Source organism: Phaseolus vulgaris, chromosome 2 (assembly GCF_000499845.2).
Source record: "Phaseolus vulgaris cultivar G19833 chromosome 2, P. vulgaris v2.0, whole genome shotgun sequence".
NCBI classification, from domain to species: Eukaryota; Viridiplantae; Streptophyta; class Magnoliopsida; order Fabales; family Fabaceae; genus Phaseolus; species Phaseolus vulgaris.
The window spans coordinates 9,499,171-9,571,259 of record NC_023758.2 but is presented as its reverse complement, the minus strand read 5'-3'; the positions used below and the strand labels follow the sequence as shown (position 1 = coordinate 9,571,259).

Sequence of the window (72,089 nt, the reverse complement as noted above, 5' to 3'; positions counted from 1 at the left end):
AACCCAATTAAGATCAATTCCTTTTGCAACCAAACTTTTTGACACCTCATTTTGGATGCATTTGGGAGAATTCCCCACCAAGATTGCTCAAAAACCATGACTTCACTTTTTCACCAAGTTTGCTACCAAGTCACCAAAAGCCAATCCAGCCAACTTGGCTAAGCAAAAACTCAACCAAGATCAATTCCTTTTGCAACCAAACTTTTCACACCACATTTTGCATACATTTGTTACAATTCCCCACCAAAATTGCTCAAACACCATGACTTCACTTTTTCACCAATTTTGCTACCAAGGCACAAAAAGCCAATCCACCCAACTTGGATAAGACAAAACCCAACCAAGATCAATTCCTTTAGCAACCAAACTTTTCACACCTTAATTTGCATACATTTGTGACAATTCCACACCAAGATTGCTAAAAAACCATGACTTCACTTTTTCAGCAATTTTGCTACCAAGGCACAAAAACTAGGCCAAGCGACCAAACTTGGCTAAGCTAAAACCCAAGCAAGATCTGCAACCAAACTTTTGAAACGTCATTTTGGATGCATTTGTGACAATTCACCACCAAGATTTCTCAAAAACCATGAATTTACTTTTTCACCAATTTTGCTACCAAGGCACAAAAACTAGGCCAAGTGACCAAACTTGGCTAAGCCAAAACCCAACCAAGATCAATTCCTTTTGCAACCAAACTTTTGACACCTCATTTTGGATGCATTTGTGACAATTCCCCACTAAGATTGCTCCAAAATTACGACTTCACTTTTTCACCAATTTTGCTACCAAGGCACAAAAACTAGGCCAAACGACCAAACTTGGCAAAGCCAAAACCCAATCAAGATCAATTCCTTTTGCAACCAAACTATTGACACCTCATTTTGGATGCATTTGTGAGAATTCTCCACCAAGATTGCTCAAAAACCATGATAGAGATCAAATAAGAGAGGATTTTACTAATGGAGGAAGAGGTCATTCACCCAAACATTTGAAGTTCTTCCTTCTAGTCTTCTCAAAAATTAAAGAAGAATTTAAATAAAGAGAGGACCAAGACTAAAGCCAAAAGAAGACTACAAGCTTTCAAGAATTGGCTTCAATTAATATCTCTCTTTATAGTTTCTTTTGTATAAATTTGTAAATAATATAGAATAGTGTTTAGGTAGGTGCTAAGAGGGAAACCTAAAGATACCTCTTATGTAAAGCATCTTTAGATATTAGCTTTAGAAAAGTCTAGAAAGTTATCCCTTCTTTCTCCACTTTAGGCGCTAGAAGTGGAAGAGTTGCAAGGTAACGTTGGTTAGCTTCCTTTGTAAGCTTCTTGTACACTCATGACCGGTCCTTCTCCTATAAAAGGAGGGCTTGAGTCTTTCTAATACAGATTTGATATTTTGAGTAAAGAAATTCTCCCAAATTGGTGAGTGATTGAGAGACTTGTGTCTTCTCTTCTTCTAGTCTCATTTTGAGTGAATCTTGGAACCGCAAGTGGCGGCACATACACTCATCTTGGAGCCTTACATCCTTCAAGTGGCATGTTCATCTCCAAGAAATCCAACCACATAAGTTCCCTATTTCATTTCATCTTCTTCATCCATTTTCCCTTCATTCCAAATTACCCATTTTTATTCTACTTGTTTGTTTTCACTTTCAATCGGTGCAATCTCTTCCTTATGATGTCCTCTTTCATTTGCTGCACTTATATTCAATTTTAATCGGTGCAAATTGGTTGTTCTTGTTGTTTTTGTCACGTCCTCCATGGGTATAATTGCTATATGTTGTGTTATTGAGTTTCTATCCATGGGTTTGTTGTTCAAAATGGGTTTCTATTTGAGTTTTGGCTTGGCTACTCGTGTTTTGGTGAGTTCTTGAATGTTAAGAACATTGATCCAATTCTTAAAAAGTGCCTAATCATATTCCAACTCAAGTTGAATCCATAACATGTCCTTAGTGATGGCATTTGGCATTTTCATGTGTTCTTCTTGAATCAAAGTAGTAAAAGTGATGCGGAAGCAATGGGTGAGTGAAACAAAGCCCTCCTAGGAGTTGTGTTGGCTTTGAAGGTGCATGAGGAGTGTGATGTTTGAGTGGTTCAGCCAGCTCAAGGGAGAAAGGTGAAAGGATTGAAGTTTATAGCCTAGATTTCTAGGAGAAGTAAAGCTAGTGCACAAAAATGGCAGCATAACAATACTCAATTAAACTTGTCAAATACAATGAGATAGCCTTCCTTTTTATAGGCTATCTTGGACGTAATTTGTAAGCTGAATTACAAGAAAAAGAAAACCAAAAATTAAATCTAAATGCTAAGCCATGTGCCAAGCAATGACCGGCCACCAAACCCTACATTCTAGAATGTTTCCATCAAAAGTGCTTTCTACACTATCCTATCTACTAAGTACCCCTAATGGGCCTTCATGTACCAATTACAAGGCTTTCCCAAACCGTAGCTTGATCCATGTGTGGTGAGCTAGACGGTCCTTCTAGATGCTCCTTAGGTAGCCACTCCTTATCATGGTCTAGACGCTCCATATCTTAGGCTAGACGTTCCTCTTTGAGTCTAGACGCTCCTCTTCATAAGCTAGACGGTCTTAGCCTTGGAAGCTTGGTTTTCATAGTGTGGTGTGCTTGGGCCCTCCTCCATCACTTAGAATATCGCTATCATGTTATTGGAATCATATCATGTGGTATCATGAGTCTTAGGTTTGTTCTTGTTTGTATTTGAGTTGTTTTGGCATTTTTAATTCAAGAACTTTACATTCTTGTTGTTACCTTTCTGTTTTAGGTTTATTTTTGGGTATTTCTTGCTGTTTTCTTGTTGTTATTACATTGTCTTTGTGTCATTTTGATTTTTGAATCCTTATAAGTTTTGTTAAGTCATGTTTCTCCAAAAAATGTTATCAATTCTATGTGGTCCTTTTGTTGTAATTTTTGTTTGTTGATTTTGTGTTAAGTACAGTTTTATGTGTTTGTTTCTTGATCCTTTAGTGCATTTTCGTTTTAGTATTGAGTTCATACTTGTGTGTAATAGACCTATACAAGTTCCTAACCATAATTTCTATTATGTCTTTGCTAGTTCTTAATTCTGTTTTTCATTCCTGTTAGGGTTCTTCTGTTTTCTTGAAAACGTGCTGACTATTTTGATTTATTGCAATTTATTTGCTTACTGGAAATTTCTGAAATTCTGGATTTGAGTTCTTCAAAATTTTATAAAAAAGTAGAAAAAAGAATTACATGAAAATTCCAAGTACAAAAAAAATGATAAATGAAATACGTTCAGTGTGTAATTCTACCGAAAAAATACGGTAATCTGGCAGTGATTTTGCAAAATTTATCGCAATTAATTGGCTTACATTTTTTTTGTGTAATTCCAGTGCCATTGGTCAGATAAGATCTTGAACTTTCTGTGGTTCAAATTTCATAATCCAGTTCGCTTTATACAATTCCAGATAAATCTGTGAAGTCACGCACAGTTTGCACAAAAATATTTTTCCAGTAGTTCTGTTTTTGTTTTCTTCATCTATTCTAGTGCTTTTCTCTAGGTTTCTTTTGTGTGCCATCCTTTTCATTGAGTACCTTATTTTCTTGTTTGTCTTTTATTCACTATTCTTTGTGTTTGTCATATCTCTTGTATTCCTTTTGTTATAGCCTTTCTTGTTTACACCTTTTCTTGTTTGTCTTTTATTATTCTTTAAGTTTTGTGGTGCTTTGACTTTGAGATAGAGTGTTTTTGCTTTGACATCTTTCATTTGAGGTTACTAAGGCCTCAAGAACAGATTGGTTGAGGGAAGTATTCTTTTTGAAGTGATTTGAGTGTCTTTTAATTTTCGTTCCAGCACTATATTTGTTCCATTTTCTAACCTTGTTTTTCTTGCAATAGTTTGTTCTTTTTGTGTTTGTTGTTTTGATTTTGCAATGGATACCTTATCAAGTTCAGCACCTTCTAAACGTCATTCCCCTCCAAAAGCATACTTCATTGATGAATTACAAGAAGTTAAAACAATATCTGCACAACAAGATGAGGAATTGAGACAAATGGAGGCAAGGCTTCAAATTTTAGAAGTAAAACACATGGATAAAAGATTAGCAAAACATGAATTGAAGCATGAAAGATCCTCACATTCCATCCATGGAAGATATCATTGTCCTAGACGTTCTTCCAAGGATTCTTCCAATGCTTACGGCCATGGAGAAGATTATGGAAGAAGGAGGCATCACCATCATTCTCATGGAGAGAGCTATAACCGTGAAAAAAGACATCACCAAGAAGCAAAGCCTCAACTTTCTTTTGTAAAAGTACCTAGCTTTAGTGGTGATAGTGATCCTAATGTGTATTTAGATTGGGAAGCTAAGGTTGACCATATTTTTCATGTGTATAAGGTCCAAGATGACCATAAACTTGGGATAGTTTCTTTATCCTTTTAGGACTATGCCAAAGAATGGTGGTATGACATTGTAATGGACATTATATATAGCAAGAGACCTCCCGTGGTTTCTTGGAATGATTTGAAAGAGTGTACGCGCGCGAGGTTTGTTTCTCCTTCTAGGAAGGAACACTTGTTGAAGTTCCAAAGGCTTCCTCAAGGACATAGGACGGTAGATGCATACTTTAGAGATTTTGAAACAACTTTGACTAAAATGAATATGCATGCTAATGAAGAGTCAAAGATAAAATGGTTTGTACGTCGTTTAAAAAGAGATATTAGAGATTTTGTAGAATTAAATGAGTACTCTTCTTTAAAGAAAGTGGTTCACCTAGCCATCAAGGTGGAATCATACCTTTTGAAAAAAACTTTCAAATATATTCATGGTTTCTACAACTCTTCTAGGAAGGATGCACAAATTTCTCCTTCTAATTTTTCCAAACAAACCACTTCTCCGAAAAAAGTTTCTACAAATTCTTCTACATCTCTTAAGTCACCTACCAAAACTTCAAAAATAAAATGTTTTAAATGTTTAGGTTTTGGGCACATAGCTCTTCATTGTCCACAAAAACAAACCTTAAAGATAAACAAGGAAAAACAAGACCTAACTCACCCACCTACCACAAGTAAAAATGACAAAAACAATGAAGGCCAAGTTGACATAGGTCTTATCCTTTCACATCCAAGGTGTTTTCCTTCCTTATCTTTTTCATTACCAAAGGTTCTTACTTCACCACCATCTTGGTTAAAAAATGTTAGGGATGATTTTTTCATACCTCCTAATGGTTTTCACCATTTAAGAGGCCTTTTTCCAAAAAAATATCATCATTCCCAAACAATTTTTTCCAACTTGGTTTGTTTATAGGACCTCCTTTTTTGAACTCCCACTGCTTACAAATTCTAGGTCATGTTTTTCTTTTTCTTATTCAATTGTTAATTGTAAAAGTAAACTGACTTTGTTATATGCAGGGATTCAGAATTTGTGGTTGAATTCTCTCCAACTCGAGGAGTATGATAGAGATCAAATAAGAGAGGATTTTACTAAGGCAAGAAGAGGTCATTCACCCAAACATTTGAAGTTCTTCCTTCTAGTCTTCTAAAAAATTAAAGAAGAATTTAAATAAAGAGAGGACCAAGCGTAAAGCCAAAAGAAGACTACAAGCTTTCAAGAATGGGCTTCAATTAATATCTCTCTTTATAGTTTCTTTTGTATAAATTTGTAAATAATATAGAATATTGTTTAGGTAGGTGCTAAGAGGGAAACCAAAAGATACCTCTTGTGTAAAACATCTTTAGATATTAGCTTTAGAAAAATCTAGAAAGGTGATGGAGGAGGGCCCAAGCTCACCACACTATGAAAGCCAAAGCTTCCAAGACTAGACCGTCTAGACCATGATGAGGAGCGTCTAGTCTCAAATGGAGCGTTTAGCCTATGATGAGGAGCGTCTAGGCCATGATGAGGAGTGGCTACATAAGGAGCATCTAGAAGGAATCCTAGACCTTCTAGCTCACCACACATGGATCAAGCTACGGTTTTGGGAAACCTTGTAATTGTTAAATGGAGGCCCATTAGGGGTGCTTAGTAATTAGAGTAGTGTAGAAAGCATAAATGAGTGAACATTCTAGAATCTTATTTTGTTTGGCCGGTCATGAGCATGTGCCATGTGCCTTGTCATTCTTGCATTTCATTTGGCTCTCATTTCATGTACACTTAGCTTAGCTTTTACGGTTCTAATAGCCTATAAATAGGAAGGCTATCTCTTGTATTTTCCAAGTTTATTGTGAGTAAAGTTATGCTGCCATTTTGTGTCAAGCTTTGCTTCTCCCTAGAACTCTAGGCTCTAAACTTCACATCCTTCACCTTTCCTTGGGCTGGCCGAACCTCCCAATGATCATACACATCATGCACCTTCAAGACCAACACCACTCTTAGGAGGATATTGCACACACACATCCATAGCTTCCGCACCATATCTTTCATGATAAAAGAAGACCTTCATGAAATTTGCCATCATTTGGTATCATGAGCTTAGGTTCTTCAAGATGAGTTGCTTTTGGTCTTTTCATTTCTAGTTCTTCTTTATTTCATGTTGTTCATCTTATTTCCATAATTGTCTTGCTGGTTTTTACATTTTAATTTGTTTTGGTGTGCTATTTGGAAGATCCAACCGGTGCACTTTGTTCAATTGATCTTGAACAATTCTTGTGCAAATTGTGATAGGATTCCATACACCTTTGAGTTGTTGTTTTCTTTTAGGCTTTTGTGTCTTTATTGCACTTTTAATTTGGTTCATATTATGCTTTTGAGTCTTTAATTTCTGAATCCATATATGTTTTGTCAAGTCATGTTCATCCACAATGTCAACAATTCTTAGTAGTCCTTTATTTGGCTTGATTGTTTCTTGATTTTGGGTATCTTTAATTGCTTTGAATCTGTTGTTCTTTGATCTTTTGGTGCCTTTTTAATTTTAGTTTGAGTTCATATTGTATTTAGATCCTACACAATTCTATTTCACAAATTCCATTGTGTTTAAATTTTGGTATCTTGCTGTTTTTGTTTCCAGTTTCCAGAATCCCCTGTTTCAAATTTTCTGTGCTGGCTGTTTTGTTCCAGAAAAATATTTTCACTCATAGGAAAATTTTCATTCTCTGGAATATGCAATTTTGAAGTGTTATAGAAAGGACAAAAAAATAATTAGTTCAAAAGAATCAACAGAAAAAAAAATGATAAATCTTTTAAAATCAGTGTGCAAATCTGAGGCGCTACAGTTGGCGTAACTGAACACCAAAATTGAAAAATTTATTAAAAACAAATGGTGCATACGTTTTGAGTGATTCCAAAGCCAGATTTTAGCTAAGATCTTTAATATCTTGCATATCAAATTTTAGAATCATATCTTAAAAACACAGCTCAGCATAAATTGGGGAAAAACACGTTTCTGGCCCACAACATTTTCCAGTGGTGTTGTTTTTTTATTTGGTCATCTAATTCTAGTGCCATTCTTAGGATTCTTTTGTGTGCCTACCTTTATTTTGGTACCTTTTATTTGCTTGCTTAATATTTCTTGGACCTCTTTCTAGTTGTCATAATCTAACTCCTTTTGGTGGTACTGTTTTATTCAATTAAATTGTTTCTTGCTTTTGTTCTTTGACCTCTAATTTGGTGCTGGAATTTATTCTCCTTTGGTGCTTATGTGAATTGAAACTTGACTTGGGTAAGGTCTAGTCTTTTGATAGGTGCTGGAATTGGAGAATTAAGACCTTCATTCTAAGGGGAAACAAAGCCAAGGCCGAATCAAGCTTTCTTGAAAAACACTACAAACACTTGGAGGACCAACAAGCAAAGACAACAAGGAAGTGCATTTAGCAAAAAAGAGGATCAACAAAGGGAGTTTTTCTTAATTTCCTTGCAACTTAATTTGTGTTAATTACCTCTTAATTACGATTTAGACGGTGAGTGTGTCTTCAAGGGCTCAAAGTGTCCAAGAAGCCTCACCTAGGGCCGACTAGTATAGAATTCTTAATTAGCAATTGTTAATTGTTTGTAATTGCCTTTTCTTTTGCTTAGTTAGTGACGCTTTGCATGCTTATTTTGTTAAGTTTGTGATAAACCGTCTAGCTTTGTTGATTAATTAGCATACATTGTTTTCTTGCATTGAAAAAAAAGTTTTGATTTCTCAACTTAATTGTGTTCTAAGTAGTTTACTAAGAGGAAGTTTTGTGTGAAGACATTGAGGGATAGTTTTTGGCTAAGGCAAAGGCTTGGTACTTAAGTAGTCCTTTGTGACTCACCTCCCTTACCTGGAAAACTACCTTCTTTGACTTTCCTAAATTTCCTCAAGGTAAAACACTTAAATACACAAAAACTTTAGCCATGTTTTCTCCTCCTCACTCTCCAAAGTCTATTGAAAGTGAAGTCAAATCAAATCTATAAAATCTCTTTTAAAAGAAGTTTCACAAGCTGTACAAATGATTTCTTTTAGACAATTGGAGAATGAGAATAAAATTAATGAATTGGCTAAAGCCCAAGAAGAGAAATCCCAAAAATAAAATGATCATGCCGGTTGACTTAGCGCAAGAGCGTTGCCTCGTCACGATCTTCCTCACCAGCTTGACACCACGTGCCCTCCAAGTCCAGTCCACAGATAGCCTCTCTGAGAACCTGAAAAACACACAGTGGCGCCTCTGCGGCCGGTGGCGCTCCGACGCTCAAGTCAGTGACAAGAACACCCAAAAACTAAGAGAGAATATGCTCTGTAGGACCGTACTGTAGGCACACAACCCTAGCAGTATCAGCCGTAAAGAAAAACGTACCTCTGCAAATTCTGTTAAGGTTACCTTTATAGCTAGGTTTCTTCTCTCTCTAAGCCGTTATGCCTTTGGACGCGTGGCTCGCATCCAGCCCTGCACGTGTCACCATCTGAACTGGGATAGCAGGTAGCGCCCAGCCCTACACGTGTCGTCATCTGACCCAAGGCAACTTGAGCGTCATTTCTCCATTGCTCCCAGCCCTACACGTGTCATCATCTAGGTTGGAGTAACTGGTAACATCCAACCCTACACGTGTCGTCATCTGGATTGGGGTAACCTGAACGTCATTCTTGTGTAGTAACCAGCCACACAGCCAAGTCCTCCACTCAAGGAGCAAGCTAGCGCGCAATGCGCTGTGAAACATCACCCGACAGGGCGAGTATCAAATGCAACAAAGTGCATCATCTCTGGGATATCGCTCGTCGCAAGTGCCACCTTCCTTACTGCTACGCCATGCATGCTCTAGCTGGGGAAACCTTGCCACCAACGAATGTCCCCTCTGGGAATCCTGCCGCTGATGAGCAATCTGTTCCCTTCAACCCACTCAGCCTTCACGCCACATGCTGGCACAACAGTCATCTTACTGAACTTACACGCTTGAGATTACCCTTCTGAGCCTTTAACAGTTTTAACTGAGTCTACTGGGAGATCGGGCGACGTGCTCCTCGTGGCGACGTGTAAACCACTCGAGCTCCTAGCATTCTTCGGCGATCTCTCAACACCTAATCTCCTAACACTCTCATACGGCGATTGCGTCGTAACTCTGGTGACCGCCGGTCACGCACACTAGAGATCGGAGAACGCCAATTCAGTGTAACCGGCGACTATGCTCACTTCTAAACCATTCATCTTTTCTAGCCTACGTGTTCCACTGAGCACGCCCCACCCGGGCACGCGCAAGACACGTCATCGCACCCGATGACCTGGTCGGTACATAAAAAAAAACTCATACTCATGCATCCCATTCTAAAAGTAATGAGTTTCTAGGGGAGGGAAGCCTTAGAATCAATGACTATTACCAACCACCCCCTAGAAGAACTAGACAAAGGGAGCAAGAGAGCCCAAGGGAAGTAAGGATAGACCTACCCCATTTCTATGGCAAGGAAGATGTAGAGACCTACCTAGATTGGGAGATGAAAGTCGAGCAACTCTTTGCTTGCCATGGGGTGAGTGAAGAGAGGAAGGTACCCTTAGCAACCCTTAGTTTCCAAAGCAATGCCATGTATTGGTGGACCTCTCTAGAGAGAGACCGACGTCTTCATAGGGAGCCTCCCATAGAATATTGGAATGACCTTAGGGGAGCCCTAAGACGTCGCCACATACCTTCCTACTACCATAGGGAGTTGATGGACAAGCTCCAAAGACTCCAACAAATGTGGAAGAGTATAGGCAAAAAATGGAGCTCTACATGATGAGAGCATCCATTAGAGAGGAAGAAACCACCACCATATCTAGGTTTCTAAGTGGGCTCAACCTTGAGATAAGGGATAGAGTAGAACTATTACCCTACCAAGACTTGAATGATTTGGTTCAACTTTGCATTAAAGTTGAACAACAAAATTTGCGCAAAACTTCAAGTCAAAGGGTGGGTTCTTACTCCAACCCTTATCCCAAGAAAGACTTTAAAAGGGAGGGTAGTACACCTAGAGACGAATCCAAAGAAACTACCAAACCCTTAGTGAAAGATGCCTCCACCCCATACATCCCTGCTAGGGACACCAAGTGTTTTAAATGTTTTGGAAGAGGGCATGTGCAAGCGCAATGCCCAAACCAAAGGGTCTTGTTTTTAAAGGGAAAAGATGAGTACACAAGTGGTGAGGATGAACCTAGTACACAAGAAAAGGGGGAAGGAGAGAGGATAAATCCTTTGGAGGGGGACTTATTGATGATTCAAAGAATCCTCCACAATCAACCTAGTGCATCCATCGAGACACAACGAGAGAACATTTTTCATACTAGATGCAAAATTTTAGAAAATATATGCTCTCTTATTGTGGATGGTGGATCATGCTGCAATTGTTGTAGCACTAGATTGATTGAAAAACTAAAACTACAAGTAGTTCCTCATCCAAAACCGTACAATTTACAATGGATCAATGAGGATGGAGAACTACGTGTAGACAAACAAGTGGAAGTCGAGTTTTCTATAGGTAACTACAAAGACAAAGTTTTATGTGATGTAGTACCTATGGAAGCTTGCCACATCTTATTTGGTAGACCATGGCAATTTGATAAGAAAACCTCGCATAATGGTCTAACTAACGAGATTTTTTTCATCCACAAGCAAAAAAAGTTTGTACTTAGCCCTTTACCACATTCCCAAGTGGTAAAAGACCAAATACAAATGAAACACAAAAGGGATGAAGAAAAAATAGAAAAAGAGAAACATTTTGGAAAACAAAAGGCGTGGGAGAATAGTGTTCCTTCCCACAAGGTCATTCAACAAGTCAAGCACATTGAAAATACCTTTACAAACATGCTTCTTGTTGAACAACCTAGCCTTTCCTATTATAAAGGAACACTTGCAAGCATGAGCACAAAAGAAGAGTCTTTAAAAGAAGCTTGCATAGATCAAGAATATTTCTCAAATGTGTTAAGATATCCCCAAAAGAATGACAAGTTATCTATAAGCACCTACCAATTTTTGTATGAAGTAGTGCCTAGAACAACTTGCCATGTCTTATTGAGACAACTATTGCAAAATGTACAAATTTTCATAAACAATGGGTGTACCAACGAGACTCTCTTTGCACATAAAAGAAAAAGTCTACAAGAAGGAGAACTCATGGGGCAAATGAGAGTTGATGAAACTCTAGAGCTTTTAAGAGGAAAACTTTTGTCACCCATGAGAAAAGAAGTTCAAAGGCATTACTTTAGGTATAACTCTTGTTTTCAAACTACACCTAAAGTAAATTCCCAAGAACTCTATACTCCTTCACCTTTTGTAAAAGATCCTTGGGAAGACACACATTTCAAATTAGAGCTTCCTAGGACGACAAAAGGTCTTGTTTCATTCTTCATGGATGTGGATAAACTCATCCTAAGAAACGTGACAAGCTTCCATGATTTCTTTTCAAATGATAGAGCTTCAAAATTTGCAAACATAGCTCTTCCTTCTATGCTTCACGAAATCATGAAAGACATTCACAAATCTTGGGATAAGAATCCTTTTCCTTATAAGCATGCATACAATGGAGTAGTCCACAAGATTACTCATATTTCTCCATTTGAAGTTGTATGTGCCCAATGTCCTCTTGCCTTTTTAAAGTTGTTACCATATCTTAAAGGGATTATGCCTAAGGGAAAAGTAACTTCTTTTGGAAATTTTAGAAAACATAAGAGGATTAGAGGGCACCTACAACCCTCAAAAGGGAGGTATTGTGAGAAGTTGGCCAAAACAAGAGAAAAACAAAAATGGCAACTTCACACAATTATTTGTTCTCCAAAGACTCACCCTAACTCCTTTGCTTTGTTTCAAGATTCATATAGATTAATATTTGATCCGGGAGGACACACCATGACGAAGCAAGAGGCTGCTATCCGAGATCAAGAATGCACATCTGAGGATAGATCTTCTCAAGAAGGAGGAGATGATGGACACCATCCAGCCACAACCATCCCCTTAGCAAAAGCCTTGGATTTGAGGACAAATCCTTTTCAAGAGGGAGGGGATGATGGAGGAGGGCCCAAGCTCACCACACTATGAAAGCCAAAGCTTCCAAGACTAGACCGTCTAGCCCATGATGAGGAGCGTCTAGTCTCAAATGGAGCATTTAGCCTATGATGAGGAGCGTCTAGGCCATGATGAGGAGTGGCTACATAAGGAGCATCTACAAGGAATCCTAGACCGTCTAGCTCACCACACATGGATCAAGCTACGGTTTTGGGAAACCTTGTAATTGTTACATGGAGGCCCATTAGGGGTGCTTAGTAATTAGAGTAGTGTAGAAAGCATAAATGAGTGAACATTCTAGAATCTATTTTGTTTGGCTGGTCATGAGCATGTGCCATGTGCCTTGTCATTCTTGCATTTCATTTGGCTCTCATTTCATGTACACTTAGCTTAGCTTTTACGGTTCTAATAGCCTATAAATAGGAAGGCTATCTCTTGTATTTTCCAAGTTTATGCTGCCATTTTGTGCCAAGCTTTGCTTCTCCCTAGAACTCTAGGCTCTAAACTTCACATCCTTCACCTTTCCTTGGGCTGGCCGAACCTCCCAATGATCATACACATCATGCATCTTCAAGATCAACACCACTCTTAGGAGGATCTTGCACTCAGACATCCATAGCTTCCGCACCATATCTTACATGATTCAAGAAGACCTTCATGAAATTTGCCATCATTATAGTTTCTTTTGTATAAATTTGTAAATAATATGGAATATTGTTTAGGTAGGTGCTAAGAGGGAAACCTAAAGATACCTCTTGTGTAAAACATCTTTAGATATTAACTTTAGAAAAATCTAGAAAGGTATCCCTTCTGTACCGATCAGGTCATCGGGTGTGATGACGTGGACAGTAAGTGACTACGTGGGGTGTGCTTAGCGGGACACGTGGACAAGAGTAAGATGAATGGTCAAGAAGTTAACATAGTCGCCGTTTGTGGAAGTGGCGTTCTTCAGCGTACATAGTCGGTTGTCGCCAGGTTTTTGTATCATCGCCGTGTTAGATGATGGAAGGTCAGGTGGTCAGGAATCGCCACAAGAGGCACATCATCGGATTTCCCAGTAAACTTGGTTGAAGCTATTGGAGGTTCAGGCGTGTAGGTTCAGTAAAGATGATTGTTACGTCAGCATGAAGCATGGAGGTTAAGTAACGACGGGATTCCCATAGTGGACATTCGTCGATGGCGAGGTTCCCTCAGTGATGTGAATGTAACTACAAGAACACATGATTCTTGACATTCTTAGGAACAACTTGAGCTGGATTTGAAAGGCACTTTACTTTAGAATTGGATCAATGTTCTAAATTCAAGAACTCACCAAAACTAAGCACCAACCAAGACTCATATGGAGGTCCATGTATTGTCAAATTGAATAAAAAAAAAAGGAAAGAAGAACAAGAATTAAAACTGGACAGAATTTAAATGATAGCTACTGAACCAAAACAGAATTAAGAACACAATGCTGGAAACACAAAATTAAACGGTAGAAAAAGAAGTAAACTCTAGGAATCAAAACTACCGAATGGAAAATTGAAGAAAAGGGAAGAAGAACACTTATAGAAGAAGATGCTTGCTGGATTTTGAGAATTGGAATAAGCCATTCACGCCACTTGGAACCTTGAACCAAGATAAGTGATGGAGTGCCACCACTTGAAGCTCATCATAGCTCACAAGATAAGGCAAAGAAGAGGAAGACTCAAAACTCACAAATTCTCTCCAAAATTGAGTATAGTCTCTCTACTATAAAATTCCAATCTGAATTGTACAAGCTAAGCACCTTTATTTATAGCCTAGAGGTGCTGAAAATGCAAGCTAAATGGCACACATATGCAATGAAATTCGGCGCCAATCTAGACAATGAAGGAAGTGTGACTTTCCTTCCTAGATTGGCACCCCCTAGGTTCCTATCTACACTCCCCCCTAGACTCCCTTACTACCTACACCTTTTTATTACATTCACACCCCTATTCTACAAAAGAAATAAGAAGAGCCATTTTATTATACTCTTGTCCCAAAGCTCTTGCCATGCTCCTAGTAATTCGTTGGGCTTGGGCCCCTTGTTGGGCTTGGACCCCTTGATAAGCTTGGGCCCCTTGTTGGGCTTGGGCTTCAAGGCCTTGAGCATCCTCTACTTGTTTTCCATCACTCAGCTAGAACATGCATGGCGTGGTGGGGAGGATGGTGGCACCTGCAACAAGCGATATCACATAGATGATGTACTTTGTTGCATCCGATACTCGCTTTGTCGGGTGGCGTTCCAGAGCGCGTTACGTGCTAGGGTACACCTTGAATAGGAGATTTGGCCGCATAACAAGATGCTACATAGAAATGACGCTCAAATTACCCCAACCCAGATGATGACATGTGTAGGGTTGGATGCTACATAGAAATGACGCTCAAATTACCCCAGCCCAGATGATGACACGTGTAGGGTTGGATGCTGCATAGAAATGACGCTCAAATTACCCCAGCCCAGATGATGACACGTGTAGGGTTGGATGTTGCATAGAAATGACGCTAAAATTACTCTAGCCCAGATGATGACACGTGTAGATTTGGATGCGAGCCACGCGTCCAAAGTGTAACTGTCTGGAGAGAGAAAATACCTAGGTATAAAAGGTAAACTTAACAAAATTTGTAGAGGTACGTTCATTACGACTCTTTTTTCTGGTTTAGAACACTTGAGCAAGGTTCTACAGCACTTAGTTTTCTCTCAGTTTTTGGGTGTTCCTATTACTGACTTGAGCGTCGGAGCGCCACCGGCCGCAGAGGCGCCATACTATGTTTTCAGGTTCTCAGAGAGATAAGTTGTGGAGTGGACTTGAAGCGCACGTGGTGTTAAAGCTGGTGAGGAAAGATCATGATGAGGCATCGTTCTTGCTTTTGGTCAACCGGCAGGATCATCTGGTGCCCACCGTGGAGCCGTGTAAAAGGTGATTCCCAACCACAGTTCAAGATTATTGAAGTTTTGGTGATTTCTGTTCGACTGCTTGCTGTCGCAATCGATTTTCTGGAGTTTCACCGTTTTTTTGGAGTTTCTTTGAGTTGTTGAAGTTTCTATCGATTGATTGTTGGATCAATCGTCTCTCTGAAGTTTGTTCGAAGGGTTTAGAATCTTTGTTCTGGTTCAGAGTGTTTGTGATTACGATTTTGGTGTGATTTCCTGAAGTTTATTGAGAAAGGATGAGGGCAACGCGATCAAGTTCAGTCGCACCGTCAACCGAAGAGGGCACTGTATCTATGGCGCAGGTGCTGGAAATGATGAGGACGTTGCAGGAGAACGTGGTTGCGTCACGTTCTGAACAAGAGAAAATGCACGAGCCACTAGTAGCCTCACAGGCTAGAAATGAAGAGCTTAACAGAGTCAATGAGGAGTTACGCAAAGCCCTTCAGGGACAGAAGGAGCGTGCGACTGGGGACAAATCTACACCCCCGTCTCCACCGCATAATTTTCCAATGCTGTTTTCTCAGGAGATCATGGACACGGTGGTTCCTGCGAATACGGTAGCGGTGAAAGCATCCTTCACCGGGGTGGAGGATCCTGAGGCTCATCTCACTGCGTTTCACACGCAAATGATGCTCTCAGGCGGTTCAGATGCAGTCTACTGCAAGGTGTTCATGAGTACTCTCAGTGGAACAGCGCTGGAGTGGTTCGCCAGTCTACCTACCGGCCACATTACCACCTTCCAGCAGTTCTCCAAGATGTTCGTCGAGCAGTACATAGTAAACAAGGCACCGCTGTTGGTGTCTTACGATCTGTTCGATGTGAGGCAGTATCAAGGGGAGTCTATGAAGGATTTTTTGAACAGATTCGGAGCTTATATTATTCGTTTGCCAGGTAAGGATGAAGATATGTTTGTGCATGCCTTCAAAAAGGGTGTGTTGCCTAGACTGTTTAGTGAATCGCTGATCAGGAGCCACCCCGCCACGTACGCTAAAATCCGGCGACGTGTCGTGGCTCACATCGCCGCTGAGAGCGATGTTTCCGAGAAGAGAGGAAATGTGGCTCCAGCTAAGCCACGCGCTCAGACGAGGATTCAGCCGCAGAGGGTGATGGAGGCGGCGGCAGGGAAGAAGGATCAAAGGATGCATCATCCTTATGATCCAAAGAAGAGCAAGGGGAAGGGGTCAGGGCGGCCTAGAGACTTTAATCGCCCGCCGAGGTACGAGTTTGTGATGGGATTGGATGACCTGATCGCCATTCCGAACATTGCTGCTAGGCTCAAAGTACCTGAGAAGACGACGGATAAGGTGTTGGGGCCAAAATCGGACGCGTGGTGTGAGTTCCACAAGAGCTTTGGCCACTCCATAAATTCGTTCTTGGCTTTGGGATACCAACTCGCTGAGTTTGTCAAGTGTGGGTTCTTGAAGGACTATTTGCTGGAGAAGCAAACGGGGCAGTGAGGGACAGCAGCATGAAGTACCCATTCACGGCGAGGTCCACACTATAGCTGGTGGATTCTCGGGTGGTGGGTGTACTGCATCACAGCGGAAGAAATATGCGAGGTCTGTGATGTCAGTAGAAGCTTTTGAGGATCACTCGCCCGATATGGACATCACGTTCATCAAAGAAGATATTAGGCATGTTGTGCCTCATGACAATGATCCCATTGTAATCTCGCTTTTTACGGCGGGAAGGATGGTTCATCGGGTGTTGGTCGATCAAGGAAGATCGGCAGATGTTATGTTTTGGTCGACTTTCGAAAAGTTACAGTTATCCCTTGACCAGCTGAGGCCATATAGGGGCTGCTTATACGGTTTTGCTGGTGATCAAGTGGAGGTCAGGGGGTACATTGAGTTAAGAACGACGTTCACGGATGGGGTAGCCTCGCGCACAGAGAGGATCAGGTACCTTGTTGTGAACGCTCCTTCGGCATATAATATCCTGTTGGGAAGGCCAACACTTAACAGGATAAGAGTTGTGCCTTCAACAAGGCACATGAAGGTCAAGTTACCTTCAGTGGAGGGGGTGGTTCCGCTCTGATAAAAAAGAGGCAAGTGCTATGGAAACAGCCTCAAGAATAAGAGATCGGTGTGCCATGTAACCACAACGCCACCCCCTGGTATGGAGCCTGAACAGGAATATCGGCGAGTGGTGGACACAGCATTTGAGGTGGCCACTGAAAGGGATGTGGTGATGGCGGATGTTGAGAACGCCGCTCGGGTTGAGGAAGAGAAGGACTGCCCGGAAGTCGCCAGGGAGTCAAGAATCGCGAGAGCGGTGATCGCCAGTGAGAAGAGGCCTCAGTCGGTCGAGGATTGGCTTGAGAAGAAGATTGGCAGCAAAACGTTTAAGCTGGGGAAGACTTTAGATGGTGAGACACAAGACCAGGTCGCCAAGGTAATAAATAGACATCTCGACGCGTTTGCATGGTCTGTTTCAGACATGCTGGGAATTGACCCTGATTTCTTGTGTCATCGCCTAGCGATGGATCCTCAAGTCAAACCAATCCGACAAAGAAGAAGAAAGTTTAACGAAGAAAAGAGACAGGCGATCAGGGACGAGACGCAGAAACTCCTTACGGCAGGTCATATCAGGGAGATTCAATATCCGGAATGGCTCGCCAATGTTGTTCTGGTCAAGAAGAGCAATGGGAAATGGCGGATATGCGTTGATTTTACAGATTTAAATAAACCCTGTCCAAAGGATTCTTATCCTTTGCCAAGTATAGATGCCCTGGTGGATAGTGCGTCAGGGTGTAAATTGCTCAATTTCTTGGACTCCTTCTCGGGATATAACCAGATTAAGATGCACCTGATGGATGAGGAAAATACTGCTTTCATGACGGAAAGGTCGTGCTATTGCTACAAGGTGATGCCTTTTGGCCTGAAGAATGCGGGAGCCACGTACCAGAGGCTAATGGATAAGGTGCTTGCACCTATTATTGGGAGGAATGTGCAAGCATATGTCGACGATATGGTCGTGACATCTCTGGAAAAGAGTAGGCACGTTACTGATCTGGAAGAGTTGTTCGTTACAATAGCCAAGTACAAGCTGAAATTGAATCCCAAGAAGTGCATTTTCGGCGTGGAGGCAGGGAAGTTTCTGGGATTTCTTTTGACTGAGAGGGGAATCGAGGCAAATCCCGACAAGCGTGCTGCCATTTTGGCGATGATGAGTCCTGCCACCGTAAAGGAGGTGCAACAGCTTACAGGCCAGATGGCCGCCCTGTCTCGATTCGTATCTGCCAGTGAGGAGAAAGGCCACCCATATTTCCAATGTCTGAAGAGGAATAATAGGTTTGTCTGGACAAGGGAATGTGAAGAAGTTTTTGTGAAGCTCAAAGAGTATTTGGCGAGCCCGCCGGTTTTGTGTAAACCTCAAATGGGAACGCCCCTCAGGTTGTATTTTGCCATAACTGAGAAGGCAATAAGTGTGGTACTTGCCCAGGATCAAGATCAAGTCCAGAAACCTATCTATTTTGTTAGTAAGGTGCTACAGGGCCCGAAAGTGAGATATCAGGCCTTAGAGAAAGCAGCGTTGGCGGTTGTGTTTTCGGCAAGGAGGTTGCGTCATTACTTCCAGAGTTTTACAGTGTTAGTAATGACTGATTTACCCATCCAGAAGGTTTTGAAGAAGCCAGATGTAGCTGGAAGGATGGTAAAATGAGCGGTGGAGTTGTCAGAATTCGATATTAAGTACGAGCCCCGAGGACCGATCAAGGGGAAAATCTTCGTTGACTTTATGGTCGAGCTCTCTTCTTAAATGGCACAGAGTGAGGGGGATGATTTTCGTTGGGTGCTCTCAGTGGATGAGTCGTCTAACCAGCTGGGTAGCGGAGCTGGAGTTATTTTGGAGGGGCCCAACGGTGTGTTGATAGAACAATCTCTGAGGTTTGCCTTCAAAGCCAGTAATAATCAAGCGGAGTATGAAGCTTTGATCGCCGGAATTTTGTTGGCAAAGGAGATGGGAGCAAAGGTGCTGATGGCCAAGAGTGATTCGTTGTTGGTCACTGGGCAGGTAACTGGCGAGTTTCAGGCCAAAGATCCACATATGGCGGCTTACCAGGAGTATGTGCAAGAGTTAAAGAGGTCTTTCGTTTTGTTTCAAGTGGTACACATGCCAAGGGAGCAGAATTCCTGAGCTGACTTGCTAGCCAAGCTCGCCAGTTCGGGCAAGGGGGGCAGGTAGAGGACCGTCATACAAGAAACTTTGAAGACACCTCGAGCATTTGTGGCAGATCACCAGGTTCTTCAAATTTGCAAGTCGATGGAAGGGATGGCGAGGAGTCATAGATCCTTGACTCAGGAGACTCTGAGGAAGCCGAGAGTTAGAGCACATCCAGTGGGAGAGGTAAAGATGATGCAAGTTTGTGCTATCCATGAGCCAGATACATGGATAACGCCATACCAGCGCTACATGGCGGATGGCGTGCTCCCACTGGACCCGACGGAAGCTAGAAAGATAAAGAAGAACTCCAGCAGGTTCACCCTCGTTGATGGCTAGTTGTACAGGTTAAGGTTTACGCATCCTATTTTAGTATGTGTACACGGGAAGAAGTGCATGAGAATTATGGCTGAGCTCCATGAGGGGATTTGTGGGAGTCACATCGGAGGTCGAGCTTTGGCAACAAGAACTCTCCGTGCAGGTTATTTTTGGCCCACAATGAGGGAGGATTGCAAGAAATATGCCCAGTGTTGCAAGCAATGCCAGCAGCACGCCAATTGGCACAAGGCGCCTCCAGAAGAGTTAAAGTCAATTTACAGCCCCTGGTCGTTCCATACGTGGGCAATTGATATTCTGGGACCCTTTCCATTGGCGATCAGGCAAATGAAGTACTTGGTTGTGGAGATCGAGTACTTCACGAAGTGGATAGAAGCAGAACCAGTAGCCCAGATCACCGCACACAAGATTCAGAGTTTCGTGTGGAAGAATATTGTGTGTCGGTTTGGTGTGCCTAAGCGTTTGGTATCAGATAATGGGACTCAATTTGCAAGTCACCTGTTGAAGAAGCTGTGCGGGGATGTTGAAATACAGCAGGTGTTTGCTTCTGTGGAGCACCCACAAACGAATGGGCAAGTGGAGTCAGCCAATCGGGTTTTGTTGAGAGGCTTGAAGAGGAGGTTAGAGAAGGCCAAGGGGTCTTGGGCTGAAGAAGTTCCCCGTATAGTGTGGGCATATCATACCACTGAACAATCAGGAACCCATGAAACCCCGTTTAGTTTGGTGTATGGGTGTGATACAATGATTCCAATTGAAATCCAGGAAAGCTCGCCGAGATCCTAGAACTTTGTGGCGGAAGACTCGAATGAAGAAAGGAGAATGAATTTGGATTTGCTGGATGAAGTCAGGGAGGAAGCACGGGTGAAGGCTGAAGCAGTGAAGAGAAGAGTTGAACGCAAGTACAACTCTAGAATAAAACCAAGGCAATTCAAAGATGGCAATCTGGTGATGAGGAAGGCCCACTAGTATGAGATGGAGAACAAATTGTCGCCCAAGTGGACAGGACCGTTTAGAATAACCGAGGCACTCGGAAACGGCGCCTACCGCTTGGAGACGTTGGGAGGAGGGGCGATTCCTCGTACTTGGAACGCCACCCATCTCAAGTTTTATTACAGTTAAAGCATTGTAAGTAGTGATTAACTTGAACAGTTTAAAGCAGTTTCAGTTAAAACAACTTTTCAAGGGGGCCACTCTTTTTTCTCTAAGGAGGGTTTTTAACGAGGCCACCCAATAAAGAAGGTTTTGAAGTTTATTAAAGAGGTCATTAAGTTTGCATGCTTATCGTTTTTAAGTTTTCGGAAAAGAGACCTTGTCGCCCTTGCGTAATTTAAGGCAACGGTGAACTCAGATCGCATGCATTCAGTACAAAGTTTTAAAGTATAAAGTTTTAAGTCCTTATCGCCATCTGGCGATCGGAGGCACAAGTATAAAGTTTTTAAGTCCTCATCGCCATCTAGCGGAGGCACCAGTATAAAGTTTTAAGTCCTCATCGCCATCGTGCGATCGGAGGCATCAGAACAAAGTTTAAAGTCCTCAACGCCCTCGTGTGCTTCGAGGCAACACAGGAAAGATTAAAAAGTCCTCCTTGCCTTGAGCGGGTGCAGGCGAGAAAAGATTAAAAAAGACCTCATCGCCTTGAGCGAATACAGGAAAGAATAGATTGCAAGACCTCTTTGCGTAAGCAAATTGAGGCGAGTTTGAAAGTCATCAATGCATCCAGGGGAGGAGAAGATGTAACCCCTGGGCAAGTTGAGGCATCAGGAAAAGTCCTTCTCACCCTCAAGTGAGTTCAGGCAAGATGAAACTGAAAAGTCAAGGGTGTTAATGATCTTAAGTATGGGAAAGGAAGGTTGATGGAAAACGCCTTTTCCCTTGAGTGAAACATCAATATTGACCTAGTAAGACCAGTTAAAACTCCCACGCTTGCGGGCGTTGGGAAGGTAGATAAAATCCTTCTCGTCTTGAACGAGTTCAGGTACGGTGTGAAGGGTGGAAGAAGTTAAAGGATGGCTGGGGAAGGTTCGCAGAAGACACCTCACCATCCAGGTCATTGTTCTAAATCTCAGGGAGGTAGGGAAGGATTCGAAAGGTGGCTCTACCCCCAGATAAGGGGACAATGATCAAGTTATCTCAGGTTAGAGACTCAGGGAAGGTAGAGGGAGATCCGTAAAGGGTACCTCTCCTTCCCACATGAGTGGAGGAAAGTAAAGGTAGAAAGCTCTGGGAGGTAGAGGGAGATCCGAAAGGCAGCTCTCCTCCCAGTTGAGCAAAGATGAAGTCATAAAAGTTATAAGGTAGCTCTGCAGAGAACGCTTTTCAGTTAAAAGGAAAATGACATCGCCAAAAGACTATGGCTTTGAGATTGAGATAGTAAGAAGATTACACGGCAAGAACTAGATCAGCGAAGTTTTAGGCGATGACATAGAAATACACATGTCACTTGGCAGATCAGGCAAGCGATATTTCAGATACTAAGATTGACCTACGCCTACTGCCCAGTAAGTGATTTCGTGTTAAATGTTATTGCTATAGACTAACAGTTTGTTCAGGTTAAGTTGATTTCCAGAGAATTAAGCATCAGTTTGTGCTAAGTTAATTGGGTTGAGTAAAAACTAGACAGTTACATCAGATGATCGCACAACAGATAAAGTTAGAGCCATATACATACATATATATATATATCAAAGCAGTTTGAACGGAATGAAAGCTATTACAGATAAATCAAAAGTTAAATACAAGAGTTTTCAAGATGATAAAATTGAAGTGGCAAATGGGAGCAGTTAAGTTGAAGGCATGATCTTGCCATCCACCACTTCATTGTACACAGAGAACTTAGAGAAGTCGAGATCAGGAAATTCACAAGCAAACTACTCCAAAGCAGCCCCAAAGCTTGAGGTAAGAACCTGGGCAGCCTCAAGTTCAAGCTCGTCGATCTTCTTCTTTAACCCACTATTCTCCTCACGCACTTGGGCAAGCTCTGCGGTAGTTTCGCTCATTTCTTTAGATTTCTTGTCCCGATCTTCTTCGACTTGCCCCAAAAGGGTTTCTCTCTCGGTTGATCTCTTCTCCAGTTTAGCCATCTTGGCCTCGCCAGTTTTTTGGGCTTCCTCTAGCTCGGCTATTTTGGCCCTCATAGGAATGAGCTTACTCTCTAACTCAACAGCTTCTTGAAGTTTGACGTGCAGTTTCTGGCGCAATTCAGCCTTATCCTTGCACAAACTTCGAAGCTCATCGTTGAGAGTATTTTCCACTCACGAGAACTCTAGCCCTTGCATCAGCATGTCACATTTAAGTTTACCAGCTTCGGCTCTTGCGGTGCTCGCCTCTTCCCGATGAATGCGGTTGTCAGTTTCGAACTTGCTCAGAGAATCCTTCAGAGCTTCACCAACAACTTGAGGAAGGTTCTCGACAACCATGGCATTTAAGTGCGCGGTGAAGGACTTCAGAGCTTCCTGGAGAGGGGCTGGAAGAGTTGGAGCTGGAAGAGGTGTTGAAGGTTGATTCTCACCACCACCCTCACAAGATTGGATGGCGAGGGGGGCCTCGTGGTGTGGTGGTGAGGCAGGTAGCTCTGTTGTAGGTTGAGGGGAAGCTTACGTATCTGCAAGCTGTTCTTGTGTAGCTCCAACAGCTGAGGCATGTGAAGGGAAAGCATCCCCAGCAGACTCAAAGGGTGTGGAGGCGCTGGGGGGGTCCTCGACGTAGTCGGGGCTGGTGCCTCCAACTGCTGGTGGCTCAGCTACAGTTGCCCTTTTCCTCTTGCAGACTAGCCCGTCTTCGGTGCTTTCGTCTTCCTCCTCATCTGACATCGCTCTGGGGGCCTTCCTCTTAGCCCTTTTTGGTGGCAGCTTCTTTCGCTTAGGGGCAGGAAGAGCGGTAGGAGGGGATAGGCCAACCTGTGGAGCTTTGCCTTGGGCAGCAGCGGCTTCTGCGATAGAGTTGGGAATGGTTTGGGAGCCCACCGCCAGATTATGAAGTTTGGCAATGGAGAGCAGCCTAGCCATTTTTTCTTTCGCCAACATCCTATCTGCATAAAGAAATCAATGATCACAAACCAGCCCAGTTCAAGCAGTTGATGATGCACAGGAAAATAAGCAGTGTAAACTAATGCGTCAGTTAACCAGTCAAGACTACACGCAGATCAGAATAACACAAACAACTTTAATAAAAGATAGAGCGATGAGAATTCAGGGAAAGGGATCTTGGAGATGAGGGGAAGACAAACCTATGTGAAAGTCCAGTTGACTTTCTTGGAATTCGTAGGTGATGATGGAGGAAGTGACCAGGGTTATGTTGGAGGAGGCAACTCCTTTCCAGAAGCTGCATAGATCCTTGTCAAGCTCCCCCATCTTTTCCGGACTTCTAGCCCTCCTGAAGTTATCTTTGGACTCCTTCTTTCCCTAGTTCACCCAGAACAAGGGAAATCCGTCGAGGAGGGTGGGGTCTTGGTCGTTGCAGCAAACACGCACAAATTTGCCTTTCCAGTCCTTGTAGGATTGCTGGAAGATGGAGAGGATGGACCTCCCAGAAACCCCGTTGAGGCTGACCCATAGACGATCATTTGGGTTCTTGGCCTCGAACAAGAAGAGGAACACGTCCACGGAGGTTGGGTGCCCCAGGTGCGCGCAAATGATCTAATATGCCCTGACGAATGCCCAGCTGTTGGGATGTAGCTGGGCGGGGGCTATGTCGAGCTCAGTCAAGAGCTCCCTCTCGAAGCGAGTGAAGGGGAAGCGGAGCTTGACCTTCTTGAACATGGTAGCATAGATGAAGCAAGAGGGTTCACCATTGTTCCCCTGGTCGTCGATGCAGATGGGTTCCCCAGGGGGACAAGGATGAATGGTCACCTTGTCGTCAAGCTCCTTGCTAAAGGAAAGGTGAGCTTTATCACCTTTCTTGAGGCGAAGGACGTCGATGTCGGTGTTGATGGAAGAGGTCTCACCCAGCAAAGCTGAAGTGGCCCAGGGGTACAGCTGTTTGTAGTCAGGAGGAGGTCTCACAGCCGCGCTGGTTTGAGGTGGGGTTGGTTGCAGTTGGTTGGGTCGAGAGGATGCGAGTCTCTCGGCCTGGCTCGAAGGGATACTGGGATCCCTTGATGGATTGTGAGAAGAGGAAGGGATGACCCTACGAGTTTTCGACGGAGGGTTTTGAGAAGATGAAGGAGGGTTTGGAGTGATTTTGGTGCGAGCCATCAGAAGAGCTGCAAAGAAGATGAAAAAGGGAAGAGATGAGAGTTCATAAACAGAATGACTAAACTGAAATGAAGAAGACAGAATGAACAAGGGGGGCTCGCAGAGAGAAAGCTAGAAAACCTAAACGCAAAAAAAGGTAAAGCAAAGAACAAAACAGCCCACAACGTATGCTCCAGACAGTTAATTGATGATGCAAACCGATTAAAATGCAGCAAATGTCAGTGGGAGAGATAAAAAGTTACCTTTTGATGATCAGAGGTGTGCTGAGCAAGATGATGATCGAGGGAGACGAAGCGTTCGCTAAAGTGTTTCGGGAGTTTGGAGTGAAGAAGAAGATAATGAAACAGTGAAGTGGCACGAAGGTTTTAAGAATTTTGAACGTTGCAAGAAGCACAAACGGAAATGAATAATAGTCGTTGATAAGTCCACGTGTCATTTGATCGGAGGGGGTTGGTGAAATGTCAAATCAGTAAATAGTATGGGCGCTAGCACACAAAGCCACGTAGATCGCCGAAAATTCAACTTCCTAGTCTTTTCGCTGGACAAGTCACGGCTTAAGACTAGGGGGCTTGTGTACTGATCAGGTCATCGGGTGTGATGACGTGGACAGTAAGTGACTACGTGGGGCGGGCTTAGCGGGACACGTGGACAAGAGAACGATGAATGGTCAAGAAGTTAACATAGTCGCCGTTTGTGGAAGTGGCGTTCTTCAGCGTACATAGTCGGTTGTCGTCAGGTTTTCGTATCATCGTCGTGTTAGATGATGGAAGATCAGGTGGTCAGGAATCGCCACAAGAGGCACATCGCCGGATTTCCCAGTAAACTTGGTTGAAGTTGTTGGAGGTTCAGGCGTGTAGGTTCAGTAAAGATGATTGTTACGTCAGCATGAAGCATGGAGGTTAAGTAAGTTGGAGGACACAGATTGCTCATCGACGACGCGATCCCATAGTGGACATTCGTCGATGGCGAGGTTCCCTCAGCTAGAACATGCATGGCGTGGTGGGGAGGAAGGTGGCACCTGCGACAAGCGATATCACAGAGATGATGTACTTTGTTGCATCCGATACTCGCTTTGTCAGGTGGCGTTCCAGAGCGCGTTACGTGCTAGATTACACCTTGAATAGGAGATTTGGCCGCATAACAGGATGCTACATAGAAATGACGCTCAAATTACCCCAGCCCAGATGATGACAAGTGTAGGGTTGGATGCTACATAGAAATGACGCTCAAATTAATCCCAGCCCAGATGAAGACACATGTAGGGTTGGATGCTACATAGAAATGACGCTCAAATTACCCCAGCCCAGATGATGACACGTGTAGGGTTGGATGCTGCATAGAAATGACACTCAAATTACTCTAGCCCAGGTGATGACACGTGTAGGGTTGGATGCTGCATAGAAATGACGCTCAAATTACTCTAGCCCAGATAATGGCACGTGTAGAGTTGGATGCGAGGCACGCGTCCAAAGTGTAACTGTCTAGAGAGAGAAAATACCTAGGTATAAAAGGTAAACTTAACAGAATTTGTGGAGGTACGTTCATTACGACTCTTTTTTTTTGGTTGAGAACACTTGAGCAGGGTTCTACAGCACTTAGTTTTCTCTCAGTTTTTGGGTGTTCTTGTTACTGACTTCAGAGTCGGAGCGCCACCGGCCGCATAGGCGCTATACTGTGTTTTCAGGTTCTCAGAGAGACAAGCTGTGGAGTGGACTTGAAGCGCACGTGGTGTTAAAGCTGGTGCGGAAAGATCGTGACGAGGCATCGTTCTTGCGCTTGGTCAACCGGCAGGATCACCTTCCTTCTCCACTTTAGGCGCTAGAAGTGGAAGAGTTGCAAGGTAACCTTGGTTAGCTTCCTTTGTAAACTTCTTGTACACTCATGACCGGTCCTTCTCCTATAAAGGGAGGGCTTGAGTCTTTCTAATACAGATTTGATAGTTTGAGTAAAGAAATTCTCCCAAATTGTTGAGTGATTGAGAGACTTGTGTCTTCTCTTCTTCTAGTCTCATCCTGAGTGCATCTTGGAACCTCGAGTGGCGGCATCTACACTCATCTTGGAGTCTTACTTCCTTCAAGTGGCGTGTTCATCTCCAAGAACTCCAACCACATAAGTTCCCTATTTCATTTCATCTTCTTCGTCCATTTTCCCTTCATTCAAAATTACCCATTTTTGTTCTACTTGTTTGTTTTCACTTTCAATCGGTGCAATCTCTTCCTTATGATGTCCTCTTTCATTTGATGCACTTAAATTCAATTTTAATCGGTGCATATTGGTTGTTCTTGTTGTTTTTTTCACGTCCTCCATGGGTATAATTGTTATATGTTGTGTTCTTGAGTTTCTATCCATGGGTTTGTTGTTCAAAATGGGTTTCTATTTGAGTTTGGCTTGGTTAATTGTGTTTTGGTGAGTTCTTGAATGTTAAGAACATTGATCCAATTCTTAACAAGTGCCTAATAATATTCCAACTCAAGTGGAATCCATAACATGTCCTTACAATATCCTATTATGTTATTGGGATCATATCAAACCATGAGTTCACTTTTTCACCAATTTTGCTACCAAGGCACAAAAAGCCAATCCACCCAACTTGGCTAAGCCAAAACCCAACCAAGATCAATTCCATTTGCAATCAAACTTTTCAAACCTCATTTTGCATACATTTGTGACACTTCCCCACCAAGATTGCTCAAAAACCATGACTTCAATTTTTCACCAATTTTGCTACCAAGGCACAAAAACTACGCCAAGCGACAAAACTGGGCTAAGTGAAAATCTAACCAAGATCAATTCATTTTGCAACCAAACTTTTCACACCTCATTTTGGATGCATTTGTGAGAATTTCCCACCAAGATTGCTCAAAAACCATGACTTCACTTTTTCACCAATTTTGCTACCAAGGCCCAAAAAGTCAATCTACCCAACTTGGATAAGCCAAAACCCAACCAAGATCAATTCCTCTCGCAACCAAACTTTTCACACCTCATTTTGCATGCATTTCTGACAATTCCCACCAAGAATGCTCAAAAACCATGACTTCACTTTTTCACCAATTTTGCTACCAAGCCACAAAAATCCAATCCACCCAACTTGGCTAAGCCAAAACCCAACCAAGATGAATTACTTTTGCAACCAAACTTTTGACACCTCATTTTGGATGCATTTGTGACAATTCTCGACCAAGATTTCTCCAAATCCACGACTTCACTTTTTCACCAATTTTGCTACCAAGGAACAAAAACTAGGCCAAGCGACCAAACTTCGCTAAGCCAAAACCCAACCAAGATCAATTCCTTTTGCAACCAAACTTTTGACACCTCATTTTGGATGCATTTATGACAATTCCCCACCAAGATTGCTTCAAAACCACGACTTCACCCTTTCACCAATTTTGCTACCAAGGAACAAAAACTAGCCCAAACGATCAAACTAGGCTAAGCAAAAACCCAACCAAGATCAATTCCTTTTCAAACCAAACTTTTGACACCTCATTTTGGATTAATTTGTGACAATATCCCACCAATATTGCTCCAAAACCACGACTTCACTTTTTCACCAATTTTGCTACCACGACACACAAACTAGGCCAAGCGACCAAACTTGGCTAACCCAAAACCCAACCAAGATCAATTCCTTTTGCAACAAAACTTTTCACACCTCATTTTTGATGCATTTTGTGACAATTCCTCACCAAGATTTCTCCAAAACCACCACTTCACTATTTCACCAATTTTGCTACCAAGGCACAAAAACTAAGCCAAGCGACCAAACCTGGCTAAGCCAAAACCCAACCAAGATCAATACCTTTTTCACTCAAACTTTTGACACCTCATTTTGCATGCATTTGTGCCAATTCCCCTCCAAGATCGCTGAAAAACCAAGACTTCACGTTTTCAACAATTTTGCTACCAAAGCACAAAAAGCCAATCCACCGAACTTGTTAAGCCAAAACACAACCAAGATCAATTCCTTTCGCAACCAAACTTTTCACACCTCATTTTGCATGCATTTCTGACAATTCCCACCAAGATTGCTAAAAAACCATGACTTCACTTTTTCACCAATTTTGCTACCAAGCACAAAAATCCAATCCACCCAACTTGGCTAAGCCAAAACCCAACCAAGATCAATTACTTTTGCAACCAAACTTTTGACACCTCATTTTGGATGCATTTGTGACAATTCCCCACCAAGATTGCTCAAAAACCATGACTTCACTCTTTCACCAATTTTGCTACCAAGGTACAAAAACTAGGCCAAGCGACCAAACTTGGCTAAGCCAAAACCCACTAAATAGCAATTCCTTTTGCAACCACACTTTTGACACCTCATTTTGGATGCATTTGTGACAATTCCCAACCAAGATTTCTCCAAATCCACGACTTCACTTTTTCAACAATTTTGCTACCAAGGTACAAAAACTAGGCCAAGCGACCAAACTTGGCTAAGCCAAAACCCTACCAAGATCAATTCCTTTTGCAACCAAACTTTTGACACCTCATTTTGGATGCATTTATGACAATTCCCCACCAAGATTGCTTCAAAACCACGACTTCACCCTTTCACCAATTTTGCTACCAAGGCACAAAAACTAGGCCAAGTGATCAAACTAGGCTAAGCAAAAACCCAACCAAGATCAATTCCTTTTCAGACCAAACTTTTGACACCTCATTTTGGATTAATTTGTGACAATTTCCCACCAATATTGGTCCAAAACCACGACTTCACTTTTTCACCAATTTTGCTACCACGACACACAAACTAGGCCAAGCGACCAAACTTGGCTAAGCCAAAACCCAACCAAGATCAATTCCTTTTGCAACAAAACTTTTCACACCTCATTTTGGATGCATTTTGTGACAATTCCTCACCAAGATTTCTCCAAAACCACCACTTCACTATTTCACCAATTTTGCTACCAAGGCACAAAAACTAAGCCAAGCGACAAAACTTGGCTAAGCCAAAACCCAATCAAGATCAATTCCTTTTGCAACCAAACTTTTCACACCTCATTTTGCATGCATTTGTGACAATTCATCACCAAGATTTCTCCAAAACCACCACTTCACTATTTCACCAATTTTGCTACCAAGGCACAAAAACTAAGCCAAGCGACCAAACTTGGCTAAGCCAAAACCCAACCAAGATCAATTCTTTTTCCAACCAAACTTTTGATACCTCTCTTTGGATGCATTTGTGAGAATTCCCCAAAAAAGATTGCTTAAAAACCATGACTTCACTTTTTCACCAATTTTGCTAACAAGGCACTAAAAGTCAATCCACGCAACTTGGCTAAGCCAAAACCCAACCAAGATCAATTCCGTTAGCAACCAAACTTTTCACACCTCATTTTGCATACATTTGTGACACCTCCCCACCAAGATTGCTCAAAAACCACGATTTCACTTTTTCACCAATTTTGTTACCAAGGCGCAAAAACTAGGCCAGGAGAACAAACTTGGCTAAGCCAAAACCCAACCAAGATCAATTCCTTTTGCAACCAAACTTTTGACACCTCATTTTGCATGCATTTGTGACAATTCCCCAACAAGATTGCTCCAAAACCATGACTTCACTTTTTCACTAATTTATTTACCAAGGCACAAAAACTAGGCCAAGCGACCAAACTTGGCTAAGCCAAAACCCAACCAAAATCAATTCCTTTTGCAACCAAACTTTTGACACCGCATTTTGGATGCATTTGTGACAATTCCCGACAAAGATTTCTCCAAATCCACGACTTCACGTTTTCACCAATTTTGCTACCAAGGTACAAAAACTAGGCCAAGCGACCAAACTTGGCTAAGCCAAATCCCAACCAAGATCAATTCGTTTTGCAACCAAACTTTTGACACCTCATTTTGGATGCATTTGAGTGAATTCCCCAAAAAGATTGCTTAAAAACCATGACTTCACTTTTTCACCAATTTTGCTACCAAGGAACAAAACTAGGCCAAGCGACCAAACTTCGCTAAGCCAAAACCCAACCAAGATCAATTCCTATTGCAACCAAACTTTTCACACCTCATTTTGGATGCATTTGTGAGGTTAATTGCAAAAGGTATTGATCTTTGTTGGGTTTTGGCTTAGCAAAGTTTGATTGCTTGTTCTACTTTTTGTGCCCTTGTAGCAAAATTGGTGAAAGAGTGAAGTCATGGGTTTTAGCAATCTTGGTGGCGAAGTGTCACAAATGTATGCAAAATGAGGTGTGAAATGTTTTTTGCAAAAGGAATTGATTTTGGTTGGTTTTTGGCTTAGCCAAGTTAGGTGGATTGGCTTTTTGTGCCTTGGTAGCAAAATTAGTGAAAAAGTGAAGTCATGGTTTTTGAGCAATCTTGGTGGGGAATTGTCACAAATGCATCTAAAAATGAGGTGTGAAAAGTTTGGTTGCAAAAGGAATTGATCATGGTTAGGTTTTGGTAGCAAAATTGGTGAAAAAGTGAAGTCATGGTTTTTTAACAATCTTGGTGGGGAATTGTCACAAATGTATGCAAAATTAGGTGTGAAAAGTTTGGTTGCAAAAGGAATTTATCTTGGTTGGGTTTTGGCTTATCCAAGTTGGGTGGATTGGCTTTTTGTTCCTTGGTTGCAAAATTGGTGAAAACGTGAAATCATGGATTTTAAGCAATCTTGGTGGGGAATTGTCACAAATGCATGCAAAATGAGGTGTGAAAAGTTTTGTTGCAAAAGGAATTGATCTTTGTTGGGTGTGGGCTTAGCCAAGTTGATGGCATTGAGCTGTTCTCTTTTGCGATTTTTGGGTGGTTTGCGGAAGCTTAATGAGTTGTAGGTGGATCAAGGCCTTCCTAGGAGGTGTGGTGGCCTTGTAGGTGCAGGAAGAGTAGAGATGTGAGGGAGGTTCGGCCAACCCTCTTTGGTAGGTGAATGGGTTGAAGATCAATGACCTAAATCTATAGAGATTGTAGGCAAAGGGAGTATGTATGGCTCTTGTTTGGCAGCATAACAATACCTAAATTAATCTTACAAAATGAGAGGCAAGCACCTCTTTATATAGGATTGAAAGGCTGGAATTTTAAGAACCAAATACAAATGAAATGCTAGCCAAGTTACATGCAAGTGTGAGCACATGGGAGCACATGGAAAATGTGAGCACATGGTGCACCTAGCTTTCACATGGAGGTAGGTTCTAGAATCCTTCTTTGTGTGGTTGGTCTAGAATTTATGCCCACTAGGTCTAGCTAATTGGGTCGGTCCTAAGTTTAATTAGAAATACCATTTCTAAGTAAACTTAGGTTTAGCCTTTTAAGTACCACTTTGCATGTTTCAATACTATGCTTGGAGATAAACTATGAAGTCCTATTACTTCTCTAGAGAAGAGCTTATCCATAAAAATGGAATCAATACCTTTTGTTGTCCAAGGAAGCTCTAATATAAAATCTAGGCTTATGTCTTCCCATGGATCATTTGCAAAAGGTGAAGGAGTATAGAGTTCATGAGACATCACCTTAGATGTATTTTTAAAACAAGGAATGTATCTAGGGTAATGTCTTTGAACATCTTTTCTCATGGGTGACAATAATTTTCCTTTTAAAAGCTCTAGAGTTTTATCAACTCTAATTTGGCCCATGAGTTCTCCTTCATGAAGAATTTCTTTTTTATGTGTGCAGGTAGTTTCGTTGGTACGACCATTGAGCATGGAAAGTTTAACACTTTGCAATGGTCGTCTCAACAAGACATGACAAGTTTCTTTAACTCGACCTTCACTTGTTGGTTATTATCTAATTTCATATTTTCTTTACTCTCACTAGTTTCTTTTTCTTGGCTACTATTGTTATCTTTGTTCCTTAAGATCATAGATCTTTCATTGGAACAATGAGATTCTAATTGATCATTACCAAGGTATGTAAAACATGGAATTTTTCTAGCTTGAGTGTGTGAGATATGCTTGGATAGGTTTTGGGAAAGTTCTAGAGATGTTTCTTTTATATGTTTTTCCCCTCTATGGAACTCATCCTTGTCATAAGATACATAGTATGAACTTTCTTTTCGACTTGATTGTTTTCTCGAAATTTGTTTTTCGACTTTAATGCTAAGTTGAATCAAGTCATTTAAATCTCTATAAGGTAAAACTTCAACTTTGTTTCTTATCAAAAGTTTGAGACCACTTAAAAACCTAGATATGGTGGTATGGTTCTCTTCATTAATCCTTGCCCTCTTAATATATGACATCATCTTTTGCCAATATTCTTCTACACTCATATTTCTTTGATGAAGTCTTTGGAACTTGTCCATCAACTTCCTATTGTGAAGTGAGGGAATATGGCGACATCTCAAGGCTCCCCTAAGGTCATTCCAATATGTAATGGGAGGGTCCTTGTGGAGATGTCTCTCTCTTTTTAGGGCATTCCACCAATACATAGCATCACCTTGAAAACTTAAGGTAGTTTTCTTCACTCACATGGTTGCAAGCAAACAATTTCTCCACCCTCATCTCCCAATATAGATATGTTTCTACATCTTCTTTGCCACAGAAATGAGGTAGCTCTACCTTAACCTCCTTTAGGTTTTCTTGTCTCTATTTTGTAGCTCTCCTAGGGGATGGTTGATGATAGTCATTTATCCTAAGACTTTCTTCCCCAAAAGAATCATAAACTTGAGAGCTATATGCATGAGAATGTAATTTTTAGAAATTTGAGACTTCTCATCCTTTGCTTTAGCCAATTCATTAGTTTTGTCCTCATTCTCCAATTGTTTAGATGAAATTGATTGAATATCCTTGGAAAGTTGTTTTAAAAGAGATTTCAAGGATTTCACAACACTTTTAAGAGATTTAGAGGAGTGAGAAGACATGACTAAAACTTTGTTTTTAGAAGTGTTTTTCTTTAAGAAGGAAGAGGAAAGTTAATGAAGGTAGTTTTCCAGGTAAGAGAGGTCAGTCACAAAGGACTACTTAAATACCAAGTCTTGCCTTAGCCAAAAACTATCCCTCAAAATCTTCACACAATTCTTTCTTTAGGTAAATCACTTAGAACACAATGAGGATGGAGAAATCAAATTTTATGCAAGAAAACAATGCAAAGCTATCTAACAACTAAAGCAATTTATCAAAGCTTTAAACAAAGATAAGCATAAGCAAATTAAAGCAAGATTAAACAAATATTGACGTAAGGAAAACTAGCTAAAACAATTAACAAAGGCTAATCTACAAAGCTTAAACTAGTCGTTTCCTAGGTAAGGTTTCTTAGACACTTTGAGCCTTTGAAGACACACTCACCATCTAATTTGTGATTAATCCACTAATTAACAAGAGTAAAGTGCAATTACAACTTAAGAAATTGAAAGAAATTAAATTGCACAAATTAAATTTCAGCAATGCACTCCTTTGACTTGTTGTTGCTTTCTTTGTTGTGCCCTTCAAAGTGTATGGTGTATTTTGGTATTTGTATTTGTTGTTGCCCCTTGCCTTGATCCTCTTATGATTTAAGCAATTAAATTCTCCAAAACATTACCTAATAAGTAGAGTTAGACTCTCCTCAAGTCAATTTCCACTCAACAAGCACCAATTGAAATTTATCCACCAACAATATAGAGGTCAAGAAAAGAAAGCAAGAAACAATTAAATTTTAAAAACAGCACCACTGCAATTGGATTTAATGATATGACACAACTGGAAAGAGTTCAGAATGAAATTCGACAAGAAAATAAAATAGGCACTCAATAAAGGATGGTACACAAAAGGAACCTAAAGATTGGCACTATATTTGATTTGAAAAACCAAAACAGCACTACTGAAAATATTGTGGTCCAGAAAAAGTGAAGTCATGCTTTTTTAACAATTTTGGTGGGGAATTGTCACAAATGTATGCAAAATGAGGTGTGAAAAGTTTGTTTGCAAAAGGAATTGATCTGCGTTGGGTTTTGGCTTAGCCAAGTTGGGTGGATTGGCCTTTTGTGCCTTGTATCAAAATTGGTGAAAAAGTGAAGTCATGGTTTTTGAGCAATCGTTGTGGGGAATTGCCACAAATGTATGCAAAATGAGGTGTGAAAAGTTTTGTTCCAAAAGGATTTGATCTTGGTTGGGATTTGGCTTAGCCAAGTTGGGTGGATTGGATTTTTGTGCCTTGGTAGCAAAATTGGTGAAAAAGTGAAGTCACGGTTTTAAGCAATCTTGGAGGGGAATTGTCACAAATGTATGCAAAAGGAGGTTTGAAGAGTTTCGTAGCAAAAGGAATTGTTCTAGGTTGGGTTTTGGCTTAGCCAAGTTGAGTGGATTGGCTTTTTGTGCCTTGGCAGGAAAATTGTTGTAAAAGTGAAGTCATGGTTTTTGAGCAATCTTGGTGGGGAATTCTGACAAATGCATCCAAAATGAGGTGTCAAAAGTTTGGTTGCAAAAGGAATTAATCTTGGTTAGGTTTTGGTTTAGACAAGTTGGGTCGATTGTCTTTTTATGCCTTGGTAGCAAAATTGGTGAAAAATTGAAGTCATGGTTTTTGTGCAATCTTGTGAGAAATTGTGACAAATGTGTTTAAAATGAGGTGTGAAAAGTTTTGATGCCAAAGGAATTGATTTTGGTTGGGTTTTCGCTTAGCCAAATTGGGTGGATTGGCATTTTTTGCCTTGGTAGCAAAATTGGTGAAAAAGTAAACTCGTGGTTTTTAAGCAATCTCGGTGGGGAATCTTCACAAATGCATCCAAATTGAGGTGTCAAAAGTTTGGTTGTAAAAGGAATTCATCTTGGTTGGGTTTTGGCTTAGCTAAGTTGGGTGGATTGGGTTTTTGTGCCTTGGTAGCAAAATTGGTGAAAAAGTGAAGTCATTGTTTTTTAGCAATCTTGGTGGGGAATTGTCCAAATGTATGCAAAATGAGATGTGAAAAGTTTGGTTGCAAAAGGAATTGATCTTGGTTGTGTTTTGGCTTAGCCAAGTTTGGTCGCTTGGCCTAGTTTTTGTTCCTTGGTAGCAAAATTGGTGAGAAAGTGAAGTCATGGTTTTTGAGCAATCTTGGTGGGGAATTGATGGAAGAAGCCCCAGCAACCAAAAGAGCGTCTAAGACCAACCTTGTATGAAGGGCAACCACAAGAGTGTCTAGGACCAACCTTGTATGAAAAGCAACCAAAAGAGCGTCTAGGACTAACCTTGCATGAAGGGCACCCGCAAGAGCGTCTAGGTCAACAAGGTCCATGACCAAGAGAGTTGATGTTCCAAGAAGGCCCATCAAGCGTTAGCATTGTTTTAATTGTGGTGCAAATAGCATAGCATTGTGGACCTTTGTTTAAATTCTGCAAATTAGGATTAAGAAAGGATTAACCTAGATTAGCTACGGTTTCCTAGAACCTACCACCAATCTAGGCCGGCCACGTGAAGGCTAGGTGGCCATGTTCTCCCATGTGCCATGTGCTCCATCTGCTTCCATGTGCTCACACTTGCATGTAATTTGGCTAGCATTTCATTTGTATTTGGCTCTTTAAATTCCAGCCCTCCAATCCTATATAAGGAGGTGTTTGGCTCTCATTTTGTAAGATTAAATTGAATATTGTTATGCTGTCAAACTTGAGCCATACTTTACTCCCTTGCCTAAGATTTAGGTCTTAATCTTCAATCCTTCACCTACCAAAGGGGGCTGGCCGAACCTCCCTCAATTTCCCTACTCTAATGCTCCTCCAAGGTAGCCACACCTCTTAGCAGGGCCTTGATCCATCAACAAACCACTAAGCTTCCGCAAACCACCCAAAAACCACAAAAGAGAAGAGCTCAATGCCATCATTTGGTATCAGAGCTATGGTCTTCAAGAGATAAGTATCTCTTTTCATTTTTCTGCTTGAGTTCTTCTTATCTTCATGTTGTTCATCTTTTGTTCAAGTTGTCTTGATTTTTTACATTTTTTAAATTGAGTTGGATGCTCTTCTAAGCATTTCAATCGGTAGAATTGTTCAATTTGTGCTTTAGCATCTTATTTGCAATTTTTGTGTAGGATCCATGGTGAATTGTGTTGCTGTTTTTATTTTAGGATATTTGAGTCTTGCTTGAATTTCTATTTGATTCATATGATGTGTTTGAGTCATTTTATTTTCTAAATATAGAAGTTTTGTCAAGTCATGTGATTCAAAAATTTGTCAACAAATCTTAGTAGTACTTTTTTTGAATTATTTGTTTCTTGTATTGATTTGAGTGCTCAATCTGAATTCTGTTTTGATTTGATCCTTTGGTGCATTTTTCTTTTTAGTTTGCGTTCATATTTGTGTGCTAGATCCACACAAATTCCATCACATTAATTCCATTGTGTTTTTGAAGTATATCTTTCTGTTTTGATTCCAGATTTCAGAATCCTTTGTTTTCCCAAATCTGTTTTGGCTGTTTTGCTTTATGAAAATTAAATACGTCATAAGAAAATTATGAGCCTCTAGATTTCAATAGTTTGAGGTGTTAGCACAAAACGAAAAAAAGAATCAGTTGAAAAAAACAAAATAGAAAAAAAAAGATAAATCATACAAAAGAAGTGTGCATTCTGACGTTACACCTGGCACACTGTTTTTCAAAAAATTATCATAATTAATTGGCACATGTGATTGGAGCGAAACCAATGCCAAAATTTTGTTAAGAAACTGAATTGATTGTGTTTAAATTTTCAGAAACAAATAAAAAATAGCCAGCTCAACATAAATCATTTAATTCACGCTTTCTGGACCACAATATTTTTAGTGGTGTTGTTTTGGTTTTTCAAATCAATTCTAGTATCAATCTTTAGGTTCCTTTTGTGTGTCATCCATTATTTGAGTGCCTATTTATTTGCTTGTCCAATTCATTCTGAACTCCTTCTAGTTTTGTTACATTATTAAATCCAATTGCAGTGGTGCTGTTTTTAAATTTTATTTGTTTCTTGCTTTCTTTTCTTGACCTCTAAAATTGTTGGTGGATAAATATCAATTGGTGCTTGTTGAGTGGGATTTGACTTGAGGAGAGTCTAGCTTTACTTAACAGGTACTGTATTGAAGAATTTAATTACTTAAATCAAAGAGGATCAAGGCAAGCGGCAGCAACAAACACAATACCAAAATACACCATACACCTTGAAGGGCACAACCAAAAAGAGTAACAACAAGTCAAAAGAATGCCTTGCTGAAATTTAATTTGTGCAATTTAATTTCTTTGCATTTCTTGAATTTTAATTACATTTCACTTTTGTTAATTAGTTGATTAATCACGCAATTAGACGATGTGATGGAAGAGGCCCAAGCACAAGCCCACCAAAGGGTAGATTTGGGCCAACCATAGAGTTATGGCCAAGAGGATCCAAGAAGACGTTCTTTTACATGTTCATATGCCATAAACTCTAGTGTAGAGTAGACTTTAATTTCTTGTCAAAATTAGCATAGGAACTTTATTTGTAATTATCTTAGAATTAATTTTGGCACCTAAAACACCAACCTAGGTAAACTTAGAGTTTCTAAAAAAACCTCTAAATTTACCAAGGCCGGTCTAGAAAGCCCATGGAGGGGGTGAGCATAAAAACTAGACACACCCCTCCCCATGTGCTCATTTGTGCACCCATGTGCCGTGTGCACCCATGTGCTTCACATTTACATTTCATTTGGCTAGCATTAGGGTTGCATTATGGTCCTCCTTAGCCTATAAAAGGAGGAGCCTACACCTTGTATTTTCAAGTTTATTGTGAGTAAAGTTATGCTGCCATTTTGTGCCAAGCTTTGCTTCTCCTTAGAACTCTAGGCTCTAAACTTCATCTCCTTCACCTCTCCTTGGGTTGGCCGAACCTCCCTAGCTTCATACACATCATGCACCTTCAAGATCAACACCATTCTTAGGAGGATCTTGCTCACACACCTTCATAGCTTCCGCACCACTTTTTCTTACATGATTCAAGAAGACCTTCATGAAATGCCATCACGATGAGTGTGTCTTCAAAGGCTCAAATTGTCTAAGAAGTCTCACCTAGGATCAACTAGTTTAAGCTTTCTAGTTTAGCGTTTGTTAATTGTTTTCATTACGACAACTGTTTTTGCTTAGTTTCGCTTAATTGCTTTTGCTTAGCCTTGTTTAAAGCTTTGATAAATTGCTTTAGTTGATAGATAGCTTTGCATTATTTTCTTGCATAAAATTTGATTTCTTCATCCTCATTGTTTCTAAGTGATTTACCTAAAGAAAGAATTGTGTGAAGATTTTGAGGGATAGTTTTTGACTAAGGCAAGACTTGGTATTTAAGTAGTCCTTGGTGACTCACCTCTCTTACTTGGAAAACTACCTTCATTAACTTTCCTCTTCCTTCTTAAAGTAAAGCACTTCTAAACACAAAGTTTTAGTCATGTCTTCTCACTCCATTAAATCTCTTAAAAGTGATGTGAAATCCTTGAAATCTCTTTTAAAACAACTTTCCAAGGATATTCAATCAATTTCATCTAAACAATTGGAGAATGAGGCCAAAACTAATGAATTGACTAAAGCAAAGGATGAGAAGTCTCAAATTTCAAAAAAATTACATTCTCATGCATATAGCTCTCAAGTTTATGATTCTTCTGGGGAAGAAAGTCTTAGGATAAAAGAATATCCTCAACCATCCCCTAGGAGAGCTAGAAAAGAGAGACAAGAAAACCTAAAGGAAGTTAAGGTAGACCTACCTCATTTCTATGGAAAAGAAGATGAAGAAACATATCTATATTGGGAGATGAAGGTAGAGCATTTGTTTGCTTGCAACCATGTGAGTGAAGAAAAGAAAGTACCCTTAGCTACCTTAAGTTTTACAGGTGATGATATATATTGGTGGAATGCCCTAAAAAGAGAGAGACATCTCCACAAGGACCCTCCCATTACATATTGGAATGACCTTAGGGGAGCCTTGAGATGTACCCTTAGGGGAGCCTTGCAACCATGTGAGTGAAGAAAAGAAAGTACCCTTAGCTACCTTAAGTTTTACAGGTGATGGTATATATTGAAGGAATGCCCTAAAAAGAGAGAGACATCTCCACAAGGACCCTCCCATTACATATTGGAATGACCTTAGGCTAAGCCAAAACCCAACCAAAATCAATTCCTTTTGCAACCAAACTTTTGACGCCTCATTTTGGATGCATTTGTCAGCATTCCCCACCAAGATTGCTCCAAAACCACAAATTCACTTTTTCACAAATTTTGCTACCAAGGCACAAAAAGTAGGTCAAGCGAACAAACTTGCCTAAGCAAAAATCCAACCAAGATCAATTCCTTTTTCAAAAAAAATTTTGACACCTCATTTTGGACGCATTTGTGAGAATTTCCCACCAAGATTGCTCAAAAACCATGACTTCACTTTTTCACCAATTTTGCTACCAAGGCCCAAAAAGTCAATCTACCCAACTTGGATAAGCCAAAACCCAACCAAGATCAATTCCTCTCGCAACCAAACTTTTCACACCTCATTTTGCATGCATTTCTAACAATTCCCACCAAGATTGCTCAAAAACCATGACTTCACTTTTTCACCAATTTTGCTACCAAGCCACAAAAATTCAATACACCCAACTTGGCTAAGCCAAAACCCAACCAAGATCAATTACTTTTGCAACCAAACTTTTGACACCTCATTTTGGATGCATTTGTGACAATTCCACACCAAGATTGCTCCAAATCCACGACTTCACTTTTTCACCAATTTTGCTACCAAGGTACAAACACTAGGCCAAGCGACCAAACTTGGCTAAGCCAAAACCCAACAAATAGCAATTCCTTTTGCAACCAAACTTTTGACACCTCATTTTGGATGCATTTGCGACAATTCCCAACCAAAATTTCTCCAAATCCACGACTTCACTTTTTCACCAATTTTGCTACCAAGGTACAAAAACTAGGCCAAGCGACCAAACATGGCTAAGCCAAAACCAAACCAAGATAAATTCCTTTTGCAACCAAACTTTTCACATCTCATTTTGCATACATTTGAGACAATTCCCCACCAAGATTGCTCAAAAACAATGACTTCACTTTTTCACCAATTTTGTTACCAAGGCACAAAACGCCAATCCATCCAACTTGGCAAAGGAAAAACCCAACCAAGATCAATTCCTTTTGCAACCAAACTTTTGACACCTCATTTTGCATATATTTGTGACAACTCCCCACCAAGATTGCTCAAAAACCATGACTTCACTTTTTCATCAGTTTTGCTACCAAGGCACAAAATGCCAATCCACCCAACTTGGCTAAGCAAAAACCCAACCAAGATCAATTCTTTTTGCAACCAAACTTTTCACACCTCATTTTGCATATATTTTTGACATTCCATACCAAGATTGCTCAAAAACCTTAACTTCACTTTTTCACCAATTTTGCTACCAAGGCACAAAAAGCAAATCCTCTGAACTTAGCTAAGCCAAAACCCAACCAAGATCAGTTCCTTTTGCAACCGAACTTTACACACCTCATTTTGGATGCATTTGTGACAATTCCCCACCAAGATTCCCAATAACCATGACTTCACTTTTTCAACAATTTTGCTACCAAGGCACAAAAGAGCCAATCCACCCAACATGGCCAAGTCAAAACCTAACCAAGATCAATTCCTTTTGCAACCAAACTTTTCACACCTAATTTTGCATACATTTGTGACACTTCCCCACCTATATTGCTCAAAAACAATGACTTCACTTTTTCACCAATTTTTGCTACCAAGGCACAAAAACTAGGCCAAGCGACAAAATTTGGCTAAGCCAAAACCCAACCAAAATCAATTCCTTTTGCAACCAAACTTTTGACGACTCATTTTGGATGCATTTGTGAGAATTCCCCACCAAGATTGCTCCAAAACCACGACTTCACTTTTTCACCAATTTTGCTACCAAGGCACAAAAAGTAGGCCAAACGACCAAACTTGGCTAAGCAAAAACCCAACCAAGATCAATTCTGTTTGCAACCAAACTTTGGACACCTCATTTTGGATGCATTTTTGAGAATTCCCCACGAAGATTGCTCAAAAACCATGACTTCACTTTTTCAACAATTTTGCTACCAAAACACAAAAAGTCAATCCACCCAACTTGCCTAAGACAAAACCCAACCAAGATCAATTCCTTTTGCAACAAATTTTTTCACACCTCATTTGGCATACAGTTGTCACAATTCCCCGCCAAGATTGCTCAAAAACCATGAGTTCATTTTTTCACCAATTTTCCTACCAAGGCACAAAAAGTCAATCCACCCAACTTGGCTAAGCCAAAAACCCAACCAAGATCAATTCCTTTTGCAACCAAACTTTTGACACCTCATTTTGGATGCATTTGGGACAATTCCCCACAAAGATTGCTCAAAAACCATGAATTCACTTTTTCACCATTTTTGCTACCAAGGCACAATAGGCCAATCCACCCAACTTGGCCAAGCAAAAACCCAACCAAGATCAATTCCTTTTGCAACCAAACTTTTGACACCTCATTTTGGGTGCATTTGTGAGAATTCCCCACGAAGATTGCTCAAAAACCATGACTTCACTTTTTCACCAATTTTGCTACCAAAACACAAAAAGCCAATCCACCCAACTTGCCTAAGCCAAAACCCAACCAAGATCAATTCCTTTTGCAACCAATTTTCCACACCTCATTTGGCATACATTTGTCACAATTCCCCTCCAAGATTGCTCAAAAATATGAGTTCATTTTTTCACCAATTTTGCTACCAAGGCACAAAAAGTCAATCCACCCAACTTGGCTAAGCCAAAACCCAACCAATATCAATTCCTTTTGCAATCAAACTTTTGACACCTCATTTTGCATACGTTTGTGACAACTCCCCAACAAGATTGCTCAAAAACCATGACTTCACTTTTTCACCAATTTTGCTACCAAGGCAGAAAAAGCCAATCCACCCAACTTGGCTAAGCCAAAACCCAACCAAGATCAATTCCTTTTGCAACCAAACTTTTGAGACCTCATTTTGGATGCATTTGTGACAATTCCCCTCCAAGATTGCTCAAAAACCATGACTTCACTTTTTCACCAATTTTGCTACCAACGCACAAAAAGCTAATCCACCCAACATGGCTAAGCCAAAACCCAACCAAGATTATGACTTTGAGCTCTTGATCTTGCGGTTTTTGTGGTGGTTTTGGTGGAAGCATTCACGGATTGAGGTGGAATAAGGCTCTCCTAGGAATTATGTAAGGCTTAGAGGTTCATGAAGAGTATGAAGATGAGAGAGGTTCGGCCAACTCTCCTTGAGGTGAAAGAATTGAAGATTAACGACCTAAATCTAAAGAGATTTCAGGCAAGGGAGTATAATTGGCACAAATTTGGCAACATTTCAATACTCAAAATAATCTTGTGAATACATGATGTAGGCTCCTCCTTATAGCCTTGGAGGACCGAAAATGAAAAGGTAATGAAAAGGAAATGCTAGCCAAATGACATGTAAATTTGGCACCTATGAGATCACATGGGAAACGTGATCCAAAGATGACCGTTGGCGTGCTTATGCTTCACATGGTCGGCCAAAGTTAGCTTAGTAGCTTCTAGAAACCGAAAGCTAACTTAGGTTGGTTTTTAGAAACCAATTTTTATCCTAATTACAATTTAAACAATTTTACAAAAGGAAATTCTATACTATTTTGACAAGAATTTAAAGACTATGCTACGCTTGATTTTGAACTTCTTGGAACATGTAAAGATAGGTTTCTCTGCCATTAGTGGTAGTGTCCCAATCCTCATCAAGCCTCTTGGTCATTGTGATGGCATTGAGCTCTTCTCCTTGCGGTTTTTGTTATGGTTTGCGGAAACTTCAATGGATTGTTGGTGGAACAAGGCTCTCCTAAGAGTTGTGGTAGCCTTGGAGGTGCATGAAGAGTAGGAGAGTGAGAGAGGTTCGGCCAACTCTCTTTGTAGGTGAAAGGTTTGAAGATTAGATACCTAAATCTAAAGAGATTTTATGCAAGGGAGTTAGAATGACACATTTTGGCAGCATTTCATTACTCAAATTAATCTTACAAAATGAGAGCCAGCCACCTCAATTTATAGTGTTTAGAGGGTTGGAAATTCAAAAGAAAGTGGAGGGAAATTCAAATGAATTCCCTCCCATAAGTGGAGCCTAAATGAGCACATGGGGAGGGGTGTGTCTCGTTTGTATGCTCACCCCCTCCATGGGCTTTCTAGACCGGCCTTGGTAAATTTAGAGATTTTTTTAGAAACTCTAAGTTTACCTAGGTTAGTGTTTTAGGTGCCAAAATTAATTCTAAGAAAAATTACAAATAAAGTTCCTATGCTAATTTTGACAAGAAATTAAAGTCTACTCTACACTAGAGTTTATGGCATTTGAACATGTAAAATAACGTCTTCTTGGATCCTCTTGGCCATAACTCTAGGGTTGGCCCAAATCTACCCTTTGGTGGGCTTGCATGTGGGTTTGTGCTTGGGCCTCTTCCATCATCCCCTCCCTCTTGAAAAGGATTTGTCCTCAAATCCAATGCTTCTTCTTTTTCAATGTTAGGGGGATGAATGTGGTTGGATGGTGTCCATCATCTCCTCCTTCTTGAGAAGATCTATCCTCAAATCTACAGGGTCGATCTCCAATAGCAGCCTCTTGCTTTGACAACTATGATCGTCCTCCCGGATCAAACGTCCTTCTATGGAAATCATCAAACAAAGCAAATGAGTTAGTTTGAGCAGTTGTATAAAAATCAATTTTATGAAGTTGCCATTCTTTTTGTTTTTCTATTGTTTTGGGCAACTTTTTCCAATATTTCTCTTTTGATTGTTGTATTTGTTCTTTAATCCTCTTATGTATTTTAACATATTCATTTTTTGTTACTTTTTCCTTAGACACAAATATTTGTGGATTAGGAAATGCTAACAAATAAAAAAGAGGATTAAGTCCACATACAACTTCAAATGTAGAAATATTAATAGTCTTGTGGACTACTCTTTTGTACGCATGCTCATCTCTAAAGTTGTGTTTGCCTTTTATGATTACTCTAGACATAGTAGAAAGAGCTATGTTTTCAATTTCATTTTGACCATTCTTTTGAGGATGATAAGAATTTGAAGAGTACAACTTAGTTCCAAGTTTTTCAAATTTTGGAGCTCTTTTCAATACTATGCTTGGAGATAAACTAGGAAGTCCTATTACTTCTCAAGAGAAGATTTTATCCATAAAAATGGAATCAATACCTTTTGTTGTGCAAGGAAGCTCTAATATAATATTTAGGCTTATGTCTTCCCATGGATCATTTGCAAAAGGTAAAGGAGTATAGATTTCATGCAACATTGCCTTAGATGTATTTTTAAAACAAGAAATGTATCTAGGGTAATGTCTTTGAACATCTTTTCTCATGGGTGACCAAAAGAATTTTCCTTTTAAAAACTCTAGAGTTTTATCAACTCTAATTTGGCCCATGAGTTCTCCTTCACGAAAAATTTCTCTTTAATGTGTGAAGGTAGTCTCGTTGATTTGACCATTGATCATGGAAATTTTAAAATTTTGCAATGGTTGTCTCAATAAGACATGACAAGTTTCTTTAGGCACTACCTCACAAAAAATTTATCTTTGTAGATGCCTATAGATAACTTGACCTTCACATAATCAAAATAATCTACTAATAATCTTGTAGATGCTCATTTGTGCACCCATGTGCCATGTGCACCCATGTGCTTCACATTTACATTTCATTTGGCTAGCATTAGGGTTGCATTATGGTACTCCTTAGCCTATAAAAGGAGGAGCCTACACCTTGTATTTTCAAGTTTATTGTGAGTAAAGTTATGCTGCCATTTTGTGCCAAGCTTTGCTTCTCCTAGAATTCTAGGCTCTAAACTTCATTTCCTTCACATCTCCTTGGGTTGGCCGAACCTCCCTATAATCATACCTATCATGCACCTTCAAGATCAACACCACTCTTAGGAGGATCTTGCTCACACACCTTCATAGCTTCCGCACCCCTTTTTCTTACATGATTCAAGAAGACCTTCATGAAATGCCATCACATCCCATTCTAAAAGTAATGAGTCTCTAGGGGAGGGAAGCCTTAGAATCAATGACTATTACCAACCACCCCCTAGAAGAAATAGGCAAAGGGAGCAAGAGGGGCCAAGGGATGTTAGAGTAGACCTACCTCACTTCCATGGTAAGGAGAATGTAGAAATCTACCTAGATTAGGAGATGAAAGTAGAGCAACTCTTTGATTGCCATAGGGTGAGTGAAGAACGCAAGGTACCCTTAGCCACCCTTAGCTTCCAAGGGAACGCCATGTATTGGTGGACCTCTCTCGAAAGAGAAAGACGTCTTCATAGGGAACCTCCCATTACGTATTGGAATGACCTTAGGGGAGCCCTAAGACGTCGACATATACCCTAATACTACCATAGGGAGTTAATGGACAAGCTCCAAAGACTCCAACAAAAAAAAATATGAGTGTAGAGGAGTATAGGCAGAAAATGGAGCTCTACATGATGAGAGCATCCATTAGGGAAGAGGAGGACACCACCATAGCTAACTTCCTTAGTGGCCTTTCTCTTGAGATAAGAGATAGGGTAGAACTCCTTCCCTACCAAGACTTGAATGACTTGGTTCAACTTTGCATTAAAGTTGAACAACAAATTTTGCGCAAAACTTCAAGTCAAAGTGATGGCATTTTCATGAAGTTCTTCTTGAATCAATGTAGAGTGTGGGGCGAAAGCAATGAATGAGAGTGAGCAAGATCCTCCTAAGAGTGGTGTTGATCTTGTAGGTGCATGATAAGTATGGGTATTGAGTGGTTCGGCCAGCTCAAGGGAAAAGATGAAGGAATTGAAGTTTAGAGCCTAGGATTCTAGGGAGAAGCAAAGTTGAGCACAAATGGGCAGCATAACTTTACTCACAATAAACTTGGAAAATACATGAGATAGCCTCCCTATTTATAGGCCATTTGGGACGTAAGACCTAAGCTAATACATAATGAAATGGAATCCAAATGAAATGCAAATCATAGAAAGCTTCTAGAAAGTTTCACTCAACTATGCTTTCTACACTACTCTAATTACTAAGTACCCCTAATGGGCCTTTATGCAACAAAAGCCTTCTCTTCACAAACCGTAGCTTGGCCCATGTATATGTGAAGCTAGACGGTCTAGGACTCTTCATAGATGCTCCTTATGTAGCCGCTCCTCTTCATGGCCTAGACGCTCCTCCTCATGGCTAGACACTCCTTTTGTTGAGGCTAGACGCTCTCATCATGGCTAGACGATCTTAGTCTTGGAAGCTTGGCTTTCATAGTGTGGTGAGCTTGGGCCCTCCTCCATCATCCCCTCCCTCTTGAAAAGGATTTGTCCTCAAATCCAAGGCTTTTGCTCGGGGGATGGTTGTGGCTGGATGGTTTCCATCATCTCCTCCTTCAGGAGAAGATCTATCCTCAGATGTGCATGCTTGATCTCGGATAGCAGCCTCTTGCTTCGTCAAGGTGTATCCTCCCGGATCAAATGTCAATCTATGTGAATCCTGAAACAAAGCAAAGGAGTTAGGGTGAGCCTTTGGAAAACAGATAATTGTGTGAAGTTGCCATTCTTGTTTTTCTCTTGTGTTGGCCAACTTCTCACAATATCTCCCTTTTGAGGGTTGTAGGTGCCTTCTAATCCTCTTATGTTTTCGAAAATTTCCAAAAGTAGTTACTTTTCCCTTAGGCATAATCCCTTTAAGAAATGGTAGCAACTTTAAAAAGGCAAGAGGACAATAGGTACATACAACTTCAAATGGAGAGATATGAGTAATCTTGTGGACTACTCCATTGTATGCATGCATAAAAGGAAAAGGATTCTTATCCCAAGAATTGTGGGTGTCCCTCATGATTTCGTGAAGCATAGAAGGGAGAGCTATGTTTTCAAATTTTGGAGCTTTATCCCTTATTTTTGAAAATAAATCATGGAGGCTTGTCACTTTTCTTAAGAAGAGTTTATCCACTTCCATGAAGAAAGAATCAAGACCTTTTGTTGTCCTAGGAAGCTCTAATATGAAATGTGTGTCTTCCCAAGTATCTTTTACAAAAGGTGAAGGAGTATAGAGTTCTTGAGACTTTGCTTTAGGTGTAGTTTGAAAACAAGAGTTGTACCTAAAGTAATGTCTTTGAACCTCTTTTCTCATGGGTGACAAAAGTTTTTCTCTTAAAAGCTCTAGAGTTTCATTAATTCTCATTTGCCCCATGAGTTCTCCTTCTTGTAGACTTTTTCTCTTATGTGCAAAGAGAGTCTCGTTGGTACAACCATTGTTTATGAAAATTTGTACATTTTGCAATGGTTGTCTCAATAAGACATGGCAAGTTGTTCTAGGCACTACTTCATACAAAAATTGGTAGGTGCTTATAGATAACTTGTCATTCTTTTGGGGATATCTTAACACATTGGAGAAATAGTCTTGACCTATGCAAGCTTCTTTTAAAAAATTTTCTTTTGTGCTTATGCTTGCAAGTGTTCCTTTACAATAGGAAAGGCTAGGTTGTTCAACAAGAAGCATATTTGTAAAGGTAGTTTCATTGTGCTTGACTTGTTGAATGACCTTGTGGGAAGGAACACTATTCTCCCACGCCTTTTGTTTCCCAAAATTTTTCTCTTTTTCTATTTTTTCTTCATCCCTTTTGTGTTTCATTTGTATTTGGTCTTTTACCACTTGGGAATGTGGTAAAGGGCTAAGTACAAATCTTTTGTGCTTGTGGATGAAAGAAATCTCGTTAGTTAGACCATTATGCGAGGTTTTCTTATCAAATTGCCATGGTCTACCTAATAAGATGTGGCAAGCTTCCATAGTTACTACATCACATAAAACTTTGTCTTTGTAGTTACCTATAGAAAACTCGATTTCCACTTGTTTGTCTACACGTAGTTCTCCATCCTCATTGATCCATTGTAAATTGTACAGTTTTGGATGAGGAACTACTTGTAGTTTTAATTTTTCAATCAATCTAGTGCTACAGCAATTGCAGCTTGACCCACCATCCACAATAAGAAAGCATATATTTTCTAAAACATTGCATCTAGTATGAAAAATGTTCTCTCGTTGTGTCTCGTTGGATGCACTAGGTTGATTGTGGAGGATTCTTTGAATCATCAATAAGTCCCCCTCCAAAGGATTTATCCTTTCTCCTTCCCCTTTTTCTTGAGTACTAGGTTCATCCTCACCACTTGTGTACTCATCTTTTCCTTTTAAAAACAAAACCCTTTGGTTTGGACATTGCGCTTGCACATGCCCTCTTCCTAAACATTTAAAACACTTGGTGTCCCTAGCACGGATGTATGGGGTGGAGGCATCTTTCACTAAGGGTTTGGTAGTTTCTTTGGATTCGTCTCTAGGTGTACTACCCTCCCTTTTAAAGTTTTTCTTGGGATAAGAGTTGGAGTAAGAACCCACCCTTAGACTTGAAGTTTTGCGCAAATTTTGTTGTTCAACTTTAATGCAAAGTTGAACCAAATCATTCAAGTCTTGGTAGGGTAATAGTTCTACCCTATCCCTTATCTCAAGGTTGAGCCCACTTAGAAACCTAGATATGGTGGTGGTTTCTTCCTCTCTAATGGATGCTCTCATCATGTAGAGCTCCATTTTCTGCCTATACTCTTCCACACTTAAGTTCTTTTGTTGGAGTCTTTGGAGCTTGTCCATCAACTCCCTATGGTAGTAGGAAGGTATGTGGCGACGTCTTAGGGCTCCCCTAAGGTCATTCCAATATTCTATGGAAGGCTCCCTATGAAGACGTCGGTCTCTCTCTAAAGAGGTCCACCAATACATGGCATTGCTTTGGAAACTAAGGGTTACTAAGGGTACCTTCCTCTCTTCACTCACCCTATGGCAAGCAAAGAGTTGTTCTACTTTCATCTCCCAATCTAGGTAGGCTTCTACATCTTCCTTACCATAGAAATGGGGTAGGTCTACCCTTACTTCCTTTGGGCTCTCTTGCTCCCTTTGTCTAGTTCTTCTAGGGGGTGGTTGGTAATAGTCATTAATTCTAAGGCTTCCCTCCCCTAGAGTCTCATTACTTTTAGAATGGGATGCATGAGTTTTTTTTTATTTTTGTGAGTTTTGTGATTTCTCTTCTTGAGCTTTAGCCAACTCATTGATTTTGTTCTCATTCTCCAATTGTCTAAAAGATACCAATTGTACCGCTTGGGATACTTCTTTTAAAAGAGTTTTCAAAGATTTTACTTCACTTTCTATAGACTTTGGAGAGTGAGAAGAAGAAGACATGGCTAAAACTTTATGTATATAGGTGTTTTACTTTGAGAAAGTTTAGGAAAGTTAAAGAAGGTAGTTTTCCAGGTAAGGGAGGTGAGTCACAAAGGACTACTTAAGTACCAAGCCTTTTCCTTGCCAAAAACTATCCCCCAATATCTTCACACAAGACTTTCTCTTAGTGAAACACTTAGAACACAAATAAGTTGAGAAATAAATGCAAGAAAACGATGTAAGCTAACTATGCAACAAAGCTAGTCGGTTTAGCACACAAATTAAACAAAATTAAACATGCAAAACGTAGCTATGAAAGCAAAAGAAAAGCAATTACAAACAAGTAACAATTACTAATCAAGAATGCTATACTATTCGCCCTATGTGAGGCTTCTTGGACACTTTGAGCCCTTGAAGACACACTCACCGTCTAAAACGTAATTAACAAGGTAATTAACAATAAACCAAGTTGCAAAGGAAAATAAGAGAACTCCCTTTGTTGATCCTCTTTTGGTTGGTGCACTTCCTTGTTGTCTTTGATTGTTGATCTTCCAAGTGTTTGTAGTGTTTATTTCAATAATGCTTGTTTCGGCTTTGGCCTTGTCTTCTCCTTAGAATGATGGTCTTTAATTCTCCAATTTCCAGCACCTAGCAAAGGGCTAAACCTTAACCAAATCAAGTTCCCATTCACATAAGCACCAAAGAAGAATAAATTCCAGCACCCAAATTAGAGGTCAAAGAACAAAAGCAAGAAACAAATTTAATTGAATAAAACAGTACCACCAAAAGGATTTAGATTATGACAACTAGAAAAAGAGTCAAGTAATTAAAGCAAACAAATAAAGGTACTCAATTAAAGGTTGGCACACAAAAGAATTCCTAAAGAAAAGCACTAGATTAGATTACCAAATAAAAAAAACAGCACCACTGGAAAATGTTGTGGGCCAGAAAACGTGTTTGTTCCCCGATTTATGCTGAGCTGTATTTTTAGAATTTGGCTCTGAAATTTGTTATGCAAGATATTCAGGATCTTATCTAAAATCTGGCTTTGGAATCACTCAAAACGGATGCACCATTTTTTTTTAATAAATTTTGCAAATTTGGTGTTCGGTTAGGCCAGCTGGAGCGCTTCAGATTTGCACTCTGATTTTAAAAGATTTATCATTTTTTCTGTTGCTTCTTTTGACCTAATTATTTTTTTGTCCTTTCTATAACACTTTAAACTTGCATTTTCCAGAGAATCAGAATTTTCCTATGAGTGGAAATATTTTTCTGGGTTAAAACAGCCAAAACAGAGAAGGTGAAAATAGGGGAATCTGAAAACTGGAAACAAAAACAGCAAGATACCAAAGTTTAGACACAATGGAAATTTGTGAAATAGAATTGTGTAGAATCTAAACACAATATGAACTCAAACTAGAAATTAAAAAGGCACCAAAGGAGCAAAGAACAGCAGATTCAAGCAATATAAAGAGACCCAAAATCAAGAAACAATTAAGCCAAATAAAAGGACTACTATGAATTGTTGACAATATGGATGAACATGACTTGACAAAACATGTATAGATTCAGAAAAAATTAAAGACTCAAAGCATAATATGAAGCAAATAATGAAAGAAATAAAGACTCAAAAGCCTAAAAGAAAATAGCAACTCAAAGGTGTATGGAATCCTATCACAAATTGCACAAGAACTTGTTCAAGATCAAATGAACAAGAGTGCTTCGGTTGGATCTTCCACAAAGCACACCAAGAACAAATTAAAATGTAAAAAAAAGCAAGACAAGTAAGGAAAGTAAATGACAATATGAAATAAAGAAGAACTAAAATTGAAAAGACAAGGAGCTACTCATCTCGAAGAACCAAAGCTCATGATACCAAATGATGGCATTTTCATGAAGTTCTTCTTGAATCAATGTAGAGTATGGGGCGGAAGCAATGAATGAGAGTGAGCAAGATCCTCCTAAGAGTGGTGTTGATCTTGTAGGTGCATGATAAGTATGGGTATTGAGTGGTTCGGCCAGCTCAAGGGAAAAGATGAAGGAATTGAAGTTTAGAGCCTAGGATTCTAGGGAGAAGCAAAGTTGAGCACAAATGGGCAGCATAACTTTACTCACAATAAACTTGGAAAATACATGAGATAGCCTCCCTATTTATAGGCCATTTGGGACGTAAGACCTAAGCTAATACATAATGAAATGGAATCCAAATGAAATGCAAATCATAGAAAGCTTCTAGAAAGTTTCACTCAACTATGCTTTCTACACTACTCTAATTACTAAGTACCCCTAATGGGCCTTTATGCAACAAAAGCCTTCTCTTCACAAACCGTAGCTTGGCCCATGTATATGTGAAGCTAGACGGTCTAGGACTCTTCATAGATGCTCCTTATGTAGCCGCTCCTCTTCATGGCCTAGACGCTCCTCCTCATGGCTAGACACTCCTTTTGTTGAGGCTAGACGCTCTCATCATGGCTAGACGATCTTAGTCTTGGAAGCTTGGCTTTCATAGTGTGGTGAGCTTGGGCCCTCCTCCATCACAAAGGGTGAGTTCCTACTCTAGCTTTTATCCCAAGAAAGAATATAGAAGGGAGGGTAGCACATCAAGAGAAAAACCAAAAGAAACTACCAAACCCTTAGCAAAAGAAACCTCCACCCCACCCATCCGAGCTAGAGATGTTAAGTGCTTTAAGTGCTATGGTAGAGGGCATGTGCAAGCACAATGCCCAAACCAAAGGACTTTGTTTTCAAAGGATGTAGATGAATACACTAGTGGCGAGGATGAGCCTAGTGAGAGAGAGGAAGGGGGAGAGGATGAGAGGGTAGCTCCATTAGAGGGAGAATTCCTAATGATTAGGAGAACCCTCAACAATCAACCTAGCATGTCCATGGAAACACAAAGGGAGAACATCTTTCATACAAGATGCAATGTTTTAGAAAATATATGTTTCCTCATTGTGGATAGTGGATCTAGTTGTAATTGTTGTAGTGCTAGAATGGTTGATAAGCTTAATCTACAAGTAGTTCCTCACCCAAAACCTTACAAACTACAATGGATTAATGAAAATGGGGAACTAAGTGTAGATAAGCAAGTGGAAATCAAGTTTTCCATGGGGAACTACAAAGACAAAGTTTTATGTGATGTAGTGTTTATGGAAGCTTGCCACATCTTATTAGGGAGACCATGGCAATTTGACAAGAAAACCTTGCATGATGGTCTCGCTAACGAGATTTCCCTCACCCATAAGCATAAGAAATTTGTACTTAGTCCTTTACCACATTCTCAAGTGGTGAAAGACCAAATACAAATGAAACATAAGAGGGATGAGGAAAACAAAAAAAAAGTGCTAGAAAAAGAGAAAATCCTTAGGGATAAAAAGGCGTGGGAGAAGAGTGTTCCTTCCCACAATGTTGTTCAATAATAAAAGTCTTTTGAAAACGTTTTGGAAAATTTGCTTCTTGTTGAACAACCAAGCCTAGTCTTTTGTAAAGGAACACTTGCATGCACTTCCACAAGTGATGAACTCATAAGTCTACTTCCTCCAGTAGAAAAACTCTTAAGTGAATTTGAAGATATATTCTCTAATGAGGGACCTATTGGACTCCCTCCCATTAGAGGTATAGAACATCAAATTGACTTCATTCCGGGGGCAAGCCTACCAAATAGGCCCGCTTATAGAACAAACCCCGAGGAAACCAAGGAGATAGAGTCACAAGTTCAAGACTTGTTGGAGAAGGGTTGGGTTCAAAAGAGCCTAAGCCCTTGTGTTGTACATGTCTTGTTGGTGCCCAAAAAGGATGGAAAATGGCGCATGTGTTGTGATTGTCGAGCAATCAACAGCATCACCATCAAGTATAGGCATCCAATCCCAAGGCTTGATGACATGCTTGATGAACTACATGGGTCAACCATATTCTCTAAAATTGACCTTAAAAGTGGATATCACCAAATTAGAATCAAAGAGGGTGATGAGTGGAAAACCGCAAGTTTGGATTATATGAGTGGTTGGTGATGCCCTTTGGACTCACTAATGCCCCTAGTACATTCATGAGGCTCATGAATCATACCTTAAGAGATTGCATAGGTAAATATGTAGTAGTTTATTTTGATGATATCCTAGTGTATAGCAAAACCCTAGAAGACCATCTAAGTCACCTTAGGGAAGTTCTTCTAGTGCTTAGGAAAAATAGTATTTTTGCCAATAGGGATAAGTGCACCTTTTGTGTAGATAATGTAGTTTTCTTAGGATTCATAGTTAACCAAAGGGGGGTGCATGTTGACCCCGAGAAAATCAAAGTCATCCGAGAGTGGTCCACTCCACAAAATGTAAGTGATGTAAGGAGTTTTCATGGTTAGCTAGCTTCTATAGAAGGTTTGTGCCTAATTTTTCAAGCCTAGCTTCTCCTTTGAATGAACTTGTAAAAAAAGATGTTGCATTTTGTTGGAATGATAAGCATGAGCAAGCCTTCCAAAGGCTAAAAGCTCAACTCACCAATGCACCAATTATATCTCTTCCAAACTTTTCCAAAACTTTTGAGATAAAATGTGATGCATCGGGAGTAGGCATAGGTGCGGTATTGTTGCAATGTGGACACCCCATTGCCTATTTTAGTGAAAAACTCCATGGTGTCACCCTCAACTATCCCACCTATGACAAAGAGCTTTATGCTCTTGTGCGAGCCCTAAAGACTTGGGAACACTACCTTGTGTCCAAAGAATTTTTCATCCATAGTGATCACAAGTCTTTAAAATATCTAAAGGGCCAACACAAGCTCAACAAGAGACATGCTAAATGGATGGAATTTCTTGAACAATTTCCTTATGTAATCAAATACAAGAAAGGAAGCACCAATATAGTAGCCGATGCTCTTTCAAGACGGCATACACTCTTTTCAAAATTAGGTGCCCAAATTCTTGGATTTGATCAAATAAGAGAGCTTTACCAAGAGGATCAAGAACTCTCATCCATCTATGCCCAATGTCAACATAGGGCACAAGGAGGTTACTATGTGACCGAGGGGTATCTTTTTAAAGAAGGAAAACTTTGCATTCCCCAAGGCACACATAGGAAACTCCTTGTCAAGGAATCACATGAAGGAGGAGTCATGGGCCATTTTGGAGTTGATAAGACTCTAGACATTTTGAAAGAAAAATTTTGTTGGCCACACATGAGAAAAGATGTCCAAAGACATTGTTCTAGATGCATATCATGTTTAAAAGCAAAGTCTAGAACAATGCCTCATGGACTCTACACTCCCTTGCCGATTGCAAATGCTCATTGGGAAGACATTAGCATGGATTTCATTTTAGGGCTCCCTAAGACTGCAAGAGGCCATGATTCTATCTTTGTGGTAGTTGACCGTTTTAGCAAAATGTCCCATTTTATTCCTTGCCACAAGGTAGATGATGCTCAAAATATTTCTAGACTCTTCTTTAGAGAAGTGGTGAGACTTCATGGTCTACCTAGAAGTATAGTATCCAATAGAGATCCCAAGTTTATAAGCCACTTTTGGAAAACTCTTTGGGGCAAACTTGGAACAAGACTACAATTTCCAACTTCTTGTCATCCTCAAACGGATGGCCAAACCAAAGTAGTCAATAGATCTCTTGGGACTATGCTTAGGGCTATCATGAAGGGAAACCATAAATCTTGGGATGAGTATCTTCCCCACATTGAGTTTGCTTACAATCGAGTAGTCCACAAGACTACTAATGCTTCTCCTTTTGAAGTAGTATATGGATTTAATCCTCTCACACCTATGGATTTGTTACCTCTTCCTAATCCACAAGAATTTATGCATAAGGAAGGAGTAATCAAAGCCGATTTTGTGAAGAAAATGCATGAGAAGATTAAACTCCAAATACAACAACAAAATGAGAAGTACACAAAATACAACAATAAAGGGAAGAAAGAAATAATTTTTTAGGAAGGAGACTTAGTTTGGTTTCACCTTCGCAAAGATCGATTTCCAACTCAAAGGAAGTCCAAACTAAGTCCCCGAGGTGATGGACCCTTTCAAATCCTCAAGAGAGTCAATAACAATGCATACAAATTGGACCTACCTCTTGAATATGGAGTACATGATACTTTTAATGTAATTGATCTTTCTCCATTTGTAGGTACCAATGACGACGAGGACGAGCTGGATTTGAGGACAAATCCTTTCCAAGGGGGGAGGGGATGATGGAGGAGGGCCAAGCTCACCACACCATGGAAGACAAGATCCAAGCCTAGACCGTCTAGAGCCATGTGGGGAGCGTCTAGACTCAAGTATGGAGCGTCTAGCACAAGATGAGGGGCAAAAGGAGTGTCTAGGAGGAAGCCTAGACCGTCTAGGACCTATCACTAGGTCCATGGCCAAGCATCTCCACGCACATTTGGGGCAAGCCACGGATGGAAGGGAAAGGAACCTATACATGCTCCATGAAAGCCCATTAGGGGTGACTTAGTAGTTAGTGTAGTGTTAAAAAGCATAAACTTGTCTCCTTTTGATTTAACCTAGTTAGCTCACGTTTTCTAGAAGATTCTCCACTAGGAACGGCCATGTGCTCCATGTGCCATATGCCTCCACATTTCCATTTTATTTGGCTTACATTTCATCTTCTCTTAGCTTAACATTTACGGCCTCCTTAGCCTATAAAAGGAGAAGCCCATCACTTGTATTTGCAAGATTAAATTGAGTAATGTTATGCTGCCCATTTTGTGCCATACTTGCTCCTTACCTAGTTTCTAGGTTTTAATCTTCCTTCACCATCTATCAAAGGGTTGGTCGAACCTCCTTACTTCCATACTCTTCATGCACCTTCAAAGTCATCACAACTCCTAGGAGGACCTTGCCCACTTTCACCATTAGCTTCCGCACCATATTCACCAACATCCAAGAAGAGCTCCTTGAGAATGCCATCATTATGCTACGCTTGATTTTGGACTTTTTGGAACATGTAGAGATAGATTTCTCTGCAATCAGTGGAAGTGTCCCAATCCTCATCAAGCCTCTTGGACATTGCCCTTGTAGTTGGCCCTATATGTCTTTGTGTATGACCTTCCTTTAAAGTGGTGCATAGCCTTCTTCCATCACAACATTAATTCCTTTTGCAACCAAACTTTTCACACCTCATTTTCCATACATTTGTGACACTTCCCCACCAAGATTGCTCAAATACCATGACTTCACTTTTTCACCAATTTTGTTACCAATACACAAAAACTAGGCCAAGAGACAAAACTTGCCTAAGCCAAAACCCAACTAAGATCAATTCCTTTTGCAACCAAACTTTTGACACCTCATTTTGGATGCATTTGTGACAATTCTCAACAAAGATTGCTCCAAAACCACGACTTCACTTTTTCACCAATTTTGCTACCAATACACAAAAACTAGGTCAATCGACCAAACTTGACTAAGCCAAAACCCAACCAAGATCATTTCCATTTGCAACCAAACTTTTGACACCTCATTTTGGATGCATTTGTGACAAGTCCCCACCAAGATTGCTCAAAAACCATGACATCACTTTTTCACCAATTTTGCTACCAAGGAACAAAAAGCCAATCCACCCAACTTACCTAAGCCAAAACCCAACCAAGTTCAATTCCTTTTGCAACCAAACTTTTCACACCTCATTTTGCATACATTTGTGACAATTCCCCACCAAGATTGCTCAAAAACCATGACTTCACTTTTTCACCAATTTTGCTACCAAGTCACCAAAACTAGGCCAAGCGACCAAATTTGGCTAAGCCAAAACCCAACAAAGATCAAATCATTTTGCAACTAAACTTTTGACACCTCATTTTGGATGCATTTGTGACAATTCCCTACCAAGATTGCTCAAAAACCATGACTTCACTTTTTCACCAATTTTGCTACTAAAGCCAGCCAACTTGGCTAAGCCAAAACCCAACCAAGATCAAGTCCTTTTGCAACCAAATTTTCACACCTCATTTTGCATGCATTTGTGACAATTCCCCACCAAGATTTCTCAAAAACCCATGACTTCACTTCTTAACCAATTTTGCTACCAAAAGGCACAAAAAGCCGATCCACCCAACTTGGTTAAGCCAAAACCCAACCAAGATCAATTCCTTCTGCAACCAAACTTTTCACACCACATTTTGCATATATTTGTGACAATTCCCCACCAAGATTGGTCAAAAACCATGACTTCACTTTTTAACCAATTTTGCTACCAAAGGACAAAAAGCCAATCCCTCCAACTTGGCTAAGCCAAAACCCAACCAAGATCAATTCCTTTTGCAGCCAAACTTTTGACACTTCATTTTGGATGCATCTATGACAATTTCCCACCAAGATTGCTCAAAAACCATGACTTTACTTTTTCACTAATTTTGCTACCAAGGCACAAAAAGCCAATCCACCCAACTTGGCTAAGTCAAAACCCAACCAAGATCAATTCATTTTGCAACCAAACTTTTCACACCTCATTTTTCATACATTTGTGACACTTCCCCACCAAGATTGCTCAAAAACCATGACTTCACTTTTTCACCAATTTTGCTACCAAGGCACAAAAACTAGGCCAAGCGACCAAACTTGGCTAAGCCAAAACCCAACCAAGATCAATTACTTTTGCAACCAAACTTTTGACACCTCATTTTGGATGCATTTGTGACAATTCCCCACCAAGATTGATCCAAAACCACGACTTCACTTTTTCACCAATTTTGCTACCAAGGCACAAAAACTAGGCAAGCGACAAAACTTGGCTAAGCCAAAACCCAACCAAGATCAATTCTTTTTCCAACCAAACTTTTGACACCTCATTTTGGATGCATTTGTGACAATTCCACACCAAGATTACTCCAAAACCACGACTTCACTTCTTGACCTATTTTGCTACCAAGGCACAAAAACTAGGCCAAGCAACCAAACTTGGCTAAGCCAAAACCCAACCAAGATCAATTCGTTTTGCAACCAAACTTTTGACACATTATTTTGGATGCATTTGTGACAATTTCCCACCAAGATTGCTCCAAAACCACGACTTCACTTTTTCACCAATTTTGCTACTAAGGCATAAAAACTAGGCCAAGTGACCAAAGTTGGCCAAACCAAAACCCAACCAAGATCAATTCCTTTTGTAACCAAACTTTTGACACCTCATTTTGGATGCATTTGTGACCATTCCCCACCAAGATTACTCAAAAACCATGACTTCACTTTTTCACCAATTTTGCTACCAAGACATAAAAACCGAATCCACCCAACTTGGCTAAGTCAAAACCAAACCAAGATCAATTCCTTTTGCAACCAAACTTTTCACACCTCATTTTGGATGCATTTGTGAGAATTCCCCACCAAGTTTGCTCAAAAACCATGACTTCACTTTTTCACCGATTTTGCTACCAAGGCACAAAAAGCCAATCCACCCAACTTGGCTAAGCCAAAACCCAACCAAGATCAATTCCTTTTGCAACCAAACTTTTCACACCTCATTTTGCATACATTTGTAACACTTCTCCACCAAGATTGCTCAGAAACTATGACTTCACTTTTTCACCAATTTTGCTACCAAGGCACAAAAATTAGGCCAAGCGACCAAGCTTGGTTGGGTACGAGTATAGTTTGTATTTGAAAATGAAGAAAGAACAAAAGAAACATTTTCCTCCATGGTATAGGGGTTAAGATATGAAGTTATTGACGTGATGAATGGATCATATTCATTGGAAAACCCATCTAGTATGGCTTTGATGTGATCCTATGTAGAAATTGGGCACCTGACAACTATGTTATCCACCATTTTCTTAATTTCAAAAAGGAAAGTAGTTGTAGAACAATCTTTCTTGAAGTTGTAGAAGCTATTTGAGTTTCTTGATCGGGCTTTTGTTTGAGATGCATAATGAGTCTAGTGTTTACTCCAAACTTGATTGTTCTTGTCATTCGTAAGTGACATATTTGGGATTGATTGAAGAGGTAGAACTACTTTTTGCAGTAATGAGACGTGATGGTACATAGAGTTGCTGTGACTTGTTGTCTCCAGACTTAGAAATTATCAATGTCAAGTTTCAAGGACATGGAAGTATGAAAGATATGAGGAATAAGGGTATTAGGTTTGGAATAATTTTTTTTGGAACTGGTAGCAATGAATGATGATGAAACCATGATGTGCTTTGTATACCATATAAGGAGAAGAAGAGAGAGAGAGAGAAAGGTTTGTAAAAGAGAATTATTAAATGCACTAGTATGTTAAATACACAAACGAATGGAATATATGTAGTACGTACGAATGTATAATCATGCAATTATAACTACTATACGTAACAAGGTTAATCGAATACAAATGATTTAAATTTCAAGTTGATTACGAAGGGTTATTCGAATTGGATTCATATTGAAAATGCATAGGAAACAAAAGACACGATGTCCCGTGCATACCTAAGGAAATAGAATAATGAAACCTTAGTGCCAATAACAACATTTTGCTTGGAAGTATTTGTTGTCCAATCCAATGACTGAGATACTTTTGACCTTTGAAGCTTTGACACGGCATGGAAGCTTCAACACAGATACATGCATTACACGATGTCAAATACACCATACACATGTCTGTTTTTTGACACGTCGAAGATGACACTGTCTACCTCTTTGGACACGTCTCTCATAAAAAAAAAATCACACAAACATATCACGCAAATTCATTCTAATTAAAAAATAGAAACGAGAAATAAATAATATATTCATTCTTTAAAATGATTTATAATCTTAACATATCATGTTTTAGAAGGAAGATGAAATTCATAGACACTTAAATTACACAAAAATTATAAAAGAAAGAAAAAAGAAAGAAGAAAAAAGTTGTAGTTCTTTTGCTTACGCCTACTTTGAAACTCATAAACAAGCATTGAACCTTCTTTTGAATATGATGATTTTAATTATTCGTCTATGCGATTGAAATCAACCACGAACACAAGTGGCAAATATGTCAATAAAGCTTATCTAGAAATCTTCAACCCCCAACCATAAAAAAATTCAAAAAACATTCAATACTTATATTTCATACTAATAACACAATTATCCAAAAATATTATACATAAACTGATTTTAATTTATGAAAACCTTTTTCTTTTTCATTTTTCTTCTATAATATGGAACCACTTTTTTTTCTTCTACTACAAGTGTTTCTCGATAAATTTATCCACACAAACCTACGTTCCATAGAACTAAGTGATCCATTTATATTTTGCCAAAAAGTTGTATAGAAGATTTGCATGATGAATGTCATAGAAGCTGGACAAGTACCTAAGGCTTAAAGATTTGAAGTTACATGAACCACTTTGATCATTAAAGATATGGACTAAAAGAAATTCATAATTTTCATAGAATGACGACAACTAGAGATCACACATAATATAAAATTCAAAACGATGATTCTACATAATAAGCACTTCAAAATCTGGCATAAATTTTACATTGAAAAATCTCCAAATTCAGGGTTTACAATCGGGAATAGTGTCAATAGACTGATCTTTCCAAAAGCCTCAACAGCAAGAACACCTTGTAAATTTCAGGAGGAAAACACATTTTTATAGAAAAATAATGAAGTTATATTATTAATGGCAGAACCTACTAGAAACAAGTATTGAAACAAAACCTGAACCTAATGGTATCTGGATGCCCAAAAGCACAATATCATTGCCATGTTATAGAGGTGTGGCAAAACCTGTCACGATATAAAGTAAATGTCAGTGTTTTTTAGTAAAAAGGGAAGTTTCTTAGCTATCTCTACTTTTTTGGTAACATTAATACCTCAGGGGAACTAAAGAGTTAATAAAACGAACACAAACATGACAAAGCAATTTATATACTACTGAAAAAAATGTTACTGGTAAATTCTTCTCACAATCCATTTGAGTTCTAAAAGTCTTTGTGATGGTTTCTTTAAGATTTTCCTTTAATGAAAATTTGTGTTGGTGTAGTCCCCCCCACCCAATTAAGGCATATACAAAAAAAAAAAACACCTAGACTAGTTGAATTGAATATCACCATTTACCACAAGTGCTGTTATGGATCCCCTCTTTTGGCACTGGCATGAGTAATATAAAATCATTTCTAAGGTTATCCTTTGTTTTCTTCACTTGGCAAGAAAGAGTATCTCTCAATTTTCATCTGTTTTTCCTCACGACATTAAAAGTGATTCCATAAACACACTTTGATTAGCCGATGTTAATTTGACAAAGTCCTTTAAGCTCAAATTTCACTTATTTGCCACTCAAGTTGCCCATACCTGTCAAGGACACAGAATGAAAATGATATTTCAAAATGTTCCTTAGTTGTTCCATGCATAATCATTATGTATCCTTAACCCATCCTAATCAACTTACTCAGTTTCTTATTTCCTTATTAAGTAGAAGTTGAATGTCAAACTTGCCGCCTAAGTAGTTAAAATATTGTTTAGAAGTCATGTGTGCTGTAACTGAATCAAACTAACTCTTCTAAGTTCTAAATTTAGTAATTAGAAACCATTTTACCCCTTCAGTTCCAAATGGAATTGTGATTAGTTTTTGTAAACTAATAAGAAACATAGTAAACAGAAAATAAATGTAAGTATCATGTCAAAGACCATTACGGTTTCACAGATATCTACGCCACAAGAATCAGTATGTCTTCTGACAAACCATGCAATGTATACAACAAAAATATACTTAAAGAAAAAATAATATGGTTAAACTTGGATAAACAGCATCCTATCTTATAACTGAAATTCCAAACCAAACAATTTTGGTAACCCAAAAATGTGGCTAAACGATTAAATGCATGATATTGACAATTAACAGAAATGCTAAGAACACACCGTTTTGAACACTCTCTTTCATTTGTTGAATTTTTTTAAAAACAAAAATACTTGATGGGTCCCATAAATCAGGAAATTTATTTGAAAATCACACATAACAGCAGTTCTTATAATTGATAAACTTTTAGTACAAAACGTGAAGAGAATAAAGGGAGAAGGGGAAGGATACCTTCTGAAAGACAACCCCAGTTGGTATTGTGCAAAGAAAGCAGAGAAGTGAACAGAGCAGAGGCAGTAGCACTATGCAACGGCGTCAAAGACAATTGTGCACCAACCAACTGCACCGGAAGCCTAAACAGCAACCATAACAACTATTCAGTTCATAAGCACAAAAAATGTTACCCATTTGGATACCTCACAATAGAGTGAAACAAAGGGGGCAAAAGGCAATGAAATGGTGCGGTGAAAAAGAAGTGAAATTTACCGGGAAAACGAGAGGGTGCGTTTGTGGGGAGAAGAGGGAAGTCCATTGAGCTTAATGGGATGTGAAGATCGACGAGAGAAGAGGGTTCTGGAAGCAGAGGAAGCTCGTTGGAGGGTTTTTCTTGCAGAATTCGCCGCCACCGCCATTTTCTCGGCTCAACACTTCTCCCACTCTCCTCTGGTGAGAGAAGGAAGAGCCTACCTTATTATGGGCTGGGTCTAATCACATGGGCCTCTGTTCAAAAACCAAAAAGATATTTCCTCTTCCACCACCATAGATTTCTTCTCCACCCCGTAAATATGACAAATCCAACTTTCTGGATTATGAATTACTTCATAATGTTAAAAATGTCTTTTAGATTGTTTAATAAAAAAAACTTATAGATCACACAATCCGAAATTTATTTTTGACTTCTAGATTACACAATTCATAAATCATTTTTTTCTTAAAAAGAATTTCAAATTGCACAATTTAGAAGTCATTTTTGCTTGTGAATAACACAATTTTGATGGCTTCCATCATTTTAGTTATCTTCTTCAATAATATTTGCCATCAAGAAGAAAATTGTCACCAATATCGAGACTGTTACGAATCTTTGCCAATGACATCACTATCTCCCTTATCGACACGACTTCTAACGAAGAGGTCGCGAACATCGAGTGCAACCTTAGCCACCACTTGCTCATTTTTTGATGGAGAATGTCACACAACTTTTAGATTTCACAATCTAGAACTTGTTTTTTACTTTTAAATTGCATAAGTTGAAAGTCATTTTTAGCTTATGGGATACACTACAAAAGCTAAAAATGTCTTTTAGATTGTATAATTCGAAAATCTAAAATGACTTTTAGATTGTGCAATTCATAAGTTTTTTCAGATTGTATAATCCATAATATACTTTTAACTTTTAGATTATACAATCTAGAAAATAAAAAATGAAAAAATTCATATAAAATGCATAAAAAAAGAATAAAGGTGGAGAAATAAATGCCCAACCATATTGTTGAAATCTGGCACTTATCACATCATCACAAAGTTATCAATCATATTTTGATATGCATAAAGAATTCTCCTGATCAAGGTATTTTCTTCTCTTAAGATTTAGACATTCAACTGAAGGCTTTTAACGATTCAAATCGGGCCTCTTGTGCCATTATACGAAGGTCTACTATTGGATACTGCATGTATCTTAGACCATCCTTGATTTCGTGGAAAACAAAAAAAAAATAGAGTATTGTTTTGCATTCTTCGTTCGAAGCTAAATATCGAGCTCTTGCTACTACTGCATGTGAATTCAATCGTTCACTTTTCTTCTACAAGATATTCAAATCAATATTCAACAAAGCGTCAATCTGTTATGCGACAATCAAATTGTTCGACGTATTGCTTCAAATCCTATTTTTCACAAACGCACGAAGCATATCAAAATAGATTGTCACGTGGTTAGATAAAAACTGCATTATGGATTATTTCATCTTCTCCCTATCAAGAGTTCTGAACAACTTGCTGACATTTTCAGCAAGAGCCTTGATCAATCCATATTTAGTACAACGGTTTCCAAGCTTGGGTTAAAAAATGATTAACCTTCAACTTGAGGGAGACTATTGGGCTTCACTATTTTTGTAGTTTCTTTTCTATTGGACTTGCTTCTTTTTTTTTCCTTTTGGACCCTCTTACTTAGGCTCCTTTCTTTTACAAATAACTACCCGTAGTTTATTTTTTTTACATAGAAATTGTTCTTCTTTCTCTATTCTTGTCCTTTTTGTTTGTTCCTCTTTGGTGTGCATTCAATACCTTTCATCATCGCCGAATAAGTGTCTTGGTCTTCCGTTGTCTTATGCGCACCATGGGAACTCAATAAAAGGGAATATATTATTTTATTAGTGACTTCTCATTCTAACAATTTCACTTTTTTTTCTAAATCTAATGATTTTAATTAGTAATTTATCTTTAACTACTAGATTATGTAAAAATAAAACGTGAAGACATGGAATCTTGAAATAGTGTGGAAGTATAATAATCTGGCTATTCTGAAACCTTTACTGCAAATAATTTGCATATTTATTAGAATGTATCCTTCTTATTTTCTCACTATAATTGAGATTCGTCTCTTGAGAAGAATGAAATGCATAATTGAATGAAGCAACCCTCACTTATGTTGTGTTTAGATAAATGTGGCAAAAGAAAATTGAAGTTGGATCCATGTGGCTTGCTTTAATTAAAAATAAAAAGTTGATGCATGATTGAGTACCCTGTTTCTGTGATGTCACTATCCAATTGTCAAATTAAGGTAAGTTTGGTAGTGCTGTAACTCAATCTGGGGAAGGTTTTGAAGTTTCATTAGAAAAAGGAAGAAGATCACACCACCTTATCCAACACCTTTGGTGACAATTCATCATCACATAAACCATAAATAATTCACCTTTCTCTCTCATTTACATTGCTGCCTCTTGGAAGAATAGATAGGAGAAGGAGTTTATGATTTTTTTTATTTATTCAATTAGTATTTTACTAGTTCATAAATTACAAAAAACTAAATACTTATTTTATATAAATGAAATTTATAATAAAAAAAACTTTTAAATATATAAATTATATTATAATTAAGAGTAACTTTTAAAAAACTATTTCTTACTTTTACTTTTTATTTTCTTTTAATCATTTTATCTAACAAATTTCTTATATTTAACTATTATATTATGAGAAATAAAGAATGAGATGAAGAGTAAAATTAATTTCAAATAATTTGGTCTCTTATCTACCATTAAAATTTATAGCAAAACAAATATTGTAAGAGTATAAAATATATTATAGATTTGTGATAAATTATTTATATTACAATTAAAAATTAAACTCAACTTATAACTAAGGATTTAAAATAATAGATTAAGATAGATAAATATTGAAAAAATTCCTTAAAATACTTTTGTAAAAATATAGTTAACCATTTTGGTCAGTTAAAAATAATTTAATATAATATAGTTATTCTAATTTATTCGGATTTTTATATGTATTTGTAAATTCTTTTTATGTCTCCATACCTTCTTCTCACACTTTCATATTTTTTTATTAATTCTAACAATATCCTCTTGAGTATGATAGAGGTGTGATGCCTTCCTTTTCATTTTCAAGTGGTAGTGGTTGCTTGTGGTAGCTGGTGACGAACGTTGGTAATTGATGTAAGTTTTATGATCACAAAACAAAAACAAAAAACAGTAAAATACAAAAATGCAACACAAAACTCAATTTTTTTGATCTTTGTATTGGGGAACGTTGAATACAAGGAATTTTCTCGTCAATCCTCTCACATACTTTCAAATTATGGAAGTGTTCTCTCAAACGTTGCGACTAGAAAGGATGTATGGAGATGCAACTGAAAGGGATGTGTGAAGGTGCAATTGAAATTATTTTAAAAAGGTAAAGTTATGCATAATTTAGGATTATTTAAAATTTTTAAAAAAGATATGGAGGTGAAGGGAGAATTTGTCATTGTGTTTATATGGTATTTTTGACTGTGTGACTAGTTGACACTTATATATGTCTAGATGAGCTTTTTGCATTCTAGATGCTATATGATTTGGAAATCAATTTCTAACATTTTGAAATTGTATTTTAAATTGTAATTTATAAAATAATTATTTTAATTTTTTTTAAATATATTTATATTTTTGTTGAATTACTTTCAAATATTATTTATTTATTTTAAAAATTAATTTGATTTTTTTTAAATAATTTATTTAATGAAAATATATTTTTTTAATAAGAATTTTCACCAAAAGTAAACATTTTTAAATGATGGTAATATCAAATATATTAATAATAAAAAAATATTTGTACAATGTCATTTTTAAATATAAAAATACAAAACTTAAGTACTACACGACAGTCCATGTCACTTGTCCCATATAGCTCGTATAAACGATCTTCTTGATCCTCATTCTCCCATAGTCTACATGTCACATGATTGATATAACTTTGCATCAATAACAGTAGGTGCTTCAGGAAATTCTACTCCAATTTCCTCATGCTCTCATGTAGTAGATGGTGGCAACATATAACCATCAATGACAATGACAACAACTTTCTCTATTCCTTTTATGGATCAATATCATCCGTCTTTGTCTGACTTGTGTTTGAGATGATGATCCATATTTTATCCCAGTCATATATTTGACAATATTAATAACAAACAATTAATATTTTTTATAAAATTAATATACATCTTTTAGATTGTATAATTTGAAATATATTGTATAATTTGAAATATATTTTCAGATCTCTATGGTATATTTCTAAATGTATTTTCATATTCAAAAACTATATTACACACGTAACCACCAATAATAAAAATACACCAGAGATACTTACCTCTTGAACAGTGGTGCATGTGATGAATGTATTTCCAGCAGTCTTTTCCACTCACGAAGAAGAAATTTAGAAGACAGGCACGGGTGCAACAAAGGTTGGAAGAAGAGGTGGGAGAGAAGAAATGAGAAAGTAGGTTAAATATAAATATAAAGAGGAATAGTTTAGTCATTTCCTAATGAGTATGAGGTGCAGTTGAAATTTACGAGGTGCAATATGTTGAGCCCATCTGGCCCATTACTTCCCTATGGAAAAGGTTCATAGATGGCAGATTCTTCCTACACCATATCATTTTGGACTGCACCCAATATACACACAAAATGACTAAAATATCCTTAATGAAATGAAAATTAGGGTTTAGATAATATGTGCACCCAACCCACACCCAACTCACCCAGCAGCCTTGCACCTTTCATTTTTATTCTTGTCGTCACTGTGGCTGCCGGAACTCGAAGCAACATTGAGACACTGCGACGACAGCAAATAAAGCCACCGGAGAAGGAGATGAAATCACCGGAAAAGGATTGAAGCTACCGGCGAAACCACCAGAGAAGGAGACAAATCGCAGAAGGTGAGTTTTGAGGTTGCCAGTGAGTTTCGCACTTTTATCTTGAAAGTGTAAAATGAGAAGAATGTCACAGCGATAATCTTTGGGAATGTCAATTGATGTCATCGCGGTGCCTCTGCTGTTTTCGAGTTCCGTTGCTGCAACAGTCATGACAAGAACAAGAATGGAGGTGCTTGAGTTATTCTGTGTTTAAGTTTCCAAGCTTCTGTGCGCTGCCTCACATTGATCACCGAAAAATTAAGGGTGCAAGGCTGCTGGGTGGGTTGGGTGTAGGTTGGGTGCACATTTTACCTAAACCCTAATTTTCATTTCATTAAGGATATTTTGATTTTTTTTATATGTATATTGGGTACAGTCCAAAATGATATGGTGCAGGGAGAATCTGCATTCATAGATTTGCAAAAACCCTCCATCACGTACTTCATACTCAAAAAATGAAAACAAGAAAAAATCAAATATGTTTTTTTCACTTTATTAAACTTTGCCTATTTTTAATTCTGTAAAAAGGCTTGTTAGTTTTAAATTCTTGATTTGTTAACTATCTCTTTTATTCTTATATCATTAACTATAGTTAATTTTAAAACTAAAACTAAAAATATTGTTTAATATAATAAAAATAATATATAATATTTTAAATAAAGAGAAATCATTTTTTAGACATCTAATTTAACCAGGAAATATATTTCTTATTTAATATAAATAAGGTAATTTTTGCATGCTATTTTCTATTTAATAATTTACTTTTAACCTTATATATTTACTAAAATAATTATATTTCACTTAGAGTTTGTAATTAATTTCTTTTAATCAATTCACAATTCCCTATTAAATAAAGTTTCTCCGTGAGGCTCCTGGAAGAGAGACTTGTAGGGAAGATAATCGGAGAGAAAGAAAAAAAAGTTCTGTTGCAGAAGAAACTACATAGAGAATATAAACGTTATTTTTTGTTTTAGATTTCTCATTATAATATTTTAGAATGTATATTTACTTAAACAACTAAAACCTTTGATAAATAAACTTGATATGATGTAATATTGTTGTTATTATTAATTATATATTGAATATCTGACACAATATTAATATTTTATATGAATATACTTTTTGTAGTCACTAACACAACTTTATTAACACTTTATTTATTATTTTATTTATAATATCTGAATCAAACTACGTTTATTCTTTTCTTTTAATTTTTATTTTATAAAAAAATATTTTATTATTGTTCAAGTTATTTTTATATTTAAATTAGTATATAGATATGTTACTATATTTTTATTTTTTATTTTCAATACAAATTTAATAGTTATTTAATATTTTTTTTATTTTAAAAAAATTGAAGTTATTAAAGTTGATGAAAAAGAATTTACTCTAATAACAAACGAAAAGGAAGTTAAACACATAGTTAAAAAAAATGGATGAATAAGATAAGAATGAGCTGCGAAAGAATGCAATACTAAAAGAAAATAAATTAAATGATATTAATATTAAATACGATAAATGAAAATACAAGATTAAGATATTAATATTAAAAATAATAAATGAAAACATATTCTTATTTTTATAAGTTAAACACTTTAACTAATTAAATTTATTTTTCATATATAATATTTGAAGTTATTTTTCTTAAAAGTGCCATGTTTTTGTTTATTATCTATCTTATTTTTATTCACGATTAAAAAATAAATGAAAAGTTATTCATAAAGTTAATGTTGATGGTTTCTACATTGTCAATCTATTTATCACGAGTCATAATCATTGTGTAATGAAAATTCTGATAACTTTTATAGGTAGATGAAGCCATATAATTACAGACTGTCAAGAACTGCAATAACTTCAGCATTAATTTTATAGTTGAAGTGAGTCAACTGCTAAAATCTTGAGACCAATAAATTTGCGTATCATTTATTCCTGTCTATAAACTCTCCCATACATTATACATATATATATATATATATATTTTCTGATATGACCATACAGAACATGAGAAAGTCGGTTTATTGATCATGATGGGATTATTTTTTTTTGTTTTTATCAAAATGGTGTCCGTTTAAAAAAAATTATAAATTTTGGCAAGTCGTGCCTAATTGGGACGATTTCATATGCAGAAGTCGTACTAACTTGACACGACTTTTGTCCCGTCATACTGAAGTCGTACCAACTTGACACGACTTCTGCTCTGTCATACAGAAGTCGTGCCAACGTGCCTAATCATTATTATATATAATTTTATATGGTAATAAAAATAGGTGTGTCTAATTTTATTTAATATTTAATGTTTTAAGAATATGTAAAAATATTTTTTTGTATTACTTAATTTCTATCTATCATTATTATATATAATTTTATATATGATAATAAAAAAATATTTCTAATTTTATTTAATATTTTAAGAATCTGTAAAAAGATTTTTTCGTATTACTTAATTTTTATCAATCATTATTATATATAATTTTATATATGATAATAAAAAAATGTGTCTAATTTTATTTAATATTTAATATTTTAAGAATCTATAAAAATATTTTTTCGTATTACTTAATTTCTATCAATCATTATTATATATAATTTTATATATGATAATAAAAAAATGTGTCTAATTTTCTTTAATATTTAATATTTTAAGAATCTGTAAAAATATTTGTTCGTATTACTTAATTTTTATCAATCATTATTATATATAATTTTATATGATAATAAAAAAATGTGTCTAATTTTATTTAATATTTAATATTTTAAGAATCTATAAAAATACAATCATTATTATATATAATTTTATATATGATAATAAAAAAATGTGTCTAATTTTCTTTAATATTTAATATTTTAAGAATCTGTAAAAATATTTGTTCGTATTACTTAATTTTTATCAATCATTATTATATATAATTTTATATGATAATAAAAAAATGTGTCTAATTTTATTTAATATTTAATATTTTAAGAATCTATAAAAATATTTTTTTCGTATTACTAAATTTCTATCAATCATTATTATATATAATTTTATATATGATAATAAAAATATTTATCTAATTTTATTTAATATTTAATGTTTTAAGAATTTGTAAAAATATTTGTTCGTATTACTTAATTTTTATCAATCATTATTATATATAATTTTATATATGGTAATAAAAAAATGTGTCTAATTTTATTTAATATTTAATATTTTAAGAATCTATAAAAATATTTTTTCATATTACTTAATTTCTATCAATCATTATTATATATAATTTTATATATGATAATAAAAAAATGTGTCTAATTTTATTTAATATTTTAAGAATCTATAAAAAATATTTTTTCGTATTACTTAATTTCTATCAATCATTATTATATATAATTTTATATATGATAATAAAAAAATGTTTCTAATTTTATTTAATATTTAATGTTTTAAGAATCTGTAAAAATATTTGTTCGTATTACTTAATTTTTATCAATCATTATTATATATAATTTTATATATGATAATAAAAAAATGTGTCTAATTTTATTTAATATTTAATATTTTAAGAATCTATAAAAATATTTTTTCGTATTACTTAATTTCTATCAATCATTATTATATATAATTTTATATATGATAATAAAAAAATGTGTCTAATTTTCTTTAATATTTAATATTTTAAGAATCTGTAAAAATATTTGTTCGTATTACTTAATTTTTATCAATCATTATTATATATAATTTTATATGATAATAAAAAAATGTGTCTAATTTTATTTAATATTTAATATTTTAAGAATCTATAAAAATACAATCATTATTATATATA

General features: G+C 38.2%; 3 protein-coding genes across 7 annotated transcripts; 2 read left to right on the top strand and 1 right to left on the bottom strand.

Moving 5' to 3' along the window:
• The first annotated feature begins 15,636 nt into the window (after positions 1 to 15,636).
• Positions 15,637 to 16,800, top strand: LOC137809019 (uncharacterized). The gene has a single exon (XM_068610160.1). It carries the CDS (start codon positions 15,637 to 15,639, stop codon positions 16,798 to 16,800), a length of 1,164 nt encoding a protein of 387 aa, XP_068466261.1.
• Positions 16,801 to 16,909: 109 nt separating this feature from the next.
• LOC137809018 (uncharacterized) lies at positions 16,910 to 17,380 on the top strand. Its single transcript, XM_068610159.1, has one exon. It carries the CDS (start codon positions 16,910 to 16,912, stop codon positions 17,378 to 17,380), a length of 471 nt encoding a protein of 156 aa, XP_068466260.1.
• Positions 17,381 to 46,784: 29,404 nt separating this feature from the next.
• Positions 46,785 to 63,681, bottom strand: LOC137810617 (protein NONRESPONDING TO OXYLIPINS 2, mitochondrial). Of its 5 annotated transcripts, none has more exons than XM_068611992.1 (4): positions 63,378 to 63,619; positions 63,123 to 63,244; positions 61,754 to 61,822; positions 61,485 to 61,656 (listed from the first exon to the last, which is right to left on the bottom strand). In XM_068611992.1, the coding sequence occupies exons 1-3, from the start codon at positions 63,521 to 63,523 to the stop codon at positions 61,803 to 61,805; spliced, it is 288 nt and encodes a 95-aa protein (XP_068468093.1). In that variant the 5' UTR covers positions 63,524 to 63,619; the 3' UTR covers positions 61,485 to 61,656; positions 61,754 to 61,802. The 5 variants fall into 5 exon arrangements, with proteins under 5 accessions (XP_068468090.1, XP_068468093.1, XP_068468094.1 ...); XM_068611993.1 differs by having other exon boundaries at positions 61,760 to 61,822; XM_068611989.1 differs by lacking the exons at positions 61,485 to 61,656; positions 63,123 to 63,244; positions 63,378 to 63,619 and adding exons at positions 46,785 to 50,801; positions 60,538 to 60,657 and having other exon boundaries at positions 61,760 to 61,773.
• Between the last annotated feature and the right edge of the window lie 8,408 nt (positions 63,682 to 72,089).

Coding starts and splice junctions, on each gene's coding strand:
- LOC137809019 (XM_068610160.1), top strand. CDS start 15,637: ATGGCGCAGGTGCTGGAAATGATGAGGACGTTGCAGGAGAACGTGGTT.
- LOC137809018 (XM_068610159.1), top strand. CDS start 16,910: ATGTCAGTAGAAGCTTTTGAGGATCACTCGCCCGATATGGACATCACG.
- LOC137810617 (XM_068611989.1), bottom strand. CDS start 49,794: ATGAAAGTAGAACAACTCTTTGCTTGCCATAGGGTGAGTGAAGAGAGG.